Source organism: Bufo gargarizans, chromosome 4 (assembly GCF_014858855.1).
Source record: "Bufo gargarizans isolate SCDJY-AF-19 chromosome 4, ASM1485885v1, whole genome shotgun sequence".
Classification (NCBI taxonomy): Eukaryota; Metazoa; Chordata; class Amphibia; order Anura; family Bufonidae; genus Bufo; species Bufo gargarizans.
The window spans coordinates 338,619,038-338,691,126 of record NC_058083.1 but is presented as its reverse complement, the minus strand read 5'-3'; the positions used below and the strand labels follow the sequence as shown (position 1 = coordinate 338,691,126).

General features: G+C 44.2%; 1 protein-coding gene across 1 annotated transcript; it reads left to right on the top strand.

The window, feature by feature from the left end:
• The first annotated feature begins 27,246 nt into the window (after positions 1-27,246).
• Positions 27,247-39,854, top strand: NUP43 (nucleoporin 43). The gene is made up of 8 exons (XM_044292003.1): positions 27,247-27,524; positions 28,638-28,760; positions 34,834-34,911; positions 35,078-35,249; positions 36,900-37,035; positions 38,698-38,849; positions 38,939-39,055; positions 39,468-39,854. Exons 1-8 carry the CDS (start codon positions 27,405-27,407, stop codon positions 39,692-39,694), a joined length of 1,125 nt encoding a protein of 374 aa, XP_044147938.1. The 5' UTR covers positions 27,247-27,404; the 3' UTR covers positions 39,695-39,854.
• The last annotated feature ends 32,235 nt before the right edge of the window (positions 39,855-72,089 follow it).

Genomic DNA, 72,089 nt, shown 5'->3' with positions numbered 1-72,089 from the left:
GCAGGCTTCTGAACTGAGCGTTGATAACAACTTGGGTTGTCCTTGTCCTCTTTGGTCCAGATGACATGGCGTCCCAGATTTCCAAAAAGAACTTTGAATCGTGACTCGTCTGACCACAGAACAGTCTCCCATTTTGCCACACTCCATTTTAAATTATCCCTGGCCCAGTGAAAACGCCTGAGCTTGTGGATCTTGCTTAGAAATGGCTTCTTCTTTGCACTGTAGAGTTTCAGCTGGCAACGGCGGATGGCACGGTGGATTGTGTTCACTGACAATGGTTTCTGGAAGTATTCCTGAGCCCATTCTGTGATTTCCTTTACAGTAGCATTCCTGTTTGTGGTGCAGTGTCATTTAAGGGCCCGGAGATCACGAGCTTTCAGTATGGTTTTACGGCCTTGACCCTTACGCACAGAGATTGTTCCAGATTCTCTGAATCTTCGGATGATGTTATGCACAGTTGATGATGATAGATGCAAAGTCTTTGCAATTTTTCGCTGGGTAACACCTTTCTGATATTGCTCCACTATCTTTCTGCGCAACATTGTGGGAATTGGTGATCCTCTACCCATCTTGGCTTCTGAGAGACACTGCCACTCTGAGAAGCTCTTTTTATACCCAATCATGTTGCCAATTGACCTAATTAGTGTTAATTGGTCTTCCAGCTCTTCGTTATGCTCAAATTTACTTTTTCCAGCCTCTTATTGCTACTTGTCACAACTTTTTGGGGATTTGTTGACACCGTGAAATTTTGAATCAACGTATTTTTCCTTTAAAATGATACATTTATTCAGATTAAACGTTTGATCTGTCATCTACGTTCTATTACAAATAAAATATTGACATTTGCCATCTCCACATCATTGCATTCAGTTTTTATTCACGATTTGTATAGTGTCCCAACTTTTTTGGAATCCGGTTTGTATTCAAGTAAGCTACAGCCGCAATTGCTTTGACTGAAGCATCGCCGAAAACACAAAGTTTTGTGTCTCAACCTTGGTAGTTGGTACAGAAACATATGGACGAGCTATGTGAAGATCATATAAGGCTGTAAGAGAATTTTTCCAGGCCATCCACGTGGCTCTTTCCTTCTTGGGAAGGGGAGTGTCCCAGTTCGACGCTTCTCTGGTGAAGGTCATATAAACTGCTTATGGCTGACAGTACTCCTCTGCGAGTAAAGGGTTTTTCTTCTCTGCTAACCTGGAAAGTGAAAGTATCAGATTTTATGTCCCAGAGTAGGCCAAGGCTCCGTTGCATCGGAGATGAGTCACAGGCTCAGTCTAAATATTTTAAGTCATCTGAATGGTCCTGAGAAGGAAATGCTTTCATCTATTTCTGCCTATTAGAAGCGATCTTGTGTAGCCTCAGGTTAGACAGAGAGAGTATCTCCTGGGTTCTTTTAAGAAGACTGATTGCAGTCTCATCTGAGGGTATTGATTTCAGACAGTCATTGTCACCACCAGACATCTGACAGACGTTCTTCAGAACCTCCTGCTTGAGGTTCTTTTGTTTTGCTTTCGTTTTGTCATCTCATTAGCCTCTCTCAGCTGTCATGTAGTTGCACTGATTGCATCCCTTCAAATCCCTTCCCATACTGCATCACTTTGTGGTTTATACAACTTCCTGGAGTGAGTACATGCTGGATGCTACAACTGATCCTTCTACAGATAAGTCTTTTCATTGATTTGTGTTTTCCTGTTTGCTTGATCCTAGGTGACCCTGACTCCCTCCGTATTAAGTGTAGGGAGCCGGTGGTCGTGTCCCCTCACTATTATAGGGTGTTCAGGTGTCATACAGTCGAGGCATGAGGGCATGCAATTTTCTATCATAAAGATCTTTGCATGGGCTGAGAAGACAGGGAGAGTTTCAGGGCTTAAATAGAGGTCACCCTTTTGTTCCTTAGTTTCGGATCAAGCCAGTCGGATCCTTAGGCCTCATGCACACGACCGTTGTGTGCATCCGTGGCCGTTGTGCCATTTTCCGTTTTTTTTCGCGGACCCATGGACTTTCAATGGGTCCGTGGAAAAATCGGAAAATGCACCGTTTTGCAGCCGAGGCCGTGATCCGTGTATCCTGTCCGTCAAAAAAATCAGACCTGTTCTATTTTTTTGACGGACAACGGTTCACGGACCCATTCAAGTCAATGGGTCCGTGAAAGAACACGGATGCACACAAGATTGGCATCCGTGTCCGTGATCCGTGGCCGTAGGTTACTTTCATACAGACGGATCCAAAGATCCGTCTGCATAAAAGCTTTTTCAGATCTAAGTTTTCACTTCGTGAAAACTCATATCCGACAGTATATTCTAACACAGAGGCGTTCCCGTGGTGATGGGGACGCTTCTAGTTAGAATACACTACAAACTGTGTACAAGACTGCCCCCTGCTGCCTGGCAGCACCCGATCTCTTACAGGGGGCCGTGCGGCACCTGAAGGGGTTAATTGTACTATCATATCCCCCTGTAAGAGATCAGGGCTGCCAGGCAGCAGGGGGCAGACCCCCCCTCCCCAGCTTGAATATCATTGGTGGCCAGTGCGGCCCCCCCCCCCCTCCCTCTATTGTAATAATTTGTTGGTGGCACAGTGTGCGCCCCCCCCCGCCCCCCTTCCTCTCTCTATTGTAATAATTCGTTGGTGGCACAGTATGCGCCCCCCCTGCCCCCCTTCCTCCCTCTATTGTAATAATTCATTGGTGGCACAGTGTGCGCCCGCCCACCCGCCTTCCCCCTTCCTCCCTCTATTGTAATAATTCGTTGGTGGCACAGTGTGCGCCCCCCATCGGCCCCCCCTCCCTCTATAGCATTAACAACATTGGTGGCCAGTGTGCGGCCTCCCATCTCCCTCCCCCCGATCATTGGTGGCAGCGGAGTTCCGATCGGAGTCCCAGTTTAATCACTGGGGCTCCGATCGGTAACCATGGCAACCAGGACGCTACTGCAGTCCTGGTTGCCATGGTTACTTAGCAATAGTACAATAGTAGAAGATTCATACTTACCTGCTGGCTGCTGCGATGTTCGTGTCCGGCCGGGAGCTCCACCTACTGGTAAGTGACAGGTCTGTGCGCATTGCTAAATGAACTGTCACTTACCAGTAGGAGGAGCTCCCGGCCGGACACAGACATCGCCGCTCCCAGGTAAGTATGAATCTTTTACTATTGTACTATTGCTAAGTAACCATGGCAACCAGGGCTGCAGTAGCTTCCTGGTTGCCATGGTTACCGATCGGAGCCCCAGTGATTAAACTGGGACTCCGATCGGAACTCCGCTGCCACCAATGATCGGGGGGGGGGGGGGAGATGGGAGGCCGCACACTGGCCACCAATGTTGTTAATGCTATAGAGGGAGGGGGGCCGATGGGGGGCGCACACTGTGCCACCAACGAATTATTACAATAGAGGGAGGAAGGGGGGGCAGGGGGGGCGCACACTGTGCCACCAACTAATTATTACAATAGAGGGAGGGAGGGGGGGCGGGGCGCACACTATGCCACCAACAAATTATTACAATAGAGGGAGGAAGGGGGGGGCCGGGGGGGCGCACACTGTGCCACCAACAAACTATTACAATAGAGGGAGGAAGGGGGGGCGATGGGGGGTGCACACTGTGCCACCAACGAATTATTACAATAGAGGGAGGGAGGGGGGGCGGGGGGGCCGCACACTGTGCCACCAACCTATTATTACAATAGAGAGAGGGAGGGGGGGCCGCACTGGCCACCAATGATATTCAAACTGGGGAGGGGGGGGTCTGCCCCCTGCTGCCTGGCAGCCCTGATCTCTTACAGGGGGATATGATAGTACAATTAACCCCTTCAGGTGCGGCACCTGAGGGGTTAATTGTGCTGATCACGGCCCCCTGTAAGAGATCGGGTGCTGCCAGGCAGCAGGGTGCAATCATGTACACAGTTTGTAGTATATTCTAACTAGAAGCGTCCCCATCACCATGGGAACGCCTCTGTGTTAGAATATACTGTCGGAAATGAGTTTTCACGATCTAACTCATATCCGACAGTATATTCTAACATAGAGGCGTTCCCATGGTGATGGGGACACTTCAAGTTAAAATATACCATCGGATTGGAGAAAACTCCAATCCGATGGTATAAAAGGGACTCCAGACTTTACATTGAAAGTCAATGGGGACGGATCCGTTTGAAATGGCACCATATTGTGTCAACGTCAAACGGATCCGTCCCCATTGACTTGCATTGTAATTCAGGACGGATCCGTTTGGCTCCGCACGGCCAGGCAGACACCAAAACGACTTTTTTTTCATGTCCGTGGATCCTCCAAAAATCAAGGAAGACCCACGGACGAAAAAACGGTCACGGATCACGGACCTACGGACCCCGTTTTTGCGGACCGTGAAAAAATACTGTCGTGTGCATGAGGCCTAAGGGTGGGTGATTCACATGTTGAAATTATTTCTTGTTTTGTCATGAAGGATTTGCCAGCTCCTATAGTTTTGGGGTTGCCATGGTTGACTAGACATAACCCAGCGAGACAAATCATTGGTTGGAGTGAGTTTTGTTCGGATAATTGTCTTGGCACATCTATCTCTGGTATGTCCATTACAGCTTTACCTCAGTATCTCTCGGATTTTGCTGATGTCTTTTCGGAGGGTGGGGCTCAGGAATTGCCCCCTCATCGTGACTATGATTGTCCAGTTAATCTCATTCCGGGGGCTAAATTGCCAAAGTCTCGGCTTTACAACCTCTCTCAACCCGAAAGAGAGGTCATGCGAAAGTATGTCGCCGAGAGTTTGGCAAAGGGTCATATTAGACCATCTAAGTCTCCAGTGGCAGTAGGTTTGTTCTTTGTAAAGAAAAAGGATGGATCACTGATATCGTGTTTGGATTTTCGGGAATTGAACCGTATTACAGTCCGGGATCCATATCCCCTGCCTTTGATCTCTGATCTTTTTGATCAGATTGTTGGTGCCAAGGTGTTCTCCAAGTTGGATTTGAGAGGGGCCTACAATCTGATCAGAATCAAGGAGGGGGATGAATGGAAAACGGCCTTCAATACGCACGAGGGTCATTTTGAGAACCTGGATATGCCTTTTGGGTTGACGAACGCGCCAGCAGTATTTCAGCGATTCGTCAATGAAATTTTTCATCACTTGGTGGGGAGGTTCGTAGTGGTTTACCTGGATGACATTTTGATTTATTCTCCTGATCTGAAGACCCATCAGGATCATGTGAGACAGGTTTTGACGATCCTTCGGGAGAATAAATTATATATGCCAAATTGGAGAAATGTTTGTTTGCGGTGCAAGAGCTTCCGTTCTTGGGATACATGCTTTCTGATTCTGGTTTTCGTATGGACCCCGAAAAGGTCCGGGCGGTTCTGGAGTGGGACCGACCAGAGAATCAGAAAGCTTTGATGCGGTTCTTGGGGTTTACAAATTATTATAGAAAATGTATTTCGAATTATTCTATCATAGTAAAACCTCTTACTGATATGACCAAGAAGGGCGCCGATGTCTCTGTCTGGTCGGATGAGGCATTGCAGGCCTTTTCGGCTATTAAGGAGAGTTTTGCGTCTGCTCCCATTCTGGTGCAGCCGGATGTGTCTCAGCCATTCGTAGTGGAGGTTGATGCATCAGAGGTGGGGGTTGGAGCGGTGCTGTCACAAGGTTCATCTCCTGGCAAGTGAGTACCGTGTGCCTTTTTCTCCAAGAAGCTCTCGGTCGCCGAGAGGAATTATGATGTTGGAGATAGAGAGTTGTTGGCTATCAAGTTGGCCTTTGAGGAATGGCATCACAAGTTAGAGGGGGCGTCTCACCCTGTTACAGTGTACACTGACCATAAGAATTTGGCTTACCTGCAATCTGCCAAGCGTCTGAACCCTAGGCAAGCCAGATGGTCACAGTTTTTTACCAGGTTCAATTTTGTGGTTACCTTTCGCCCAGGGGTCAAGAACGTCAAGGCAGATGCCTTGTCTCGCAGCTTTCCTGGAGGAGGTGATTCAGAGGATCCTGCGCCGATTTTGGCGGAGGGGGTGGTGGTCTCCGCTCTGTACCCTGAATTGGAGATGGAGGTGTTGGGAGCCCAGGAGGGGGCTCCTGGTTCTTGTCCCCCAGGGAGGTTGTTTGTTCCTGAGGGCCTGCGATACAAGGTGTTCAAGGAACATCACAATACTGTCCTCGCTGGACATCCCGGTGGTAGGTCCACCTGTGATCTAGTATCCTGGAGGTTCTGGTGGCCAGGGTTACGTAAGAGCATTGAGAATTACGTGACAGCTTGTGAAACCTGCGCTCGGTCAAAGGTTGCTCATTCTCGACCGCCTGGTTCACTTCTTCCATTGTCTATTCCTTCTTGTCCTTGGATGCATTTGTCTATGGACTTTATTACGGATCTGCCGAGTTCCTCCGGGAGAACAGTGATTTTGGTGGTAGTTGACCGTTTCAGTAAAATGGCTCACTTTATACCACTAACTAGTCTGCCTAACGCTAAGACTCTTGCGCAGATTTTTGTGGATAATATTGTGAAATTGCATTGTATTCCTTCGGATGTGGTCTCTGATAGGGGCACGCTGTTTGTCTCCAGGTTTTGGAGGGCGTTCTGCTCTCAGCTTGGCATTCAACTTTCATTCTCTTCGGCTTTTCATCCGCAGTCGAATGGTCAGACGGAGCGTACTAATCAAAACCTGGAGACCTACTTGAGGTGCTTTGTGGCTGAGAATCAGGAGGACTGGTCCTCATTCTTGTCCTTAGCAGAATTTGCGTTGAATAACCGTAGGCAGTCCACGGGTAAGTCGCCATTTTTTGGCGCGTTCTGTTTCCATCCTCAGTTTGGTACCTTTTCTGGGACTGGTTCATCTGGGATGCCAGAGGAGGAGAGATTCTCTTCTGTCTTATCCTCCATCTGGTGGAGGATTCAAGGGAATTTGGAGAATATGGGTGAGAGGTATAAACGAATGGCTGACAAGAGACGTGTGACTGGTCCGGACCTGTGTGTGGGTGATCTGGTATGGTTGTCCACTAAGAATATCAAATTGAGAGTGCCATCTTGGAAACTGGGTCCAAGATTTATTGGTCTGTATAAAATTTCTGCAGTGATCAATCCTGTGGCGTTTCGGCTGGATCTTCCGCAGACTTGGAGGATCCATAATGTGTTACACAGGTCTTTACTAAAAAAATATGTGAGACCGGTGGAAACATCGCCATTGCCTCCTCCTCCTGTTCTAGTCGAGGGAAACTTGGAGTTTGAGATCTCCAGGATTCTCGACTCAAGAGTTCTTCGGGGTTCCCTTCAGTACCTGGTGCACTGGAGGGGATACGGCCCTGAGGAGAGGATGTGGGTTCCAGCGTTGGATGTCAACGCCAGCCGACTGGTGAGGGCTTTTCATACGTCCCATCCGGATAAGGTTGGTCCGGGGTGTCCGGAGGTCACCCGTAGAAGGGGGGGTACTGTCATGCCCCACTCTGACGATGTGCGGAGGTCGGCCAGGATAGCAGCACGAGTTTAGTGTTTGTTTTGGAGCCGTGCTGGATCCGCCTCTCATCAGGTGCACTGGTTGGGGTCATTAGTTTAAATAGCACACCAGCCCAGTGCTCTGAGCGGATTATAAGGATCATTGTGGTCTTGGAAGCTAGGAAGGAAGGTTGTCTGTTCCAGCTCAAAAAGATAAGTGTATTTCAAGTTTGGTTGTTTGTGTCATCTCTCCCTTCCAGGTTCTGTGCGAGCAGGCTGCTCCTATTTCCCCTCTTCATCATCTCAGGGAAGTTAGGGTTTTCTCAGCCCAGGCACGGGGACACATCACACCTACCTTTAAGGTCTGCATGTGGGCTGAGCAGTGCAGGGAAAGAGGTCAGGGATTAGCTAGGAAGTGACCCTTCCCCTGTCTCTCACCCAGAGCCTGGTTGGTGGGTTATCTGTGAGTCTGAGTGCACGCCCGCCGTGACATTTGCATATACTGCAGAATGTTATGAAGAGTGATCAGATGAATTGCATAGTCCTTATTTGCCATGAAAATTAACTTAATCCCCCCAAAAACTTTCCACTGCATTTCATTGCTGTCATTAAAGGACCTGCTGAGATCATTTCAGTAATCGTCTAGTTAACTCAGGTGAGAATGTTGACGAGCACAAGGCTGGAGATCATTATGTCAGGCTGATTGGGTTAAAATGGCAGACTTGACATGTTAAAAGGAGGGTGATGCTTGAAATCATTGTTCTTCCATTGTTAACCATGGTGACCTGCAAAGAAACGCGTGCAGCCATCGTTGCGTTGCATACAAATGGCTTCACAGGCAAGGATATTGTGGCTACTAAGATTGCACCTCAATCAACAATTTATAGGGTCATCAAGAACTTCAAGGAAAGAGGTTCAATTCTTGTTAAGAAGGCTTTAGGGCGTCCAAGAAAGTCCAGCAAGCGCCAGGATAGTCTCCTAAAGAGGATTCAGCTGCGGGATCGGAGTGCCACCAGTGCAGAGCTTTCTCAGGAATGGCAGCAAGCAGGTGTGAGCGCATCTGCACGCACAGTGAGGCGAAGACTTTTGGAAGATGGCTGGTGTCAAGAAGCGCAGCAAAGAAGCCACTTCTATCCAAAAAAAACATCAGAGATTAGAGTTGAGCGAACACCTGGATGTTCGGGTTCAAGAAGTTCGGCCGAACTTTCCGAAAATGTTCGGGTTCAGGATCTGAACTCGACCCGAACTTCGCCCCAAACCCATACCCCATTGAAGTCAATGGGGACCCGAACTTTTCGGCACTAGAAAGGCTATAAAATAGCCCAGGAAAGGGCTAGAGGGCTGCAAAAGGCAGCAACATGTAGGTAAGTCCCCTGCAAACAAATGTGGATAGGGAAATGAATAAAAAAATAATAATAATTAATCAATATCAATTGGAGAGAGGTCCCATAGCAGAGAATCAGGCTTCATGTCACCCAAAACTGATATCGCTTTGATGTGTTTTTAATAATTTTTGCATAAACAGGCTGTATGTTATTGAATACTAATGCTTATAAACTTAATACGCTAGAAGCATAAAGAAAAAAGCTCCATGTGTTCTAGGAGCGGATATCAGCTCCAGTAAACTGTGGGTCCCGATTCCGGTCAGGATCCATGATGGGTTTTGAGGAAGTAGTCTAGGACTATAAAAGGAAGCATTTTTAGGGGGATTGGTAGCTACTGAGAAAGGGGCAACCTTAAGCCCCGAAAAGTGTCTAGCTCTAACAGGACCCCGAACTTTGAAAGAGTGAGGACCAACAGATAGTGCCGGAACCTCATACCACACTGCTCAACACCACGATAAGGTTAAAGTATAAGGAATCCGTGACAGCCTACAGCAGAGACCGGGCTGCACATGCCAAACTTTTACCTACGTGGGATTCCAACAACCTGACCGCTCAAAAAAGTCTGGAGGTAATTTATAAAGACGCGACCCAGCAGAGCGACGGTGTGCAGCGAAGTGGTTAGGAGAACCTTTCCGGTAAGACTATCTTTTTCATCGAATATTTGCTGACAGGAGACTTAAAGGGATTCTGTCACCTCCCCTAACCCAAAAAACGATTTTAAAGCAGCCATGAAGCACAGCTTACCTTGATTAGGCTGTGCTCTTTGATCTTGTAATCGGTCCAGCAGTTTCTGCAAAAAACAACTTTTATTGATATGTAAATGAGTCCTGAATGTGCCCAGAGGGGCGTTTTGTTCCTCTTAGAGAGCCCAGTACCGCCCCTCTTACAGTGCCCAGCCCGCCTTCCTTGCACTGTCTATCCGCCCCCAGTCTGCCACAGCCTCTCCTCCCTCTCCTCCCCCTCCCTCACGCCGAACGAACTTTCGCACAGGCGCAGTACCCACTGAGGGCTGCGCCTGTGCGATCTGCAGGAGACTGAGGGCAGGAGCTTCATCCTCGTCACTGGGCATGCGCCGAGCCCAGTGACGTCCGATGCTCGATCTTCCCTGCTGACTGAGGGAAGAGCGAGCATCGGACGTCACTGGGCTCGGCGCATGCCCAGTGACGAGGATGAAGCTCCTGCCCTCAGTCTCCTGCTGATCGCAGAGGCGCAGCCCTCAGTGGGTACTGCGCCTGTGCGAAAGTTCGTTCGGCGTGAGGGAGGGGGAGGAGAGGGAGGAGAGGCTGTGGCAGGCTGGGGGCGGATAGACAGTGCAAGGAAGGCGGGCTGGGCACTGTAAGAGGGGCGGTACTGGGCTCTCTAAGAGGAACAAAACGCCCCTCTGGGCACATTCAGGGCTCATTTGCATATCAATAAAAGTCGTTTTTTGCAGAAACTGCTGGACGGATTACAAGATCAAAGAGCACAGCCTAATCAAGGCAAGCTGTGCTTCATGGCTGCTTTAAAATCATTTTTTGGGTTAGGGGAGGTGACAGAATCCCTTTAACAAGATTTGAATGCTATTCGCCCAGTGGGACGCTACTGGTTGAATCTAGAGCGGGACGCCGTTATACCTGTTTGTTGTGGGACTATCACGCCACGGTGCCTTTTATAACTGTTACTTTAGAGCTTCAGAACTTTATCAGTGAGTTTGAGAATAACTCGCAACAGTGACATTTGCAGTTTTCCCAGTGAATATTCAGCGTCTACGCTATTTATGCGTTTTTTATTGTGTGAATAATTTGTGATTTAGCTATTGACTGTACCATTTTATTGCCGTTTTATTTCAAGAAATATGCCAAAAAGTTATTTGTACTTATCTAGATTCAGAGTGCTAGTTATAGTGAGGAAGTGCTGTTTAGTACATGGAGTTCCAAAAGGAGGGCCATATTCTCTCTTTTTTTATTGTCCTTTTTTATTGTCTTACACATTAATAAATATCTGTATGATCCCTATATCCTGAGAGTGCCCAGTTCATTCATTACAAGTTTTATGCCATTTTAGTGGACTGGGTGAGTCCACTTTACTGAGTGCACCTCTGGTTGGTCCTTGTGTGTTCCTGTGCGCCTCATTTACTATTTTTACAGCACTGGAACAGGCCACTGTCAGATATTTTTAGGCCCCAGCACCCAGACAGAGGAGAGAGGTCCCATTGCAGAGAATCAGGCTTCATGTCACCCACCACTGGAACATACCACTGTCAGATATTTTTAGGCCCCGGCACCCAGACAGAGGAGAGAGGTCCCATAGCAGAGAATCAGGCTTCATGTCACCCACCACTGGAACATGCCACTGTCAGATATTTTTAGGCCCCTGCACCCAGACAGAGGAGAGAGGTCCCATAGCAGAGAATCAGGCTTCATGTCACCCACCACTGGAACAGGCCACTGTCAGATATTTTTAGGCTCCGGCACCCAGACAGAGGAGAGAGGTCCCATAGCAGAGAATCAGGCTTCATGTCATAGCAGAGAATCAGGCTTCATGTCACCCACCACTGGAACATGGCACTGTCAGATATTTTTAGGCCCCGGCACCCAGACAGAGGAGAGAGGTCCCATAGCGGAGAATCAGGCTTCATGTCATAGCAGAGAATCAGGCTTCATGTCACCCACCACTGGAACATACCACTGTCAGATATTTTTAGGCCCTGGCACCCAGGAAACATAAGTGGTTGTGCGTCAGTGCATTCTATGTCTTCCACCGCTGGGGAAGGGCTAGGTGGATGCCGTTGGGAAACCCTGCCAGCAGAGTTTTCAAACAGCATAAGAGACTGCTGCATAACTTGAGGCTCAGACAGTTTCCCTGATATGCATGGGGGTGATGTGACAGACCGATGGGCTTGGTTTTCAGGCACCATCTGTGCTCTTTCTGCAGAAGACTGCGTGGGAGATAATGTGAATGTGCTGGATCCACTGTCGGCCACCCAATTGACTAATGCCTGTACCTGCTCAGGCCTTACCATCCTTAGAACGGCATTGGGCCCCACCAAATATCGCTGTAAATCCTGGAGGCTACTGGGACCTGAGGTAGTTGGTTCACTAGGACGTGTGGCTGTGGCAGAACGGCCACGTCCTCTCCCAGCACCAGAGGGTCCACTAACACCACCACGACCATGTCCGCATCCGCGTCCCTTACTAGATGTTTTCCTCATTGTTACCGTTCACCACAATAAGAAAAAAATTATTTGGCCCAATGTATTGAATTCAAATTCAGGCCTTTTTTTTTACAGGCACCTAACACTATCTGGCTATCTATTTAAGTACCGTATTACACTAATACAGGCACAGCAGTAACCGCAGATTTAGCTGAATATAAATTGTAGGCCTAGTATTTAGGCCCTGGATGACAGGTTTCCTTTTACGGACAGAATTAAACTTGGAGATGCACAGTAGCGTGTGAAGTTATTGAGGATGACCCTATCAGCGCTTGAATTTGCACCTTCAATGTAATATACCCTTTTACGGACAGAAATACACTATGTGAGATGCACAATAGTGCGTGCAAATTTAAAGGCTTATGCTTTCAGCAATTGTAATTTAACAGTTTGTGTAATATATCCTTTTACGGAACAAAAATACAATTGGAGATGCACGCTGAGTGTATTATACCCTTTTACGGACAGATTTAAAGAGGGCCTTTCACCAGAATTAAACTTCTAAAGTAACTATACAGGCATGTAGAGCGGCGCCCAGGGACCCCCCTGCACTTACTGTTAAACCTGGGCGCCGCTCCGTTCTCCCGTAATTACCTCCAGTATCTTCACAGTTAGGCTCAACCCAGGGGAACCTGCCGGCGCCTCCTTCTCCCATGCTGCAGCACTTAGCCAATCACAGCGCTCAGCTCATAGCCTGAGAGGCTTTTTTCTCTCTCAGGCTATGAGCTGAGCGCTGTGATTGGCCAGCGCTACAGCATGGGAGAATGAGCCGACGGCAGGTTCCCCTGGGTGGAGCCTAACTGTAAAGATACCGGAGGCAATTATGGGAGAACGGAGCGGCGCCCAGGTATAACAGTAAGTGCAGGGGGGTCCCTGGGCGCCGCTCTACATGCCTGTATAGTTACTTTAGAAGTTTAATTCTGGTGAAAGGTCCTCTTTAAACTTGGCCTGCAACAGCAGAAACCACTGATTTAGGGTATTGCTATTTTGGGAATTGAATTTCAACCCAGAACAAAAACGATGCTTTGACGGACACTAAAAAACTTGTCCAGCCACAGCTGGAACACCAGATTTAGGGTATTGCTATTTTGGCTGTTGAATTTCACCCCAGAAAAAAATATATCCTTTGCCAGACAGCAGACAGTATTACAATTGGCTAGCCACAGCTGAAACACCAGATTTAGAGTATTGCTATTTTGGCAATTGTATTTCACCCCTCAATAAAATAGCAAGCACAGCCAAGCCCCTGATGTAGGATATAGCAAAAAAAAAAAAAAAACACTATTGATGGTTAAATGGACTTGGTGGCAGCTTGTGCTGGCGCACCACAAGACACAAAATGGCCGCCGATAACCCCAGAAAAAAGTGACAGAAACGACGCTCTGGGCAGCCTAAAAACAGGGAGCAATTAACTAGCAGAAGTTGAATGATTCACAGCTGTAGATCGATCACTTCATTAAGTGTTTTTGCTGAGTAAATCCCTGCCTAATCTCGCCCTAACAGCAGCTGCATCCTCTCCCTACACTGATCAGAGCAGAGTGACGTGCGGCGCTACGTGACTCCAGCTTAAATAGAGGCTGGGTCACATGCTGCACTGGCCAATCACAGCCATGCCAATAGTAGGCATGGCTGTGATGGCCTCTTGGGGGGCAAGTAGTATGACGCTTGTTGATTGGCTGCTTTGCAGCCTTTCAAAAAGCGCCAAGAAAGCGCCGAACACCGAACCCGAACTTTTACGTAAATGTTCGGGTTCGGGTCCGTGTCACGAACACCCCAAAATTCGGTACGAACTTGAACTATACAGTTCGGGTTCACTCATCCCTATCAGGGACAGATTGATCTTCTGCAGAAAATATGGTGAATGGACTGCTGAGGACTGGGGCAAAGTCATATTCTCCGATGAAGCCTCTTTCCGATTGTTTGGGGCATCAGGAAAAAGGCTTGTCTGGAGAAAAAAAGGTGAGCGCTACCATCAGTCTTGTGTCATGCCAACAGTAAAGCATCCTGAGACCATTCATGTGTGGGGTTGCTTCTCATCCAAGGGAGTGGGCTCACTCACAATTTTGCCCAAAAACACAGCCATGAATAAAGAATGGTACCAAAACACCCTCCAACAGCAACTTCTTCCAAAAATCCAACACCAGTTTGGTGGAGAACAATGCATTTTCCAGCACGATGGAGCACCGTGCCATAAGGCAAAAGTGATAACTAAGTGGCTCAGGGACCAAAACGTTGACATTTTGGGTCCATGGCCTGGAAACTCCCCAGATCTTAATCCCATTGAGAACTTGTGGTCAATCCTCAAGAGGCGGGTGGACAAACAAAATGCCACTAATTCTGACAAACTCCAAGAAGTGATTATGAAAGAATCGGTTGCTATCAGTCATAAAATTGGCCCAGAAGTTGATTGAGAGCATGCCCAGTCGAATTGCAGAGGTCCTGAAAAAGAAGGGCAAACACTGCAAATACTGACTCTTTGCTTAAATATAATGTAATTGTCGATAAAAGCCTTTGAAACGTATGAAGTGTTTGCAATTATATTTCACTACATCACAGAAACAACTGAGACAAAGATCTAAAAGCAGTTTAGCAGCAAACTTTGTGAAAACTAATATTTGTGTCAGTCTCAAAACTTTTGGCCACGACTGTAGACATTACACTGTGAGCAGGCTAAACTCCTTGTCTGAAGAGGACCTCAGCAGCAGGAAAACTTCTCTGTATATAACACATAGAAAAGGTCCGTCTGGTGTATGGGAAATAGACATCACACTGTGAGCAGGCTAAACTCCATGTCTGAAGAGGACCTCAGCAGCAGGAAAACCTCTCTGTATATAATACATAGAAAAGGTCTGTGTGGTGTATGGGAAATAGACATTACACTGTGAGCAGGCTAAACTTCATGTCTGAAGAGGACCTCAGCAGCAGGAAAACCTCTCTGTATATAATACATAGAAAAGGTCCATCTGGTGTATGGGAAATAGACATTACACTGTGAGCAGGCTAAACTCCATGCCTGAAGAGGACTTTAGCAGCAGGAAAACTTCTCTGTATATAACACATAGAAAAGGTCCGTCTGGTGTATCGGAAATAGACAGTACACTGTAAGCAGGCTAAACTCCATGTCTGAAGAGGACCTCAGCAGCAGGAAAACCTCTCTGTATATAATACATAGAAAAGGTCCGTCTGGTGTATGGGAAATAGACATTACACTGTGAGCAGGCTAAACTCCATGTCTGAAGAGGACCTTAGCAGCAGGAAAACCTCTCTGTATATAATACATAGAAAAGGTCAGTCTGGTGTACGGAAAATAGACATTACACTGTGAGGAGGCGAAACTCCATGTCTGAAGAGGACCTCAGCAGCAGGAAAACGTCTCTGTATATAACACATAGAAAAGGTCCGTCTGGGGTATGGGAAATAGACATTACACTGTGAGCAGGCTAAACTTCATGTCTGAAGAGGCCCTCAGCAGCAGGAAAACCTCTCTGTATATACAGACGTGGACAAAATTGTTGGTACCCTTTGGTCAATGAAAGAAAAAGTCACAATGGTCACAGAAATAACTTTAATCTGACAAAAGTAATAATAAATTAAAATTCTATAAATGTTAACCAATGAAAGTCAGACATTGTTTTTCAACCATGCTTCAACAGAATTATGTAAAAAAATAAACTCATGAAACAGGCATGGACAAAAATGATGGTACCCCTAGAAAACACAGAACATAATGTGACCAAAGGGACATGTTAATTCAAGGTGTGTCCACTAATTAGCATCACAGGTGTCTACAACCTTGTAATCAGCCATTGGGCCTATATATATGGCTCCAGGTAATCACTGTGTTGTTTGGTGATATGGTGTGTACCACACTCGACATGGACCAGAGGAAGCAAAGGAAAGAGCTGTCTCAAGAGATCAGAAAGAAAATTATAGACAAGCATGTTAAAGGTAAAGGCTATAAGACCATCTCCAAGCAACTAGATGTTCCTGTGAGTACAGTTGCACATATTATTCATAAGTTTAAGATCCATGGGACTGTAGCCAACCTCCCTGGACGTGGCCGCAGGAGGAAAATTGATGACAAATCTAAGAGACGGATAATCCGAATGGTAACAAAAGAGCCTAGAAAGACTTCTAAAGAGATTCAAGGTGAACTTCATGCTCAAGGAACATCAGTGTCAGATCGCACCATCCGTCGTTGTTTGAGCCAAAGTGGACTACATGGGAGACGACCAAGGAGGACACCATTGTTGAAAACGAATCATAAAAAAGCAAGACTGGAATATGCCAAACTACATGTTGACAAGCCACAAAGCTTCTGGGAGAATGTCCTGTGGACAGATGAGACAAAAATCGAAGTTTTTGCCAAGGCACATCAGCTGTATGTTCACAGACGAAAAAATGAAGCATATCAAGAAAAGAACACTGTCCCTACTGTGAAACATGGAGGAGGCTCTGTTATGTTCTGGGGCTGCTTTGCTGCGTCTGGCACAGGGTGTCTTGAATCTGTGCAGGGTACAATGAAATCTCAAGACTATCAAGGAATTCTAGAGAGAAATGTACTAGCCAGTGTCAGAAAGCTTGGTCTCAGTCGCAGGTCATGGGTCTTGCAACAGGACAATGACCCAAAACACACCGCTAAAAACACCCAAGAATGGCTAAGAGGAAAAAATTGGACTATTCTAAAGTGGCCTTCTATGAGCCCTGACCTCAATCCTATTGAGCATCTTTGGAAGGAGCTGAAACATGCAGTCTGGAAAAGGCACCCTTCAAACCGGACACAACTGGAGCAGTTTGCTCATGAGGAGTGGGCCAAAATACCTGCTGAGAGGTGCAGATGTCTCATTGACAGTTACAGGAAGCGTTTGATTGCAGTGATTGCCTCAAAAGGTTGCGCAACAAAATATTAAGTTAGGGGTACCATCATTTTTGTCCATGCCTGTTTCATGAGTTTATTTTTTTACATAATTCTGTTGAAGCATGGTTGAAAAACAATGTCTGACTTTCATTGGTTAACATTTATAGAATTTTAATTTATTATTACTTTTGTCAGATTAAAGTTATTTCTGTGACCATTGTGACTTTTTCTTTCATTGACCAAAGGGTACCAACAATTTTGTCCACGTCTGTAATACATAGAAAAGGTCCGTCTGGTGTATGGGAAATAGACATTACACTGTGAGCAGGCTAAACTCCATGTGTGAAGAGGACCTCAGCAGCATGAAAAATTTCTCTGTATATAACACATAGAAAAGGTCCGTCTGGTGTATGGGAAATAGACATTACACTGTGAGCAGGCTAAACTCCATGTCTGAAGAGGACTTTAGCAGCAGGAAAACTTCTCTGTATATAACACATAGAAAAGGTCCGTCTGGTGTATCGGAAATAGACAGTACACTGTAAGCAGGCTAAACTCCATGTCTGAAGAGGACCTCAGCAGCAGGAAAACGTCTCTGTATATAACACATAGAAAAGGTCCATCTGGGGTATGGGAAATAGACAGTTCACTGTGAGCAGGCTAAACTCCATGTCTGAAGAGGACCTCAGCAGCAGGAAAACGTCTCTGTATATAACACATAGAAAAGGTCCATCTGGGGTATGGGAAATAGACAGTTCACTGTGAGCAGGCTAAACTCCATGTCTGAAGAGGACCTCAGCAGCAGGAAAACTTCTCTGTATATAACACATAGAAAAGGTCCGTCTGGTGTATGGGAAATAGACATTACACTCTGAGCAGGCTAAACTCCATGTCTGAAGAGGACATTAGCAGCAGGAAAACCTCTCTGTATATAACACATAGAAAAGGTCAGTCTGGTGTACGGAAAATAGACATTACACTGTGAGCAGGCTAAACTTCATGTCTGAAGAGGCCCTCAGCAGCAGGAAAACCTCTCTGTATATAATACATAGAAAAGGTCCGTCTGGTGTATGGGAAATAGACATTACACTGTGAGCAGGCTAAACTCCATGTCTGAAGAGGACCTCAGCAGCAGGAAAACGTCTCTGTATATAACACATAGAAAAGGTCCGTCTGGGGTATGGGAAATAGACATTACACTCTGAGCAGGCTAAACTCCATGTCTGAAGAGGACTTTAGCAGCAGGAAAACTTCTCTGTATATAACACATAGAAAAGGTCCGTCTGGTGTATCGGAAATAGACAGTACACTGTAAGCAGGCTAAACTCCATGTCTGAAGAGGACCTCAGCAGCAGGAAAACCTCTCTGTATATAATACATAGAAAAGGTCCGTCTGGTGTATGGGAAATAGACATTACACTGTGAGCAGGCTAAACTCCATGTCTGAAGAGGACCTCAGCAGCAGGAAAACGTCTCTGTATATAACACATAGAAAAGGTCCGTCTGGGGTATGGGAAATAGACATTACACTCTGAGCAGGCTAAACTCCATGTCTGAAGAGGACTTTAGCAGCAGGAAAACTTCTCTGTATATAACACATAGAAAAGGTCCGTCTGGTGTATCGGAAATAGACAGTACACTGTAAGCAGGCTAAACTCCATGTCTGAAGAGGACCTCAGCAGCAGGAAAACCTCTCTGTATATAATACATAGAAAAGGTCCGTCTGGTATATGGGAAATAGACATTACACTGTGAGCAGGTTAAACTCCATGTCTGAAGAGGACCTCAGCAGCAGGAAAACTTCTCTGTATATAACACATAGAAAAGGTCCGTCTGGTGTATGGGAAATAGACATTACACTCTGAGCAGGCTAAACTCCATGTCTGAAGAGGACATTAGCAGCAGGAAAACCTCTCTGTATATAACACATAGAAAAGGTCCGTCTGGTGTATGGGAAATAGTTCACTGTGAGCAGGCTAAACTCCATGTCTGAAGGAAAACTTCTCTGTATATAACACATAGAAAAGGTCCGTCTGGTGTATGTGAAATAGACAGTACACTGTGAGCAGGCTAAACTCCATGTCTGAAGAGGACCTCAGCAGCAGGAAAACCTCTCTGTATATAACACATAGAAACGGTCTGTCTGGTGTATGGAAAATAGACAGTACACTGTGAGCAGGCTAAACTCCATGTCTGAAGAGGACCTCAGCAGCAGGAAAACCTCTCTGTATATAACACATAGAAAAGGTCCGTCTGGTGTATGGGAAATAGACAGTACACTGTGAGCAGGCTAAACTCCATGTCTGAAGAGGACCTCAGCAGCAGGAAAACCTCTCTGTATATAATACATAGAAACGGTCTGTCTGGTGTATGGAAAATAGTTCACTGTGAGCAGGCTAAACTTCATGTCTGAAGAGGACCTCAGCAGCAGGAAAACGTCTCTGTATATAACACATAGAAAAGGTCCGTCTGGTGTATGGGAAATAGACAGTTCACTGTGAGCAGGCTAAACTCCTTGTCTGAAGAGGACCTCAGCAGCAGGAAAACCTCTCTGTATATAACACATAGAAAAGGTCCGTCTGGTGTATGGGAAATAGACAGTTCACTGTGAGCAGGCTAAACTCCATGTCTGAAGAGGACCTCAGCAGCAGGAAAACCTCTCTGTATATAACTGCTGCGGAGCTTAGAGATATACCCTCAATATCTTCACTTAAATCCCCTTGTAGCTGAAGAAACAGGTCAATATTCAAGAGACAATTTCCCCAGTGACTGGACGACACACAGTTTGGGAGTCAACTGACTTTACTAGGCATGTGCACCTGGTTTCAAACCTCCAACAGCCTCATTTACATACAATACATAGATTACTATGGTACAAGGAAAAGTGGGGTCAGACAATAGCAAGGGCTGATGGGAGGTTGAGGGGGGAGGGGAAGAGGTACAGACAAGAAAGACATTCGATAAGTGGCGATGTTTGCCACAATAACAGATAGAAAAGGTCCGTCTGGTGTATGGATAATAGACATTACACTGTGAGCAGGCTAAACTCCATACCTGAAGAGGACCTCAGCAGCAGGAAAACATGCTGGGCTTTCCTTTGACAATGATGATGGTGAAATCACAGGTTACTGCCAAAGTCTTTCTATCTGAATGTATACTTTTGTGGGAACAATTCACAAATAACTATTGATAAATAGAAAATTTGAGCCGATACTTTATTTTTCTCGTACACTGCAAGGCAGAGATTTCTCAGCGATTAGAGGCTCATCTGCAGTATCATCTGAGCGCAAACCCTGCTCTCAGAGTACTCGGGGTGAAGTGCGTCCATCATATGGATTCATGTTTTATAGTGATATTAAGCAGTTATAAGGATTCAAAATAAAATACAGATAAAAAACTGATTTTCTACCACTCATCTGTTCCACTTTATTGGGCAAAATTATGTGTAATTGATCCCACACCACAAAGGGTTAAGAAGGTCCTTACGGAGTATGGAGTTTAGCCAATTCACTTTGAATAAGATAATTCCCATCATAGTTCCGGACCTGACCACCAGAAGGCTGAGAGGTCCGAACCAGGCATGGGAAATAGACAGCTCCTATAGAGTTGGCTATTTCCCATACTTAGGCCTCATGCACACGACCGTTGTTTTGGTCCGCATCTGAGCCGCAGTTTTTGCCGCTTGGCTGCGGACCTATTTACTTCAATAGGGCAGCTCCGTGTGCTGTCTGCATCCGTTGCTCCGTTCTGTGGTCCGCAAAAAAATATATAACCTGTCCTATTCTTGTCCATTTTGCGAACAAGAATAGGCAGTTATATCAACGCACACGGACGCCATCTGTGTTTTGCGGATCTGCAATTTGCGGACCACAAAACAAACACAACGGTCGTGTGCATGAGGCCTTAGTATGGACCAGGTAGGTACCTTGTATGGAGTTTAGCCAAATCAATGCGAGCCGGCTAAACACTAGATCTGTTCCGCACCTGTCCACTAGGGGGATTAGAGGTCCGTACCATGTATGGAGTTTATACAGTTCATATAGAGCTAGCTTTTTCCCATACTTGGTAAGGACCAGGTCCATACCGTGTATGGAGTTTAGCCAAATCAATGTGAGCCGGTGTTCTATGAATAAATCTTAAGTTATAACCAAACCTTAAGTCAGCTGGGCTCGCCGGGGGTGTGGTATTCAGCGCATGCGCAAACAAACGGAGGTATGAAGAAACCTTAACTCTCATTCAGCCCTATTTACTTCACGTGCACGCGCGGCACGTATCGCACAGGGGTATGAGAAAACCTTAAGTGGCACGGGGTTATGAGCTCACATCGCACGTGGGTATGAAGAAAACTTAAGAGGCACGGGAGGCGCATGTGATCCCCGCGCCTCCCATAACCCCGTGCCTCTTAAGTTTTCTTCATTAAGGTTTCCTCATACCCCCGTGCAATACTAGCGCGTGCACATGAAGTAAATAGGGCTGAGAGTCAAGGTTTCTTCAGACCTCCGTTTGTTTGCACATACACTGAATACCAGTTTCGGCGTAGTGCGCTTGCGCCAAAGAACACACCCCGGCGAGCCCACTTAAATCAGCTGACTTAATGTTTGGTTATAACTTAAGGTTTATTCATAGAACACCGGCTAAACACTAGCTCTGCTCCGGACCTGTCCACTAGGGGGCTTAGAGGTCCGTACCATGTATTCGTTAATTTCTAACGATAATTTGTTTTCCCTTAGTCCTAACAGTGGCACAGATGGGGTATTCTGCCCCTGTGGACTGGTTAGGACAGGTGGAAGTTTAATGAACAAATAAAAAACACTGGCATGTACACGCCCTCCCTGCCCCCAATAAAGAGGGGTGTAGCCCTCATGCAGTTGTGTAATAACAAGTAGACAAAAAATACTAATAATAATAATAATAATAAACAAGGGGGGGAAATTTGTGTGCCACTGTTAGGACTAAGGGAAAACAAATTATCGTTAGAAATTAACGATTCCCTTACGTCCTAACCAGTGGCACAGATGGGGATTTAGCAAGTAGAAACCCCCATGGGAGGGTCCTCATGCCTGGCGGAAGATAACACTGTCCGGCCAAATGAGGAATAACCATGTATTCTAGTATCCACTCTATAGTGTGAGATAAAAGTGGAGTGAGAACTCCAAGAAGCTGACTTACAGATCACATCCAATGGGATCGAGCTTCTCTCTGCAAAAGAAGTGGCCACTGCTCGAGTAGAGTGGGCCCTTACAAATTCAGGGGGCTCCGAGCCCTGAGACATATAGGACTCCCGAATTGCCTCTTTAATCCAGCGACTGATGGAGGGCTTAGAGGCTTTCCTCCCCTTATGGGTACCGGAAAAAAGGATAAGGAGGTTTTCATCCTTCCTAAATACCTTGGAGCGTTCCAGGTAAATCCTAAGACATCTCGCAATGTCGAGGGTATGGAGCCCTCTTTCCTCAGAGGAGGGGGATGGAGCCAATGTTGGTAGGGAGATCACCTGGTTAATATTGTCAAAGGAGGGAACCTTTGGGATGAAGGTAGGTAAAAATTTGAGGAGTACCCGATCCTGCAGGAACTTTGTATAAGGCTCAAAGGCAGAAAAAGCCTGGAGTTCCCCAACTCGCTTTGCAGAGGTAACAGCCAACAAGAAGGTGATCTTCCAGGTTAGAAACCTGAATCCCGCCTCCTCTAGGGGCTCAAAGGGGGGAGATGATAACCCCCTGAGCACGACCGATAAATCCCAAACCGGGATGGGTCTGATTACTGTAGGCTTTAATCTTGAGGCTCCCTTCAGGAATCTCTTGATAAGGGGGTCTTGAGAAACAGCTCTGTTGAGACAAGCAGAGATTGCTGAGATCTGCACTTTAAGGGTAGCGGGTGATAGCCCCCTGTCCAGACCGTCCTGTAGAAACTGTAGGATCATCGGGATGGAAGCTTCAGCGGATGTTTGCTGATGCCTAGCACACCAGGACGAAAAAATCTTCCAGATTCTGGAGTAGGCCTTGTTGGTCGCTTCTGATCTGGAGTGCTCCAGGGTTCTCAAGACAGACCCCGATAGCCCTTCTATCCTTGGAAGGGACTGATCAACCTCCAGGCTGTCAGGTTGAACATTTGAAGATTTGAGGAGACCTGGGTGCCCCCCGACACCAGTGCTCTCTCTGGGGGAAGCCTCAGAAATTGACCCCGACTCATCTGTAGGAGTTGGGTAAACCAAGCTCTTTTCGGCCAGTATGGGATAATGGCGATAACTGACGCTTGGTCCTGCCTGATTTTCATCAAGACCCTTGGTATCAAGGAAATTGGAGGGAAGATGTAGGCCAGCCTGAACCTCCATGGGATTGACAGTGCATCTATTGCCACCGGGTTGTCCTCCCTGTAAAGGGAGCAATACCTCTTTACTTTGGTGTTGAACCTCGTTGCCATGAGATCGATCTCTGGCATGCCCCACCTGAGTGTTATCTCCTTGAAGACCTCTGGATGAAGTGACCATTCTCCGGTTGGAAGACCTCGGCTCAGGCGATCCGCAATCACATTGTGAACTCCGCGAATGTGAACGGCTGATAAGTGGGTGAGGTTCAGTTCTGCCCAATCCAAAATCACCCCTATCTCTCTCAGGAGACTTTGTGACCTCGTGCCTCCCTGCTTGTTGATATACAACACAGCGGTCATGCTGTCTGACTGTACCTTCACTGCCTTCCCTCGGATGATGGGAGCAAAATGAAGAAGAGCTAGTCTGATTGCTCTGATCTCCAGGAGATTCGATGACAATAACCTCTCCTGAGGTGTCCAAGTTCCCTGGACTGTTTTGTCCTGAAGATGCGCACCCCAGCCTACTAGGGATGCGTCTGAAGTAAGTATGATCCAAGAGGGCTGGATCAGGGACTTGCCGTCCATGAGGTGGGACCACCACCTCAGAGAGGATCGGACTTTGTAAGGCAGGGAGAGCACGGAATTGAGTCCTACCGGACTGTGATTCCACTTGGCTAATACTTCCGACTGGAGCGGACGTAGATGCCATAATGCCCAAGGTACCGCCTCTGCGGTTGAAGACATTAGTCCCAACATCCTCATCCACGTTCGGATTGTTACCTGTTTTGGTACAGAGAGGGAACGGGCTGTCTGTTGTACGGTTTGCCTTCTTTCGGGAGTGAGATGAATCGTCATCCTGACTGAATCCACCATGAACCCCAGGAACCTTACTGAGGTGGCTGGTTGGAGTTGGGATTTGTCCCAATTGATTATCCATCCTAACAGATGTAGGAATGTAACAGCCTGTTGGATGTGTTGGGACAGGATCGCTTGGGAAGGAGCTCTGAGGAGCCAGTCGTCCAGGTATGGAACTATGCTCAAGCCTTGAAGTCTTAGTGCGGCCACCACAGAGACCACCACTTTGGTGAAAGTGTGTGGGGCTGAAGAAATCCCAAACGGGAGGGCCACAAACTGAAAATGCTTTAGGACCCCCCCGATGTTTACCGCGATCCTTAAGAATCTTCTGGACCCAGGATGGATGGGAATATGGAGATAAGCATCCTTGAGGTCCAAGGTTGCCAGGAAATCTCCCGGCATAAGAAGATTGGTCACTGACTGGATAGTTTCCATACGGAACTTCTTTTGTCTTATGAAACGGTTGAAGAACCTCAGATCTATAATCATTCTCCACCCTCCGGTACTCTTGGGTACCAGGAAAACTGGGGAGTAGATACCTGTTCCCCTCTCTTGGAGAGGAACCTCCTCTAAGGCCCCCTTCTGGAAGTATTCTAGTACGTAACTTTCTAGAATCTTCTGCTTGTTGCTGGGAAGAAGCCTTGTCTGGACAAATTTGTCCAGAGGCCGACTGCTCAAGTCTACCAGGTAGCCTTGAGAAATTACACGCAGGACCCAACTGTCCTGGATATGATCCTGCCAACAAGGTAGAAAATGTTGTAGGCGACCGCCTACGGGAATGTGGGGAGAAGGGGGCCCGAGATTTCCAGTCAGACCGGCTAAATACCAAGAGCCTCGAAGAGGCCCGCAATCAGAGCGCCGAGGACTTCTTGGGGGGTCTAGAACCCCGAGAGGATTTTCCTCCTCTACGGGAACCCCAATTCCTCTGGGGTCTGGGTTGCGGTTCCGCTCTGGAACCATACCCCCTGCCCCGACCACGAAAGGACTGCTGGGGAAGGGACTTGCCCTTCTTGTCCGACAGCCCCTCCATTATTTGGTCCAGCTCTGCACCAAAAAGCTTGCCGGGTTCGTACGCCATGGCACACAGATTGTGCTTTGAGGTCGTATCGGCCTTCCAGGGTTTCAACCACAGCGGACGCCTGCCCGCGGTTGAAAGGGCCATCGACTTAGATGCCAGCTTCAGTTGTTGTGGAGCTGCGTCGCACAAGTAATCAATGGCAAGGCTGGCCGTCTTGCATGAGGCCAGAATGTCGTCCCTAGAGACCCCATGGTCCAGGTCAGACTCAATTTGGGAGAACCTTGTTTTCAGAAAATTCGCCACTTCGGACGACGCAATCGCGACTGAGGCGGAGGCCGAGGAATAGGCGCGCCTAAGGGCGCAGTCCGCCTTCCGGTCTATCGGATCCAACAAACTTGACCCGTCGTCTGAAGGGATCAGGGTCCTCCTGGATAATTTCGCAATTGCCATGTCCACCTTCGGGACAGGCCCCCAGGAAGATACCTGATCCTCCCTGACCGGGAACACGGCCTTGAACCTTTTGGTCAACACTGGACCCTTTTCTGGCTTTCTCCACTCTGTTTTCATCAGAGATAGGAGAGAATCATCCGCTTTAAAGGCCCTAGGCCCCCTAGAGGCAGAGGATGAGGCTTCCCCCGGGTCAACGTCCTGGTCCCCCGACCGGACGGACTTTAGTAGCCGCTGGGCCTTCTCCAGCGGGAAAAAATAGGAAAATCCATCCTCCTCGTCCGAGGAGGAGGCGGAACCTTCCCTCGCCTCCTGACCCCCCGAGACCTCCATCGGACGATGGGGGGAGGAGGGACGATGACGCTTGGCGACCAGGGCATTCTTCAATTCCTGGATGGAGGCGTTGACCTGGGTCATGTTGGACTCCATGTATCCCTTCACCCAATCAACCACGTCGTGGACAGATGGCTCCAACTGGGGGATTGACTTGGCCCTACAGGGTGGGCAGCGGGAGAAGTCGTAAGAGTCCTCCAGGACAATCTGGCAGTCATGGCACTGCAGATGACGCCTCTTGCCCGCGGATTTCCTGCCGGGGTCTCGCTCTCCGTCACCGGTCGACGACATGGCTGAAAATTAAAGAAACATGAATTTAGCAAAATTCAAGGAAACAAAGCTTAATCGCAAGTTTCAGGATCTTTACCCAGAAGATCCTAACAAGCTTTTTTATAGAAATAACGATTTTCAGCACAGAGGTAGCAAGACTCTCTAGCACCAAACACCAAACCACACTCAAGGTTGACAGCAAGCTGCGCTCCAGGAGACTGAACTTGGAGCTTCACCAAGTTTAAATAGGTCGTTTTTGGCGCCAAAAAGAAAGTCCCGCCCACAAAGGGGGGCGGGGTAATCTTCAGGTTTATAACTTGGTCTACAATGACCAAAATATAACTATGAGCCCCAGAGAGGGAACCTAAACATTCAAAAGGGCCCCCCACGGCCCTAAATAATCAAAAAGAACAATCCCGGAGCGCAGCAGCGCTCCGGAGACAGAACCCGGAAGTGACGTCACCCGACGTCACTGCCGCAAGATGGCGGCGCCTAGCAGAACATGCGGACGCCGCTACCGCCGCTCCAGCAGCTCCCGCTCCTGCCCCGGCCACACCACTTGGCAAAGAGGTAAGCCCAAGCGTGATAGGGCTCAGCAGCAGGAGCGGAAACTTAGCAAAGGCCCGAGACACGTCCTCCGGCCGCCTAGAAGGAGCGGCTTAGTTCCCAGAGGGAACAAAAATATCAAGAAAAGGGGAAAATAATACACTCTCCCCCCCGAGCGGGGGGGGAGTGCACCACCCGTCCCGTCCTGTCCGCAGGACAGAAAAAAACACAACTGCATGAGGGCTACACCCCTCTTTATTGGGGGCAGGGAGGGCGTGTACATGCCAGTGTTTTTTATTTGTTCATTAAACTTCCACCTGTCCTAACCAGTCCACAGGGGCAGAATACCCCATCTGTGCCACTGGTTAGGACGTAAGGGAAGGAGTTTATACAGTTCATATAGAGCTGGCTATTTGCCATACTTGGTAAGGACCAGGTCCGTATCGTGTATGGAGCTTAATACGTCAAACGTAAAATGCTCACAGTTAGAATAGAAACCTGTAACGCAGACTAAAGGTCAGTAAAAATGGCGTCCTATTCTGTCTTCTATACAGACGCCATTTTCTCGAAGACCTACAGATGTCACGTGACGTCTGTGCCTCATGGTCACCGGCGCCTGCTCTAAAGTGAGGCAGGAATAGGCGGGAATGAGCTGCTCCTCAGCACTGCAATTGCTGTGGGTGTAAGCGGAAGCCACCAATGCCTGACAGGTAGCTCCGCGAATCCCTGAAGTGCGCGAGTTAGAAATCACAAGTTCGGGAGGCGCCTGACAGAACCGCAAACATGGAGAGTACGGTGGCCAAATACGTGTCGCAGAAGATCAGCAAAACTCGCTGGCGCCCGGTGCCGGCCTCCTCCTTGCAGCAGCCGGATGTGTTTGCAGCGGGCTCCTGGGATAATGAGGTAACGGGCTTGCTGACGGTCTTCAGAGTGCGCACACCACATAGGGGCGCGTTATTAAAGACGTTCCTACAAAAACAAATGGACTTCATGCTGCATTGTGTTTCCATCCTTAGTGCAATGATGTGTGGCACATGACGCCAGCAAGCCATGGCCGTGTCACTTTGGTATGAGATGACATTGTGGGCAGCATGTGCCTCTGTAGAAGGGCTGGACCCCAAAGCTACATGCACACCTTGCCTGTTTGTGTTCTGAAGTATGCAATAAAACCACATAAATCTGCACTAGTTAGTGAGGTTTTGCAGGTGTTTATGTGGTTTGGATTTTCTATGTGAACAACCCCATTGGTGCGGCATCACATGAACAATTGACATGCTGCGGCTTTTATAATGCCACCCAGGACAAATGGGCAATGTGTACATCAGCCTTTTCACATGTGGCTCACTTTGCTGCCACTGTATTAGGGCACACAAACGAGTTCAGCGCGTGGCAGGAGCAGTGCCCCTGAGAGACTTGGAATCTATTGAATTACACTGACATAATGCTGTCAGTAGGGGGACAGCCTTATAAAGAAGTATAATAACGCCGTGTGATCCTGTCGGGGCGGAGGGCAGAGCAGGAACTCGCTGCAGTCTTTCAGCACAAGAATCCGTGTGGTGGGGAAAAAAATGCACGTAATCCACAACGTGCGGATATATAATTTTTTTTTTCAAAGAGGCAGCACTCCAGGATAAGATGAAACGACCCGCTTTATTTCCCCTGTGCAACGTTTCAACTGCTCATTGCAGTCTTTCTCAAGCATATGAGTGCTGCTGCTCTTTCTTTGCAAAAAAAAAAAAATATATATATATATATATATATATATATATATATATATATATATATATATATATATATATATATATATATATATATAATAAAATTTGGGCAGGGGGAATTCTTTTGTTCAGATTTTTAGAGGCATATTTTTTTTTTTTTCTACAAAAGATATGGAAAACCTGTAGTGCATTTCAAGATTCCCTTTTGATTTACAGCTAAAATCTGGCTGCATATATATAATATATATATTTATACGTGTGTTTTTTTTTTTTTTTTTCTTTTTCTACCTCTTTGTAGGAAAACAAAGTATCTGTGTGGTCTACTGGAGACTTTGGCGCCATATCTATGGAGGAAGATTACCTGGCTGACCCCAAACTGTTGTGTGACATCAGACATAAAGGAGATGTGATGGACTTGCAGGTATTTGTATGACATTACCTTGTCTCACCGCTATAATAATGTAGACATGAAGGAGGTGTTTAATGGGAAATCTGAGTTGCTAATATTAATTATGCACTTTCTGAAAATTGTAATGAAAGGGAATGTGCTGTTTCATCCCAGTGCGCTGAATGCCTCTGCCTGCTTTATCCTATCTACACAGAATTCTACACAGCTCACATTTACGGTGCACTTAAATCAGGCTTTCGTCACACTGCGGTATTACTGTATATGAACCCCTTCCAGAACCTTGCTGTACATGAACGTATGGCGCTACGATTATCGGTCACCGTAATTAATCTCACAGTGACCAGCCTATGATGGCGGCTGCTGCTGCCCGGGTGGGGGTGGGGGGTTCACTTCTCCTTACCAGAAAGAAGCACTTGGAAGATGTCTACTCCAGGTCTCCTCCCATTTTTTTTTTACAGCTGTCTTTCCCTTGGAGGTGGCAGGGAAATTTCTGTTTCACCATGGATGTGGGGATATACGCATTTTCTTATGGCTAAAAGCTGCTTCCTTCTGAATATGTATTTTAATATATTCCCCTAGGTCAGGGATGCACAAAAATTGGCTGAAACTTCTCAGCGTATCAAAAAATGTTCAGTTTGCAAAAAAGGGACTGCCTTCTGGTCATAAAAAAAAACTAAAAAACTTTTTCTAAAAATTTAACACACAGGGTATCAGAAGAATCTCCTTCCCTTCTGGATAATATCAAAGAGGAAGTGAGCAGCGCTGTGGACTGTAAAATGGCATCTACTTCTCAAAAACCTTCCACCTCCATGTCGGCAATGTCTGCCTCTTCTGAAATAGATCTGCAGGAGGAAGATTTAGATGAGGGGAGTTGCTTTCTGGGTCCGACTGATTCCTCAGGGGAGGGGGGGCTCAGGGGAGGGTTGTTCCCCTGCATTCTAATATTAATCAGACTCATTAACAAAGAATGGACTGACCCAGAGAAAGCCTGGGGTATCCAGGATTTTTAAAAGAAAGTAGGAGGATACCACCCTTTGGTATAAATGTCCTAAAGTTGATGCTCTGGTAGCAAAAATCTGCTCTCCCTTTTGAGGATGGACCCCATGGAAGAAAATAAAAGTGAAGCTCTTTTAAAAAGATCTTGGGAAGCTTCTATGGCCTTTTTAAGACCAAGTGTAGCAGCTACTTATGCTGCCAGGTCCATGGCCATTTGGACTAACCAGATGGAGGAGCATTTAGTGGCGGGAACCTTAAGGGAAGATATTATTGCTTCCTTGCCCATGTTTAAACATTTTCTGGCGGATGCCTCTGTAGATATTGTAAAATTGGCGGCCAGATCTGCAGTTCTCTCTAATGCCACTAGCAGAGCAGTGTGGCTGAGGTCATGGTCAGGGGATTCGGCCTCTAAAAATAAATTTTGCAGTATCCCCTGTGAGGGATACAGAGTATTCCGGTCCGTACTCGCTGATATCCTTGAAAAAGCCTAGCAATCAGTGATGCCGGAAGTGCAGTGGGAGGAAGGCTAAAACGATTTCCCTCCAGATCCCCCTGGGTATTAGATGTAATATCGTCAGGTCTAAAAATAGAATTTTTCTCCCCCTCCTCAAGATGTGTTTTTGCATTACCAAGGAGCTAAAAAAAAAATCAGTCAGTGCTCATAAATCAACTGATGATTCTGCTTCAGAAAAAAACCATTGTTCCTGTTCCACCTGGAGAAGAAAAGACGGGCTTTTATTCCCCAATTTTCTTAATGAGAAAACCAACTGGCTATCATATCCCTATAGGCAGCGGTCATCACAAATATCTAAGGTTTGCGGTTTAGTTGTGGGTGGGGGAAGGTGTCCCATATTCAATTCCAGGTCCTTCCCTTTGGCCCAAGGTCAGTCCCCAGAGTCTTCTCAAAGATAATGTCAGAGGTAGTAGCAAGTCTACACCAGAAAGGAATACTTTATCCTTTAGCTGGACGATTTCCTCATTGCCGCAGAGTCAAAAGAAAATTTGGAGAATCACTTGAACATAGTACAGTAGGATCTGAAAGACCTAGGCTGTATTGTAAATCTAACAAAAATCTGATCTTTGTCCCAAAAAAAGAGGAAGGTTTTTCTTGGCATGTTGTTGGACTCGCATCTTTTGTAGACTTTCCTCCTAGTAGAAAAGCTATCAAAAATCAACCAGGAATTTTCTTTTTCGGAGCAGGAGGAAAGTGGCTATTCAGGTAGTGATGAAGGTGCTCAGTCTTATGTCATCTTCCATTCCTGCAATAAGATGGGCACAAGCGCACTCTCAGATCCTACAAGCGTTTGTTAAAGAACTGGGACAAAAGCATATTCTCGTTAGAAAAGAAAGTGAGTCCCTCAGCAGGTAAGACTCTTTAATATGGTGGCTAGACAAAATAAACCAATGTGACTGAGTGTCATTGTGACAAATAGTCCCTATAACGAGAACGGATGATAACAGATCTGGTTGGGGGCTCATTCAGACCTGTTTGTAGTACAGGGGATGTGGTGTCAAAATCTAAGCCTATCCTCCTCAAATCTAAGGGAGTTATCAGCAGTGTGGGAAGCCCTAAAAGCTCTTCATTTGGAAGTAGAAGGAAGAGATATAAAAATCCTCTCTGACAACATCACTACGGTCACCTACCTGAACAAACCGGGAGGTACAAAAGTACATCCTTGGCAAAGGTATTGAGAAAAGTCTTTCGATGGGCAGAAAGGAATATACAGCCACTTACGGCAGTCCATATAAAGTCAAAAGACAACAGGATCGTAGATTTTCTAAGCAGAGATACTTTGAAAGAAGGAGAATGGAGTTTAAATCAACAGGTTTTTCTTCAGATAACAAAGTGGTAGATGCCACACCTAGACATGTTTGCGACCCGGCGGAACACACAAAGGAGAAATTTTGTTCCCAATCCTACAGAGACTGCCCTTTGTTTGTGGATGCACTCTCCCATCCTTGGCCAAACTAGATCCTGTACGCATTTGCCCTAATACCCCAAATTCTGTCAAAAGAAAAGTCCAAACTAATCCTAGTTGCTCCATATTGGCCAAGAAGATCTTTGTTTCCACTACTATTGAACATATCAGCAGGGGATTACTAGATCCTGCTGCCTCTTCCAGACCTTCTTCATCAAGGTCCAATCTTGCACCCCAAGTCGGCACAACTACGTCTGGCAGCTTGGAATCTGAGCAGGAATTGTTAAGGGGGGAAAAAAGGTCTTTCGGAGGCGGTTGTCTAAAAATTTCACTGTCTGCAAGAAGTTTACTTGCCATCATTTGGTTCTCTAGCAGGTTGTCCAGAAGAGGGGCGTTTTCATAATCTGGACATTCGCAGATGTGTTAGCTTATCTTAAGGCCTAGTTCACGCGACCGTATGGCTTTTGTTGTTTTTTGCGGTCCGTTTTTCACGGATCCGTTTTTGAGTTCCGTTTTTCCGTATGCCATGTACAGTAATTACATAGAAAAAATTGGGCTGGCCATAACACTTTCAATAGATGGCTCAGAAAAAACGGAACAGAAACGGAAGACATACGGACAGGCTCTATCTTTCTACGGAATGCATACGGAACCATTGAAATGAATGGTACCGTATACGGAACACAAAAAAAACGGCCCGTACACTCGCAAAAAAAAAGTTTGTGTGAACTAGGCCTAAGGCAACAGAAGATTTCAGGAAGATGGACAGACTCTTTATTCAGTTTGCTGTGCCAAATAGAGGACAGGCAGCAAGCAAGACAACCATCGGAAGATGGATCAGATTGGCAATCCTTTTTTGCTCCAACTTCAAAGGGACTAAAAGCTCATTAAACTCGACCAGTCACATCTTTCTGGGCAGAGTCGGCAGACCTCTCTCTGGAACAAATATGCCAGGCAGCCACCTGGTCTTCGCCTTCTACATTTTTTGACATTATCAATTGTGTATTTAAAAAAAAAAAATAGGGACTTATTGTTTTCTCGCAGAGTGTTATTTGCAGTGGTCCCACCCTAGTTATTTAATTTGTGTGTAATAGCAAGCAATCAAAAAGTCATATACACCCTATATCAGTACCAATCAAACAGTCATCTCATCCTGAAAAAAATGAGCCCCTACACAAGACAGTTGCCCAAAAAATAAATCCTGGCTTTCATAATGTGGAGACACAAATCCCTTTTTTTTTTTTTTTTTATCAAAAATGCTTTGTAATGTAATACTGAGTTTTATTGTCGTGGCCGTAACAACCTGCTCTATAAAAAAATACCACATGATCTAACCTGTTAGATAAATTATGTAAATAACAAAAAATAAAATGTGCCAAAACAGCTCTTTATGTTTTGTTACCTTGCCTTACAAAAAGTAAGGCAAGGTAACATATGTAGTACCAACAAAACTGCCACCTTTATCCGGTAGTTCCCAAAATGGGGTCACTTTTTTGGAGTTTCTACTTCAGGGGGGGCTTTAAATGTGACATGGCAGCTTAAAATTATCCCAGTGACGTCTGCTTTCCAAAAAAACATATGGCGTTCGTTTCCTTCTGCGCCCTGCCGTGTTCCCATACAGCAGTTTGCTACCACATATGGGGTGTTTCTGTAAACTACAGAATCAAGGACATAAATATTGAGTTTTGTTTGGCTGTTAACCCTTGCTTTGTATAAATGATTCCAATGGAAAATCTGCCAAAAAAAGTGAAATTTTATCTCTATTTTCCATTAATTATTGTGGAACACCTAAAGGGTTAACAAAGTTTGTAAAATCGGTGTTTAAAACCTTGAGGGGAGTAGTTTTTAAAATGGGGCAACTTTTGGGTGGTTTCTATTATGTAAGCCTCACAAAGTGACTTCAGACCTTAACTGGTCGTTTTTAGTGGGTTTTAGAAATGTTCTGAAATTTCTAAGCCTTCTAACATCGCCAAAATGGTCCAAGCATGAAGTAGACATGGGAAATGTAAAGGAATAACTATTTTTTGAGGTATTACTATCTATTATGAAAGTAGAGAGTGAAACTTTTTCCCAATATTATTTTTTTTTTTTTTTATAAAAATGAAATATTTAGGTTTTAAATTTACAACTGTCATGAAGTACAATCAAACAGTCTCAGAATGGCCTGGATAAGTAAAAGCGTTTAAAAGGTATTACCACTTAAAGTGACACATGTCAGATTTGCTAAAAATATGGCCTGGTCCTTAAGGTGAAAAATTGTAGGGTCCTGAAAGGGTTAAAGCTCTCCAAATTGTTTCCTGTCCCTAGGGGAGGTGGAGTACCTCCCTGTGAATCCGTGCCACTGTGGAGGCTAGAGGAAAAACCAATTACCAGTAAGTAATTGTAATCTTCTTTTGCTGTGTTATACTGCATTGACACTGCTAGTTTGTGTATGAGACCAAGCTTGGGCCTCATAGGCCTCTGTAGCTGGCAGACCCTGAGACCTTTGTAAGGCCTCAGGCTGCCATGGCAGCCCGTGATGGCATCACAGGGAGCCAGTGGAGTGACAGAGGGACCCCCATCCCTCTAAGGGGTTAATTTACCAGCATCTGAGTTTTTAGTGATGTCAGTGGGGACTGGGCTTTTAGTAATGGCCCCTGCTGCGGATTGAGCAAGCACAGCTCCCTCTGCCCGCCTGATTAGCAATGTGGACATGTACAGCAAAGTCACAAAGGGGTTGAAAGATCTTTTGGCTCCCCAAAGCATTATGCCAAAGTGTATAGGTTTTTCTTGTTGTTTTTAAGAAATATTTAAAAAATTACAATTTTATTGTGTAAAAGTCTCACTGGTTGAGTTTGTCAATCACATCCACGATCGCATAGATACAACTGCTGTGCCCGTGTGATCTTCTGAATGTAACTACACCATAGAGCCTGTAGGCAAGGTAAACTGACATACAGGTTAAAATATTCCAGGTAGGCAAGACCATGTTTAAATTTACTCTGTGGGGGAGATTTATCAAACTGGCGTAAATTCCTCCTTTCATTTTACACAGCTCCTTATGAAAATCGGATTGGTTGCTATGGGCATCTAAGCCAGTTCTACTTTACACCAGTTTGATAAATCTCCCTGTGTCTCCAAAATTGTATTTTATTGTTGTTTTTTTGATCTGTAAAGTTCATTTATTTCAGTTTTTGGATCAAGAGAGAATTGTAACAGCCTCGTCAACGGGAAGAGTAACAGTCTTCCGCCACCATCAAGGCAATCAGGTATCGTCATTCTATCATTTTAGCCTATTCTTCTGGGGGCAGGCATTGGTTAGTGAGAAGTACCAATAATAACATGGCTTGCCTTTTTTTAAATTGTATTTTGTAATCATTGAATATGGTTTAGCTGTAGATCTTAATATAATTTATCTGGTTTCTTTTGCCAAAGACTCTGTCAGAAAAGCAGAAATGGGAATATGCTCATCACCATGTTGGTTCTGTTGGCACTGGAGCTCCCTGCACTGGTATCGTGTGCAGCAATCCTGAAATAGTCTCTGTTGGTGAAGATGGTCGTATAAATCTTTTCAGAGCCGACAGCAAAGAGATTGTGCGGACAATTGGTATGTCTATACAGTGCTGTGGTAAAGCTAACCTACAATTGAAGGGGTTCTCCAGGCTTTTAATACTGATAACCTATCCTCAGCATAGGTCATCAATATCAGATCAGGGGGAACCACCATCGATCAGCTGTATGAAGGAAAGACGTGTGTGCGTGTGTGCCGTCTCTCTTCCTGGTCTCCATAGACCTAGCAGCAAGAAGGGAGATGGTGCGTGTCGAACCCCTGCTGATCTGATATTGATGACCTATGCTAGTAAAAAACTAAAAAAAAACAAAAAAAACAGAGAACGCCTTTAAGTAGGACACACAACTTCTCAGAATAGATTATGGGTCACTTTAAGGGAGAGCTCGCATCAGTTTATTTTTCCCCTCTTGTTAAAAAAAAAAAAAAAAGATGCAAAATATGCAACAGGATCCAACCTCACGGAAATTATCAGGCAGGATCATGGCCACTCCTATCCAGCAGCAGTTACCTCCATCTCAGCATTGTGTGCATGGACTCTCTACAGATTCTCTTCAGACTCGCGAAGACCGCAACTGAGCTGAGCAGTGTGCTCCGATGGGGACAGCTCACTGTCGTATGAATCCAGGATTGCCCTCATTCCATTGCGCTCCTGTATGGAGGACAGTAAAGAAAGAGAGAAACGATCAGATATACAGTCAAAAGTGGAAATAACGCCTTAAAACCCCACGTCAGCCATAGATGCAAACAATGGGTTAAAAAAACAAAATCCTCCACACTGCATTACTATATTGGCGAGCCTTGTTCATCCTGATTTTCCTAGTTAAAAGGGGATCTACAGAATGATGGCCGCTTTCTTACACAAACAGCACCACACCTGTCCGCGGTGTGTGGGTGTGTGTCTGGAAACAAAACCGCAGCTTGCAGAGGTTGTCTGGTCACGGAACGGAAGAGATCCTGATGCATCCTGAACGGATCTCTTTCCATTCAGAAAGCATGAGGACTAAACAGACTTTTTTTTTTTTTTTCGGTATCTAGATAGTCTGTCGGATTTTAGTACCGGAAAACAACAACGCAAGTGTGAAAGCAGCCTAGGAAAGCTTAGATACTTGTGTATATACCTGGGCTCTCTCATTTTACCGGTCAATATGGAACTAATCTCGGAATTCTTTAAATCTGCATCGACAGACATTACGCACTGATTTACCAGGGGCCATTCAGCATGTCGCTTCAATTTTGCCTAGACACAAAGTGCTGCACGAGAACAGTTGCTGCTTGGACAGAGCCTGGAGAAAGCAGGCGCAGGAGCTATTATTCCTGCGGCCCTTGTCCTACATTACGAGATACTTGCTGGCCGCCGGCCAGGCGCAGCCTGTTTTACAACTCCCGCATATCACGCTGGCAATAGATTATCTCTAGATTTTTGGGGAGGGGGGAGTGAACTCTCTGTGGTACAGTTTTGAATGTACGGCTTGTGTGGTCTCCTCTGCAGCAGTGAATTGGGGTCCAGGTTACACACATTGATCCAGTTTTAAACATTAGGAGCTGGAACAACTGGCCAGGTCTCCACATCTCGTTTTGAGTCTCTACCTGGCAGCTGGGGCTTTGGTTACATTTGATTTGCTGTCACACAAATATGATACTGTATGTACGTATTTGATTTAAATTGATCATCCTACCTCCCTCCAGATGATGCAGATAGTAGTACCATCCATGCAGTAATCTTCCTCCGTACTACAGAAATCTTAACGGTTAATTCCATTGGGCAGTTGAAGATGTGGGACTTCAGACAGCAAGGGAATGATCCAACACATATATTCTCCATGTAAGTATATATTTATAAAATTCAATAGTGATTTTCTCCATGTTCAGAGTGAAGTTCTTTTACTTTCCCCCTTGGCACAGCTCAGTCCCATTTGAAGTTATACCAAGCACAGTCACTATACAATGTACAGCGCTGTGCTTGGTGAGCTGAGAGAAGGCTGCGGCACTACTACCGTTAGCGCCGGTGCCTTCTCACACAGCTGAGTGGGTGTCCTATGTTATGAAACCCAATGGAGTAATTTTTATATATAATCTATACAGTACAGACCAAAAATTTGGATACACCTCATTCAAAGAGTTTTCTTTATTTTCATGACTATGAAAGTTGTAGATTCACACTGAAGGCATCAAAACTATGAATTAACACGTGGAATTATATACATAACAAAGTGGGAAACAGCTGAAAATATGTCATATTGTAGGTTCTAATCGATTATTCAAATAATCGTTAGCTGCAGCCCTAGATGCTGGACCTTCTTCATATTGTATTTTCAGTGTGGGAACCCTATTCCTAGCACCAGCAGAGTGCCCCTGTATAGCTTATTTACATACAGATACAACACTGCGTATTCATTACATAAAGGATATTAGTGAGGTCTCCATGCTGTTTCTGTAGGGGAAACGCCAGGATAACTTGCAGCATGTGTCTGCAAGGGCATCCTTCGCAGATTAGCGGGGCAAGGGTGGGAGATCTTGAATTTCCCGTCAGTCAGATTTTATTTAAAATTTATGCTAAAAACTTCAGCTTTACCATGGCTTGTGCTCACAAAGTGGATTTCTCAGACAAATGTGTTGCAAAATCCAAGGCTGGCCATCTGGTTTCTGCCGTGAATTAGCCACAGATTTGTTCAGGGATTTGGCACCATTGAATGAGGTTAAACTGCTTGTGGGCACCAGTTGTGTTTTCTGCAGAAAGAAGTGGCATGTCCCTTTCTTTCTTGAATGGAAAAATCTGCACCTTTTTGTGCGCCCTTGTTCCTTTCACATTGAGATACAGAGCAGTTTACCTATGTATTTCACCATGTAATATGTGGCTTAACTCGCGTAGAAAATATGCCATGTGTACATACTCTTAAAGAGGGTGTCAAAAATTGGTCCCTATAGGAATTGGTTCCAGGACAACCATTGTATGTTGGAACCATTGAGTAATTTGTTCCAAAGCCCCAAAATGTCATCCAAGATGAGAAAATGAAGATTTAATAAAAATAAGCAGATAACTAAGACAGATAAAACCAGATAAATCCTTACATATCACAGTCAGGAATAGCTGCTAACTAGCAACTAATATAGCTTTACCAGAGAAATGGTTGGATCGGAGTCTGAGACATTTGTATGTTGAATCTGGTTTCAACTTACGATGGGTCAGAAAAGACCACATTGTATGTTGAAAATATTGTATCCTGAGAGATCACTGTAATATTAAAGGGGTCTTACTGAACACCACGGCGCTGGTATCCTATGGGTTAAACCTCTGCCTTTTTTAACCTGTCCCACAAACTTTTCCACTATTTTATTTTTTTAATGGTACTTTGTTCTGTGCGAACTGCTGCAGGCAGTTGTTGAGGTGAAAGGTGATGGATTGTCATGACCTGAATAATCCTTCTGTTACTTATGATGCTAACTGTACGCTAATTGTATTTTCTTGTCTTCCATTTACTTCTAGAGCCAATGAGCGCATGCCATTACACTGTTTAGACAGACATCCGAGTCAGCAGCATGTTGTAGCTACAGGTGGTCAGGATGGCATGCTGTGCATCTGGGATGTTAGACAGAGCCAGACACCAATATCTCTCCTCACTGCCCATGATGCTGAGAGTAAGTTGGCATTGTCACATCTGCACTACCTGTCCCCTGATGTAAAGATTAAAACATTCTAAATTACTTTTTCATGTGAATTTTTCTAGTGTGGGAGGTCCATTTTCACCCTTCAAAACCTGATCATCTATTCACGTGTTCGGAGGATGGGTCTTTGTGGCATTGGGATGCATCACCTGAAGTTATGGAAAAGCCTTCATTTCTGGGTGAGAATATTTCCAGTAAACGTTGTCTTATTTATTAGCTTTAAGTGCCCCCGTGTCCCTTCTTGGTGCGTTCATGGCTTTAAACCGCTGGCACTCGGAATTGCATTGCTGCCTCCCACTGAAAACGTGAAGGCTGCAAGCAGATGCCAAAATTCTGCTGTGTGAATGGCCCCCAACAGAAGTATTGCACTAGCTGAATTTATAGGTTTTATTTAAGAAAATGTAAAGTCTGTGTGATGCCTGGTGATTGCTAGAATGTTTAGCAGTGCATGATGACAGGAAATTCGACGAGCTGAAGGGTCATCGCGTACGATACAGCACCTCGATCATTAGAGATCTGCCTGACCCACATCGAGCGCAACTTCTGACATGTCTCCCAGTTCTGTGCACTGAGTCTATTCTTATTTCACAGGAGGAAGAGGAAACTCAAACTTGTCCCGTAGCGCTATGGGGCAGTCGTTCAGCCAGTCATTGATGACTGCGTGGCTAAATAATGATCCCACCAAAGGACACCTGGAAATTACAAACTTTTTACCCAGTAACATTCGATCTGTGAACAGCCTGGATATCTTAGGAGAATACCTTGTCTGTGGTACGGATGCAGAGTGTATCTACGTTCTGAAACGGCCTCTTGCTTAACCCGCAAAGAACTGCAACAGATGGAATGAAAGAAAAGTTTGGATGCTCCACAGACTGAAGTTGCCTGCTCATGTAATTTGTATTACCACAGAAAAAACTACTGGTTGAGTTGACCAATAACATGTTCTTTAAAAAAAAAAAAAAAAAAAAAAGTATCTGACTTTTGTCATCCGTCTTTTTGTGGCAATTTAATAAGCACATTGTGGGATGTTTATGAAGAATGGTACACCCGTACGCCAGTCTTGATCTCCCTGCAGTGGTGTGAAATGCTGAAGTCTACTCCAGGTACAGGCTGGCATAGATATCAGCTATAACATACGCCACTGTCTGGTCAAAGTTGTAGTAAATCCGTCGGGGACCATGAAGCCCCGTCACCTTAGGAAAAGTGTGTACCAGAATGGTTTAAAGGGTTTAGTAAATGTCCCTCACTGTTTAATTTGTACTATGACACCTGAAAAATATCTTGTAGTAACCAGAATACCACTTTATATCATACCTACTAGTTATAGGATTACTAACTGGTTGGTGTATGACAGCTGATGCGACCGGTTTTCCCATCCTAATGCAGCAGCAAGCCGAGCATGCACCTTGCTGCTCCATCCATGGGAATGCTGGAAATAGCCAAGTATATCTGTAATCAGCTATTTCCAGCCGTCCCATAGAGAATGAATAGAGCATCTGCTCCTTTAGGATGGGGCACTATGCCCCCTTCTCTCAGGATCTGTGTATGAGAGGAGGGTCCCAGCAGTCTCCCCCCACGATCAGTTAGTTATCCTGTATCCAGTGGATGGGGGATAATGTAAAGTAACCAGTATATCCCTTTAAGGTTTCTTTTGTGTACACCACAAACAAAATGCATGGTTTCTAGTGCATTTTATTTTTACCTAATTGCTTTCCACAAACATCTGACTGCAGTGTCTTTTTGGGGAAAAAACTAACTAAAAATGCTGCAAATAGGAGGTGCATGGATCCAGCCTAAGGGTTTTCTTCTGGACCACCACCATACAGTTACGGCAGAAGTCAGAGTTTTTTTAAAAATGGAGCCACTTGCAAGCAAAATGTGTTCCATATTGCTAGGTTTGTTATCTGCCAATCTCAGACATTTAACGCCTCAGATGCTGTGGTCAGCATTGATGCCATGAGGAGTACTGAACAGTTTCCAGCAAGGAGACCCGAGGAAGCAATTTGTTCTCTATAATAGCCTGGGTCTCTTTGAAGGATCCCAGGCTATTACAGTTGGAGTCCTTGAAAGAGGGGGGGGGAGGGGGGGGGGGCAGTTCATTGCAGTGTAAGCGAATAACGATCTGAAGATTGCATATTCAAGTTCCCTAAGGCCCCTTTCACACAAGCAAGCTTTTCCCCTCCCCACGACCTCACCTTAGAGAGATGGCTCCGCCCCCAGGACAGGAAACCTGCAGCATAAAAAGGTGGAGCCACTCTCCCACCTCAGTGAGTTTCCAATCCTGGTGCGGGAAGCCTGCAGTTTGGGTTTGTCCTGACTTGGAAGCCCCGGTAGTTACTGGAGGGTCAGTGACAGCAGTTTTTCTTACCTTCCTTTAAGATTCCTCTCCCATAGGTTTGGGGTTGAATAAATAGGCGAGAGCGGCTGCGTTCGGGAGTCCGCAGAAGGTGTCGGTCCCTTAGGTGAGGAGGACCGCACCACCGTTGAGTGTGGCCAGAAGGCCCCAGCAGAGTGCAGACCAGCCAGGATGCCACCAGACGCGGGCGCACAGTGATGACTTCATCCAGGAAGTCGATGCGTTCCACGGCCGTGCGCTTTCGGTCAGGTGACCAGAAGTTCGGCATTTCCACATCTTCAAAAGCGAGCAAGGTATGGCAGCGACCCGGACTTGGGAGTCTTCTGTGGGGTCAGAGCGAAGTCCGGTGATAGACAGCAGAAGTTCTGTCGCAGTGTGTCCGAGGCGTGGTGGGTCTGCAGGATACAGTGGATCTCTCAGCTGAGAGGGGCACTCTGGTGGCACATGGTAACTGTTTGCAATGTCGATTGTATGCAGGGTTGCCTACTATAATGGAAGAGGAAAGGAGGTCTGAAGGTGCAGACGTTGAGATCCTGCCACCGGTATTGTGAGTTCTAATGTTTGGTCCTTAAAGAGTTAAGGCTGTTTCCTTTAGATATGGGTATGTTTTCCTTTTCGTAGACTGTGCCTAAAAAAGTGGTGGCCAATAAAAATAAGGAATGCCCTATCTGCAAGTGTTCACTGACCTCTTCGTATGCTAAGAAGATCTGTCTGCAGTGCATTGAAAAAACTGTGGTGGAAGAGACTCCGGGTATTCTGAGGGATTTGAAGTCTCTTATGTCAAAGGTTAAAGTGTCCCTGAAAGCCGGTAGAAAGAGTAGAAGAGCGGTGAGGCAGGAGTCTGATGTGTAGTCAGAAGACAGTGAGTCTCATTCTCTGGATGAGGACTCTGATTCCTCCTCTTCAGAGGAAATTCCTATTCCTGGTGGAAAATACGGACAAATTACTAAGTTATTTGAACTACCCTGGAGTTAGTGGACACCAGGGAGGATAGAGCAGTGGAGGATTCCGTATTTGAGGGTCTGAGGGAAAGGAAGCGTAGATGTTTCCCGGTTCATAAGTCTATTTTAGCGGTAATGGAAAAAGCCAGATAAGAAGCCATTTATTTCAAAGACCTTTAAACGGAAATACCCCTTTTGAGGAAGAAGCATCTACCTCCTGGGATAGAGACCCAAGACTAGATGTAGCTATAAAAAAAAAAAAATTTATGAGATCCTCCTTGCCTTTTGAGGATATGGTTTTTTTTTTTTTTTTTTTTTTTTTTTTTTTTTTTAAAGAGACCCTTAAGACAAAAGAATAGATTCTTCCCTTTAAAAAAAAAACTTCAGGCCTAGTATAGCTGGCAGGTCAATGTCTGTGGCTAGATAGACAGGAGGTGCAGATCAGGGACAGATGTCCTTGGGAGCAGTTGTTAGCATCCATGCCTACTTTCGAAAAGGCCGCAGACTTTATTGCGAATGCCTCAGTGGATGCGTTGAGACTGGCGGCCAGAGCCATATCCCTATCTAATTCTGCACGCAGGGCCTTGTGGCTTAAAAATTGGAAAGGAGGGGATATGCCTTCAAAACTGAGGCTATGTGGCATTCCCTGTGATGGCCAATTTCTTTTCGGGTCAGAACTAGACTCTTTGCTTGAGAAGGCTGCAGACAGACAGAAAAATATTTCCTCAGGAGTCCTTTACCCAGTTTAAGCAATATAAACGGTCCTTTCGGAACCCTTCCAGATTCCAGAATAAAAAGCAGACGGGAGACAGAGCAGGGAGCAAGGCTTAGATCTGGGAATCATTTTTTTTTTGTTTTGATTGTTCAGATCAGCCTCTGCTTGTGCAGAGAAACAGGGGGAACAATGATGCCATGATCCTAGTAGGGGGAAGATTAAAGTTCTTCCTATCTGCTTGGGAAAAGATTGCAGGAAAATGGCTGGTGGGACTTTTGCAGGAAGGGCTAAAGTTGGAATTCATGAAATAGCCCACAGAAAGATTTGTGATCTCGAGATCTTCTCTCGCACTAATGCAAGAAATAAAAAAAAATAACAAACAAAAAGGTGTTGATTCCTGTCCCAGAGTTAGAGGTAGGGAGAGGTTTCTATTCAAAAAAACAGATGGGTCATACCGGACGATTATAAATTTAAAGCACCTGAACAAATTTCTGAAGGCCAGGAAATTCAAGATAGAGACTATCAGGTCAGCGATCTATCTTTTATCTCCAGGATGCCATATGGCAGTTCTGGATCTAAAGGATGCCTACCATCATATCCAGACCACCAGAGATTCCTTTAGGGTGGCTCTAAGATCCGATTTCGGTGTTCTTCAGTTCCAGGCACTACCCTTCGGCCTTTCTATGGCACCTCGGATCTTTACCAAGGTAGTGGTGGAGATGGCTTCTTTCATCAGAAAAGAGAATATCACGTTCATGCCTTACCTGGACGATTTTCTGGTGGTGGCCCAGTCTCAGGAGACGTGTCAGTGCGCTGAATCGGGTGATGGATGTACTGCAATCCCTAGGATGGTTATTGAACTTCCAGAAGTCCAGGATTCAGCCATCAACAAGTCAGGTTTTCTTCGGTCTGGTACTGGATTCCAGACAGGAGAGAACTTTCCTCACAGTAGAGAAAGTTGCCGGGGTTCAAGAGGCAGTTCAGCCGGGAGAGGCCTTGTCCATAAGGAAAGCTATGTCCCTGTTGGGAGTTCTGATGTCCTGTAGACCAGTGGGCTCAGAGGCACTCGGCAACTACAAGGAGAGATCCTGGCCACCACGAGACGGGCAGGGACTTGCCTGGAGTCGATTTATAAAGCTATTAGATCCAACGCTTTCATCCCTGAACTGGTGAAAGGAAGCAGAGAATTTGACTCGGGGAGTTCCCTGGTCCTTTCCGGAACCAATAGTAGTAACTACAGACCCCAGCCTCTGGGGATGGGGGGGGCTCATGTGGAGGATCAGATTTTTCAGGGAGAATGGTCCCAGGGTCAGAGACATAAGACAGACAGTCTTACTAGCTTTGAGAGCAGCTCTACCAATGATCCAGAACAGGCATGTGAGAGTAATGTCCGACAATCGGTCAGTCGTCTCGTACCTCAATCAAGGGGGAACCAGGTCAGATTCAGGGAGATGGAGTGGATTTTCGAAGAAATAGAAGGGAGAGTTCTACATCTTTCAGCCATACACATAATGGGAGTTGAGAATCCTCAGGCAGATTTCTTGAGTCGTCACAAGTTACGTCAGGGGGAATGGTCTCTGAATCCAGAGGTATTTTCCCAGATAGTGGATTTATGGGGTCTTCCATCAGTAGACATGTTCGCCACAAGGGAAAACAGGAAGGTCGAAAAGTTATTTTCCCTCAGTCCAAGGGAGTACCCATCTGGAGTGGATGTCTTCCTCCAGAGATGGGACTTCCCTCTAGGATATGCCTTTCCCCCTCTACAGTTAATTCCACTAGTGATAAGGAAGCAAGAGTGATTCTAATAGCTCCCTTCTGGCCGAAGAGGGCATGGTTTTGTCTTTTGAGAGCCATGTCTGTTTCGGACCCATGGATTCTGCCAGGGATCCCAAACCTGTTGTCGCAGGGTCCAGTATTCCACCCGGAGGTAGAATCTCTACACCTTTTGGCGTGGAATTTTGAAAGGTCATTTTTAGCCAGTCAGGGATTTTCGAAAGAAGTTGTTTCCACTCTGATGAAAAGTAGGAAAGAGGTGACTAACGTTATCTATGCGCGAGTCTGGAGAAAGTTCCTAGCCTTTTATAGGCGTAGATAGTTTCTTGTCCGTTAGAATTCTCAGTTGTACAGGTGTTAGAATTCCTCCAGAGAGGGTTGTCCCTTGGGTTAGCAAAGAGTACACTGAAGGTGCAGGTGTCAGCATTGTCAGTCTTAGGGAGAAGGCGTTTAGCCATGGACCCATGGGTGGTTAGGTTTCTTAAGGCAGTTGACAGGGTGATGCCGGAGAAGGGCACCAGATTTCCTCCCTGGGATCTTAACTTGGTATTGAATGCCTCCACCAAGCATCCTTTTAAGCCACTAAATTCTTGCTTACCCTTAAGCTGGTTTTGTTAGTAGCTGTAACGTCAGCCAGGAGGGTTGATGAGATTCACGCCCTCTCCATTTAACCCCCCTTTTATGACTGTCCGAGAGGATAGGGTAGTGCTAAGACCAGATCCCAGTTTTATGCCGAAAGTCCCTTCTAGGTCAAATGGGGCTCATGAGGTAGTTCTTCCAGCTTTCTTTTCAGAACTGAAGAATGACAGAGAGAAGGAGCTGCATTCCCTTGATGTCAAGAGGTGTATTTTGCAGTGTCTGGAAGTAACTAAAGATTGGAGAAAATCCTCTGCCTTATTTGCACTATTCGGTGGGGTTAGGAAAGGTAATACGGCCTCTAAGGCATCTATTGTCCGCTGGATTAGAGAAGCCATATCCTTGGCATGTTCAGTATCTGGTGTTTCTCCTCCTGTTTCTGTGAGGGCACAATCCAAGGGAGGTGTCTACTTCCTGGGCTCGAAAGGGCCAGCGTATCCATAGAACAGATTTGTCAGGCAGCTACCTGGTCCTCTCCGTCCACTTTCTATAAGCACTATAGGCTTCAGCGTCATTCTATTTCTGACCTACTCTTTGGCACAAAGGTCTTGGGCACTGTCACCCACCCTGAGGATGATCTTTGAAATCTCTCTAAGGTGCTGTCGTGGGGGAGGGGAAAAATGATTACACTTACCGGTAATCGGATTTTCTTGACCAAACGACAGCAACTCATTATTCCCTCCCTTTTGGTGTGGGGCTGTGTGTTCACGGGTGTCGCAAAAAAAAAACAAAAAAAAAAAAGTATATATGTATAAGATTTAAACTAACGTTTAACTGGAAACTCACTGAGGCGGGAGAGTGGCTTCACCTTTTTATGCTGCAGGTTTCCTGTCCTGGGGGCGGAGCTGTCGTGGAGTCAGAAAAATCCAATTACCGGTAAGTGTAATCATCATTTTCCATGCAGGTGCGATGCGTAACATGAATGCATAGCACCCGCACTGAATCCTGACCATTCATTACAATGTGTACTTTATAAAATAATTTGTATTTATTTTTTTCACGCATCAGTTCTGCATTGCATGAAAAACGCAGCATGTCATATATTCTGCGTTTTTCATGCATCCCTGGCCCCATAGAAATGAATTGAGATTCAGTGAAAAAAACGCATTGCATGCGGAAGCAAGTGTGGATGCAATGCGTTTTTCACTGATAAGACTAAGAGATGTTGTTTGTAAACCTTCAGGGTTTTTTTTTTTTTTGTTTTTTTTTTTACTCACACTTGTGAAAAATGCATCAAGACTCATTGTACCCGCGCAGAAAAGAGTAAACACAATCTCAGACAAAACTGACTGAACTTGCTAATCCGTCACGCTCGTGTGAAAGAGGTCTAAGGGGATTTTAAAAAGGTGAAAAAAGGAAAGTTTATAAAATATATATAGTTGCAAGAAAAAGTATATGAACTGTTTGGAATGATATGAATTTCTGCAGAAATTTGTCATAAAATGTGATCTGATCTTCATCTAAGTCACAACAATAGACAATCACAGTCTGCATAAACTAATAAAACACAGAATTAAATGTTACCATGTTTTTATTGAACACACCATGTGTGCAGGTGGAAAAGTATGTGAACCCTTGGATTCAATAACTGGTTAAACCTCCTTTGGCAGCAATAACTTCAACCAAATGTTTCCTGTAGTTGCAGATCAGATGTGCTCAACGGTCAGGAGTAATTCTTGACCATTCCTCTTTACAGAACTGTTTCAGTTCAGCAATATTCTTGGGATGTCTGGTGTGAATCTCTTTCTTGATGTCATGCCACAGCATCTCAATCGGGTTGAGGTCTGGACTCTGACTTGGCCACTCCAGAAGGCGTATTTTCTTCTGTTTAAGCCATTCTGTTGTTGATTTACTTCTATGCTTTGGGTCGTTGTCCTGTTGCAACACCCATCTTCTATTGAGCTTCAGCTGGTGGAGAGATGGCCTTAAAGGGAACCTGTCATGTGGATATTTTGATTATAATATAACTAATTATATACAATCATTAACTACTAAAAAGTACCTTAGATGTATTCACTTACTGGTGTGACAGATGGTTACCTCATAATATACACACAAAGATGCTGCATGCTAATGAGCTGATTCGAGTCCAGCGTGATGTCATGGAGTCCAGCGTATATTTAATTCAGAGCTATAGCCACTCCCCTGCCCACCTGCTGCTGATTCATATGGAAAAAACTGTCATTCAGCAGCAGTTGGGCGGGGAGAGTCAAGAGCTCATGAATATTCATGACTCATCATTATCAGCTGGAGCTTTTCAATACAAGATGTTGGCAGATTGACTGGGTCAATTAAAGAAAGCGGACCCAGCATTTTGCTAAGAGAATCAGTCACTTATTTATGTTGCCCTTAGTTAGGACACCATAAAACTGGTGACAGGTTCCCTTTAAGTTCTCCTGCAAAATATCTTGATAAACTTGGGAATTCATTTTTCCTTCAATGATGGCAATCCATCCAGGCCCTGACGCAGCAAAGCAGCCCCAAACCATGATGCCCCCACCAACATACTTCAGAGTTGGGATGAGATTTTGATGTTTGTGTGCTGTGCCTCTCTTTCTCCACACATAATGTTGTGTGTTTCTTCCAAACAACTTAACTTTGGATTCACCTGTCCACAGAATATTTTGCCAGTACTGCTGTGGAACATCCAGGTGCTCTTGTGCAAACTGTAAACGTGCAGCAATGTTTTTTTTTTGGACTGCAGTGGCTTCCTCTGTGGTATCAGCCCATGAAATCCATTCTTGTTTAGTATTTTACGTATCGTAGATTCTCTAACAGGGAACAGAGACTTTTGTAAGTCTTTAGCTGACACTCTAGGATTCTTCTTCACCTCATTGAGAGGTCTGCGCTGTACTCTTGCAGTCATCTTGACAGGACGGCCACTCCTGGGGAGAGTAGCGGCAGTGCTGAACTTTCTCCATTTATAGACAATTTGTCTTGCCGTGGAGTGATGAACAGCAAGGTTTTTGGAGATACTTTTATAACCCTTTCCAGCTTTATGCAAGTCAACAATTCTTAATTTGTAGGTCTTCTGAGAGCTCTTTTGTGAAAGGCATCATTCACATCAGGCAATGCTTCTTGTGAAACGCAAACCCAGAACTGGTGTGTGTGTTTTTTTTTTTTTTTTTTTTTTGTTTTGTTTTTTTATAGGGCAGGGCAGCTGTAACCAACACCTCCAATCTCATCTCATTGATTGGACTCCAGTTGGCTGACACCTCACTCCAATTAGCTCTTGGAGATGTTATTAGTCTAGGGGTTCACATACTTTTTCCACCTGCACTGTGAATGTTTACATGGTAACATTTAATTCTTTGTGTGTTGTTAGTTTAAGCAGACTGTGATTGTCTATTGTTGTGACTTAGATGAAGATCAGATCACATTTTATGGCCAATTTAGGCAGAAATCCATATAATTTGAAAGGGTTCACATACTTTTTCTTGCAACTGTGTGTGTGATAGATTCCCATTAGGCTTTGCACCCGAGATTTTTTTAGTTTTTACCATTTTTGTTTTTTTTTTACTAGTGCTGCCATCTTTTGCATTTTTTTTTTTTTAAATTTAATATTAGAGAGAGAGAGATCTCTGGGACAAACAATTAAATCAACATGTACTCAATTATGCAATTAGGCCAAATCCACATTATAATCAAGATAAAAACATACTTCATCATAAACATAAATTCATAGTGACAATGCATATAAAAGCAATAACTATCAAGTGAATGTGTGTATTATTACTGTGAGGGAAAACTTCAAAGTCAATTGATAAATTCATGCTACAAAGTGTCATGTGCAGCGGATAAAATCAAGAGAAGGGGTAGGGATCAAGGATAAAATGCGAACATACCAATCAGAAGTCATGCGACCTCATGTAAGGATAACGCCAAAGCCGGTGTGTCTGATCATATCGCGCATGCCCATATTCGCGCGTTTGACGAGTTGAGTCACCTAATCTGGACGCGTCTGCTCTGCATGCGCAGTAGAACAGTCCAAGTTCCAGTGGCCATATTAAAGGAGGGCAAATGGTCACATGTTTCCCAATGTATACGTCAGTCATCAGCATGCCCCATAACCAAACTGTACAGCCATAATCGGCCACAATATGTGTGTGTAACAGGGGCCAAGTGGGTATATTGACATTAAGGCAAAAGTGTACACCGTCAAGTATGCACTATTTGCCACTGGGAATCCTAAGGTAGAGTCACACACGTCAGTGTGAGGACTCCGCCAGTATATCCCTGAAGTCCAACCCTATAGAACCCTCATAATATCTTGGTCAGTGTTTCCCAACCAGTGTGCCTCCAGCTGTTGCAAAACTACAACTCCCAGCATGCCTGGACAGCTTTTGGCTGTGCGGGCATGCTGGGAGTTGTAGTTTTGCAACAGCTGGAGGCACACTGGTTGGGAAACACTGCAATAGATCATCATTACTTGCTACTACTTCCTTAGTCATGATGCAACTTGGGCATGTCTAAAATAACTTATAAATCGCTAAAAGAAGTCGCATTTACTGCCTGTCGGACTGTTCACAGATACATCCCGATCTTCATCCCTCTTAGTGGCATGAAACAATAGTGAATAAACAATATGTAAAAACATAATCGTCCTAATATTACTACCTAGTCAACAGTGGGCAAATCACACGAATGCAAAGGGCAGGCCACTATAATTTGTTGTCTTTTCACATGGGGGAATAAAGTTTTACATTCTTCATTAGAAGTCTGGAGTGCTGCCCGTTTTTTGGACCCTCTCCCTCGTACAGACACACCTTCTCATTCAAAGAGTTTTCTTTATTTTTATGACTATGAAAATTGTAGAGTCACACTGAAGGCATCAAAACTATGAATTAACATGTGGAATTATATACATAACAAAAAAGTGTGAAACAACTGAAAATATGTCATATTCTAGATTCTTCAAGGTAGCCACCTTTTGCTTTGATTACTGCTTTGCACACTCTTGGCATTCTCTTGATGAGCTTCAAGAGGTAGTCACCTGAAATGGTCTTCCAACAGTCTTGAAGGAGTTCCCAGAGATGCTTAGTACTTGTTGGCTCTTTTGCCTTCACTCTGCGGTCCAGCTCACCCCAAACCATCTCGATTGGGTTCAGGTCCGGTGACTGTGGAGGCCAGGTCATCTGGCGCAGCACCCCATCACTCTCCTTCATGGTCAAATAGCCCTTACACAGGCTGGAGGTGTGCTTGGGGTCATTGTTCTGTTGAAAAATAAATGATGGTCCAACTAAACGCAAACCGGGTGGAATAGCATGCCGCTGCAAGATGCTGTGGTAGCCATGCTGGTTCAGTATGCCTTCAATTTTGAATAAATCCCCAACAGTGTCACCAGCAAAGCACCCGCACACCATCGCACCTCCTCCTCCATGCTTCACGGTGGGAACCAGGCATGTAGAGTCCATCCGTTCACCTTTTCTGCTTCGCACATAGACATGGTGGTTGGAACCAAAGATCTCAAATTTGGACTCATCAGACCAAAGCACAGATTTCCACTGGTCTAATGTCCATTCCTTGTGTTCTTTAGCCCAAACAAGTCTCTTCTGCTTGTTGCCTGTCCTTAGCAGTGGTTTCCTAGCAGATATTCTACCATGAAGGCCTGATTCACACAGTCTCCTCTTAACAGTTGTTCTAGAGATGTGTCTGCTGCTAGAACTCTGTGTGGCATTGACCTGGTCTCTAATCTGAGCTGCTGTTAACCTGCGATTTCTGAGGCTGGTGACTTGGATGAACTTATCCTCCGCATCAGAGGTGACTCTTGGTCTTCCTTTCCTGGGGCGGTCCGCATGTGAGCCAGTTTCTTTGTAGCGCTTGATGGTTTTGGTGATTGCACTTGGGGACACTTTCAAAGTTTTCCCAATTTTTCGGACTGACTGACCTTCATTTTCTTAAAGTAATGATGGCCACTCGTTTTTCTTTGCTTAGCTGCTTTTTTCTTGCCATAATACAAATTCTAACAGTCTATTCAGTAGGACTATCAGCTGTGTATCCACCTGACTTCTCCACAATGCAACTGATGGTCCCAACCCCATTTATAAGGCAAGAAATCCCACTTATTAAACCTGACAGGGCACACCTGTGAAGTGAAAACCATTTCAGGTGACTACCTCTTGAAGCTCATCAAGAGTGTGCAAAGCAGTAATCAAAGCAAAAGGTGGCTACTTTGAAGAACCTAAAATATGACATTTCTTCTTCGTCCTACAGCAGCACAGAAGGGATATTTCCCGTCCCAGTCACTCTATCATAGGACCGCCCACCTAGAAAAAATCTAACAATCAAACAATTAACACAATTGACAACACCCTAGGTACTCTATATAACATGCCAAGGCACTGCATCCATTGTGTTTTTTCTAGTCCTTACTCTGGCAGGTGATTCTCACCTTGCTGCCCACCTGGAAAGGACTTGAGCCTTGCGTTGTTCAGGCTACGTCGGTCTGGCTAGTGGTTTCCTAGCCCAGACCTGCTATAGCGTATTGTGGCTGTTGCCTACCAGTGCGTTTGCCTGGTAATAGCTGTAGCAGGTCGCCGGTCTGTGTCCAGTGCGTTTGCCTGGCTGACCTGGTTCCCGATGTACAGACGTTTGCAGCCGGGTAAGTATTAGGCGATGCCTGGCTCTGGTCTGATGGTGTTACCCCGGGTAAGTTCAGGAAGGGTTAATTACCTTTCTCTAGGTCCTGTGACGTCATCACGTTGGGGGCGTGTTTTGGGCGGCAATTTCAAACTCTGGTTCCTATTTAGAGACTCAGAAGCTTTGTGCACATTCCTGCTGTGCGGGGTAGTCGAGTTCTGAGTCTCTGAAGGTATTACCAAAGGGTACTGCTGCCCTGTCTGTCTCCCTTATGCTACATATTTGTACATCTAATAAATCTATTCTTTTCTTAGATGTCGAGCCGGAAGAGCCATAAAAAGACAAAGCACCGTGTTTGTGCAGGTTGTAGATTGCCGCTTCCAGATGATTTACATGATGACCTCTGTGATATCTGTGCAGAGAAGTTACGCACGCCTGATCCGCAGCCCGCAAGATCTAAGCTATGCATCACTTGTCTACAGCCTTTATCACCAGAAGCGACATCCAATATCTGTTTGGATTGTACCCCACAGGACCCGTTAGCAGAAGAAGCAAAATAAAAAGTTTTCCTGGTTCAGAGAAAATATGCAGAATTTGGCGTCTACTTCTGGCAGTAAAAAGGAAAGAAGCCATCATCATCATCCTCATCATTCAGATGACATGTCTCAATCATCAGCTATTGTATCTCAATCTGACCTATCCTCGGATTCAGATTCAGGTAGTGAAGAATTTTTTCTATTGAAAAAGGATTCAGCAGAAAAACTCATCAGACGCGTAAAGCGTTGTCTGGAAACTAATGATGATGAAGAAGATTTAGTACAGGATAAGAGGAACCTGTATTACTTCCCTAAGAAGAAATCCAGTGTCCTCCCTGCTCATCCGGTTCTAAAGACCATCATGGAAAGGGAATGGAAAAGACCTGATAAACGCCTGGACTTAGGACCTCGCTTCAAGTCTCTATACAAGTTAGACCCGGCCGCATCAGAGGAATGGGAATTACCGTCAAAAGTTGATCCAGCCATTGCACGTCTGTCCAAAAGATATTTTTTTCCATCAGACGATTCTTCTCTATTAAAGGATCCTATGGATCGGAAAGCTGACACTTTTCTAAAGAGATCTCATTGCAACCTGGCTTCTCTACAGAAGGCAGCTATGTCCTCGGTGCCTGTGGCAAGAGCGTTAAGAGTCTGGCTCAGCGAACTAACCAGAGACATCCAAGCGGGGGTACCAAGGCATGAACTGCTGGATCAAGTATCGACCCTTAAGACGGCTGCGGAATTCCTTTGTGATTTTCTGCTTGATGTCATAAAGATCTCAGCCAAGAACATGGCTTTAGCGAATTCCACAAGAAGATCGGTTTGGTTAAAACCTTGGAAGGGTGATGCTTCCTCTAAATCCAACTTTTACGCTCTCCCATTTGAACCGGGAAAGTTAATAGGATCCCAGTTGGATAAGATCCTGGAAGAAAATAAAAAAGAGAAGGCTTTAGCCTTTCCGCAAACTTTCAGGCCCAAATCTACCAGATTTCGTACGCAGAGAGGAAGATTTTCTTTTCAGGGTCGTAATAGACAGGAGCAAGGGAAGAAGTTTCGCCCCCGCTACCAGGACAAGGGAAAGAAGAAACCCTCTGAAGCCCCTGCCTCCAATTCAAAATTCTGACGTCAAGCCTGCCCTCACTGTAGGCGCAAGGTTAAGAAGCTTTTATATGAAATGGGAGAGTGTCACTTCAGACAGCTGGGTTCGGAATATCATCAAGAACGGTTATTCACTCAAATTCGTTCATCTTCCAAGGGAAAGGTTCCTGTTGAACAACATGGAGGATCCAAGAATCATGCCCCTTCTTCGGGAGTTCCTACAGATGAATGTTCTGGAGAGAGTTCCAGAAGAGGAGGTGTATTCAGGGGTCTATTCAAGAGTGTTCCCCGTTCCAAAACCAGACGGCAGGTGGCGCCTCATCATAGATTTAAGGTTTCTAAACAACCATTTAAGGAAGATAAAATTCAAGATGGACAACATAAGATCTGTCCTGAGCATCCTGCTACCTGGGGAGGTGATGGCATCTATAGATCTAAAAGATGCATACCTTCATATACCTATCCACAAAGAATCGAGATTTCTCAGGGTGGCGGTCAAGACTCTAGGTCGGATTTGGCACTATCAGTTCAGGGCCCTTCCCTTCGGGCTATCTCCGGCACCTCGTATCTTTACGAAGGTGGTGGTCGTCCTTATTGCAGCTCTGAGGGTTCAAGGTCTAAGGATAGTGCCATATCTGGACGACTGGTTGCTTATTGCAGCTTCCGAGGAGGTTCTGAGATCGGATCTTCACACTGCTCTGAATCTACTTCAGCAAGTCGGGTTCATTGTCAACCAAAAGAAGTCGCAGCTGGTCCCCACTACGAGAATCCAGTTCCTGGGTCTTTTATTAGACTCAGAAGTAATGAAGGTATTTCTTCCTCCTCTCAAAGTGGCTCAGATCATTCGCAGAATTCAGTTTTTGATCTCTACAACGAAGATATCCATCCGTTCAGCGATGAGTACCCTCGGGTTATTGACAGCTGCTATAGAGGCGGTGCCATGGGCGAAGGCTCATATGAGAGACCTGCAAAGAGAGATTCTTCACTGTTGGGACAAGAATCCCAAATCACTGACCACTATGATGAAGCTATCATGTGCAACACGCAGAGGGCTGCTTTGGTGGACAAGAGGAGAAAATCTGGAAAAAGGAAAAGATTTCCTTGTCATTCAAAGAGTAGTGATAACCACAGATGCTTCCCGCAAAGGTTGGGGTGCGCACATGGGAGATCGGTGGATTCAAGGGGAATGGCCTTCAACCACAATGAGGCGATCCTCAAACTTCAGGGAATTGAAAGCCATTCAACTAGCCCTGCAGCATTTCGAACCTCATCTCTACCACAGATCAGTTCTCCTGCAGACGGACAACGCAACGGCGGCATATTATGTAAACAAACAAGGGGGAACGCGTTGTCTCTCTCTACAGTCCATTTACAACAAAATGTCTTGGGCAGAGCCAGTCCTACACAGCCTAGTGGCAGTTCACATCAAGGGCTCCGAGAATATCAGAGCAGATCGACTCAGTCGACAGAAGGTGTGCCCAGGAGAATGGGAATTGAACCCGAAATATTTCGCCCAGATAGTGGAGAAATGGGGTCGTCCAGAATGGGATCTGTTTGCAACGAGGAAGAACAAGAAAGCCCTGAAGTTTTGTTCTCTCAGGAGAGCAGACAGACCCGACTGTCTGGATGCCTTCTCTCTGAATTGGAGCCACAAGTTTGTCTACCTGTTTCCTCCCATACCAATGTTACCTCAGAACATACCGAAACTCCTCTCAGAAGCACCGGAAGCAATTCTAATAGCTCCATATTGGCCCCGCAGGGCTTGGTTTTCTGCCGTATCTCAACTTTCGAAAAATGATCACTGGACTTTGCCTCTTTACCCGGATCTTCTTCTACAGGAAGACCTTTACCATCCTCAACTGAACAAGTTGCATTTAACCGTGTGGCACCTGAAAGGGAAAGATTAAAAGAGAAGGGCCTTTCAGATGGGGTCATTTCTACTTTACTGTCCTCCAGAAAGCAGTCTACTATTGCAGTTTACAACAGATTATGGAGAAAGTTTTCTTCCTGGTTGCAGGAAAAAGAGTTACTAGTCTCTACCAACTCCATTTTGCAATTCCTGCAAGAAGGGCACGAAAAAGGCCTAAAGCCTAATACATTAAGAGTCCACATGACAGCCATTAATGCTTGGACAGATGGACAATATGCAGGTGACGCTTTAATAGCTAGATATTTCAGAGCATTGAAGAAGTTGAGGCCTTCTGTGAGACCGCCTATGCCCATCTGGGAATTATCACTGGTTCTAAATAGACTTACTCCCTTTGAACCTATTGCCGAAGTGGATCTTAGCTGGTTATCCTACAAGATCCTTTTTCTCATTGCTTGCGCAAAGAGGCTAGGGGAATTGCAGGCTTTGTCCTCCAGAGAGCCATATTAGAAAATTTTGCCGAATGGTGTCAGACTAAGAACCATGCCTTCATATAGACCAAAAGTTGCGTCTTCAACTAACATCAATAGAGAATCTGTTCTTCCGGTATTCTACCCTGACCCTAAGTCAGATGAGGAAAGAAGACTCCATACTCTGGACATTCGTAGATCATTAATTTGCTATCTTGAAAGGCTGAGAGATTTCCGAAAGGAAGAAAATTTGTTCATTTTATTCTCTGGTCCGAGGAAGGGTATGAAAGCCTCAAAAGACACTCTGGGTCGTTGGATTAAAACAACCATCTCGGAGTCCTATATCTTAGATGGTAAAGAACCGCCTTGGCCATTAAGGGCCCACTCCACGAGGGCAACCTCTACATCTTGGGCTGAAAGACAGCAAGTTGATCTCCTAGACATCTGCAGCTTCCTGGACTTCATCCTCTACGTTTGTTCATCACTACAGGCTCAGCAATGGACCCGAGAACTCAGCCTTCAGCACAGCAGTTTTGTCAGCAGTAAAACAAAGCTTCCCCCCCCCCCCCTTTTAATTTCTATGTTATATCCCTTCTGTGCTGCTGTAGGACAAAGAAGAAAGTTGGAATTTTACTTACGTAATTATACTTTCTTCGAGTCCGAAGGCAGCACACTAACCCTCCCAATAAATTTTACTTGCATGAGTTGGTCTACGTTATTACACAATGGATGCAGTGCCTTGGCGTGTTATATAGAGTACCTAGGGTGTTGTCAATTGTGTTGTTTGATTGTTAGATTTTTTTCTAGGTGGGCGGTCCTATGATAGAGTGATGGGAAATATCCCTTCTGTGCTGCCTTCGGACTCGAAGAAAGTATAATTACTTAAGTAAAATTCCAACTATTTTCAGTTGTTTCACACTTTTTTGTTATGTATATAATTCCACATGTGTTAATTCATAGTTTTGATGCCTTCAGTGTGAATCTACAATTTTCATAGTCATGAAAATAAAGAAAACTCTTTTTCTCCAACCCATTTGGAATTTATTTTTCAGCTTCCCACTACATTGTATGCAATATTAAATGATGCTATTAGAAAGTCCTGCAAAAAACAAGCCGTCATACAGCTATGTGAAAGGAAAAATAAGTGCCACGGCTCTGGGAAGGCTGGGGGTAAAAAAAAAAATGTCCCGGTCCTGGAATGGAGTTTTCCAGTAGTTTGATCCTGATGGCTTATTTCTAGGATACATCATCAGTATTGGATCAGTAGGAGCCTGATACTCCACATACTCGGTGCTCAGAAGTAGCTCCGGAACCACACAGTGCTGTGCACTACACAATGGAAGAAGCTGTGTAAGTCCAGTGCCAGAGCTACTCCTGAACAGCTGATCAGGGACAGGCCATCGGTATCAAAATACTAGAAAACCCCTTTAAACCTCTGACATATTATAAATGTTTGATTAGCTGAACACTGCTTTTAATCCGGGTAATGGGGATGCATCGTTTCTCTGTGTGCACACGGTCGATTTCCATTGCATCCTATAGGTTCTATGGAACCAGCTTAACACACTGACCAGGATCTTTAGGGGTTCCAGAAGTCTAATGTACTGATCAGACACTTACGGCACATCAAATTGATATGCTTTAAAGGAGTTTCCAGTATTTTTTATTTTTTTTAAAGCTTACTAGAGAGCAGGGGTCTGGATTTGCAGCGGCCATGTGCTGTACATCGTGCCTATAACTAGCTATGAAGGATGACCGCCACATGACCATGGCAAGCCCAGCAAAGATCAGAGCAGCACTTAGATGGCGAGTTTTAAAAACTATTGGAAACACCTTTTTACCTTAATAATACATATGGCACACCAGGTGGCAGGCCAACATAAAAAAAATAGCAATTCCCAGTAATAAATGGATTTTAAAAATCCATGATTGTTCAGAATAAAAAATAAATAAATGGGGATTTTGGATGCTCAAATACGAGCTTTAGAATCATAACAAAAAAAGTAAAAAAAAAAAAAAAAAAGTTTAAATCACCCCCTTTCCGTATAATAAAAAAACAAAAAACATAAATAACGAAAAATATAAACATGGGTATCACAGCAACCGAAAATGCCCATATTAACCCTTTCAGGCCATTTTTCACCTTAAGGCCTCCTGCACACGGACTTTTTTTTTTTGTTCAGTTTTTGCGGATTCCGTTTGCGGTCCGTATGCGGAACCATTCATTTCAACGGTTCCGCAAAAAAAAAACGGAATGTACTGCTTTCCGTATATATCCGTTCTGTTCAAACATAGAACATGTCGTATTTGTGCCCACAAATCACGTTCCTTGGCTCCATTCAAGTCAATGGGTCCGCAAAAAAAACAATGCATATGGAAAACATTCATATGTCATCCATTTTTTGCGGATCCGTGCATTACAAATGCTAGACCCAGCCCACTCTGGCCATGTGTTTTGTGTTTACAAGCTTAGAGCTGAGCAGATGTCCAGGTGCTGAAACCAGCCCCAAACTGTCTGGCTTGGCTGCAAACCAAAATGGATGTGGAGAAGCTGATCTCTTTGATAGAAGAGCGTCCCCAACTATGGGACACCCGCACAGATCCGTACCATGACAGAATTATTAAGGACCGTGGCTGGCAGGAGGTCACTTAGGAGATGCTGGCCAGAGAGTGGGAGAAGGCCAATTCCTCCAAACGCCACAGATTAGGTAAGGCAACTCATGTGTATGTATAGTCCTTTATAAAATGTGTATTAGTTATGTATAAACTTTGATGCACTGGCGTATATATATGAGAAGTAGGGAAATGAGGACATTTATTAATGAAGGTGCACTATGAGGCTGTATTATAAAACAATTGTAAATCTAATCTTCCACAGCACCATATAGAGTTTAATGACAGCAGCCTTGACCATCGGTGTCTCTCCTGCTGTACGGAAACTATTATTCCCACCATGCCCTACTGTAGGCTGATCTCTTTATTACGTCTGGAAATGCTAGGAGTTGTAATTTGTAAATAGCTGTAGAGTTGCATATTGGGTGTCCCTGTATGTAAACTATAACTTTAGCCATTTTTTTTTGCATTGCCAAGTTTCCATGGTTACAACAAACCTGCTATCCAGCAGTGGTGGTCATGCTTTCCTAGTATTGTAAAACATGCTTCCCTCTCTGTTGGATGTGACCACTAGAGATTGGATAATTAAGTGTTCTTGCATGGCAAGACCACTAACTGTTAGCTCACGTATATATTCCTATTATTATAGCCAAATTTACCACCCTAACTCCTCCCAAAGTTTTTAGACTACATAGACAGTAATATACCGAAATGTGCAGAGTGTTCTCGATTGGTGTGCTATTACTTTGTGGAACGTTTCGCCGAATGGTTCACGAAATATCAGCGTTTTTGTGGCAAAATTGGTCCCATAGGAATGAATGGCGGAATATTCAAAACTAGAGTGGGAGCTGATTTCTAAACTGCCACCACTCCCTTATTTTTAAGCCCACCTACACAAATCGTATATCAAAACGTTTAGCTATCCCTGCTGCCACTAGTACTGATAGTTTTCACAATATGACCAACTCACGCCGCCCATTGACATTCATTGAAACTCCACTCTAGCCATCTCCAATTTGAAGGGCAATTTCTAAACTGCGACTGTGCCTTCATTTTTATTATTTCAGAGACAATGTATCAATGTAGGTCTGGGTCTTGTGATTGTCACAATATAAAGCTCTTTGCTGTAGGATTTATAATTTTTAAACTACAACCGCAAGTTGGAGAAGTGTTTTTTTAACCGCTCTTCTCTGCCCTTGCTGTAGAGTGAGTTGCCATAGGAACCCAGGTGTGTGAGCAGCCAGCAGAGTGACAAAAGCTAGAGTGTGAGCTGAAAAATCAGGACATGATTTCTGAACTGCCACCACTCCCACATTTTCAAGCCCACCTACACAAATCGGCTGCTAATGTTTTATAAATGTACGTTTTAATGTAACTGTGAAGCACTTTGGGCAACAATATTGCAATTAAATGTGCTATATAAATAAATACAAGTTGAAATGCATTTCTCACTCTATCAAGCTTGCCAAGTGCACTCAATCAATTGGTTAGTGTAATGTTTACTATCTTTACTCACTCCAAACACTCCACCCAGTTACTCTGCCCACTCCATAAAGTTACTCTGCCCAGTCCAACCTTTCCACAGTTACTCCAACCACACAACAGTTACTCAAGCCACTCCACCCAGTTACTCCATCCACTCCAGTTGTAGACTACTGGTGGAGGCAAGAACACTTTACACAATTTCCCCAGAAATTGTAGCTTTTCTAGTTCACCTTGTTTTCCTGTAGTGTTCAAGCGCAGTCTCTGAAGATGGATTTCATGGGTTTTGTAACCATGGAAACAAGAAGTGTATAAAGTTATGTTAAAATGTCGTCACCCAGAGTAGGAATAAATGTATTTGAAATACATATGATAGTGGCTTTGATTCCTGTCTTTTAAATTATTATAAATGCTATCTGCTGAGTTGATCCAACCCTTTTATAATCAAATTAAATGATAATTGTGTTTGCAGGGCCACGGAATGTATATGGGCAAAATACATGATATAGAACATGTGTATTGAAGTTACACAATATTAGGGTCCATTCACACGTCCGTGGTGTATTGATCCCCAATACACCCAGCCGACACCCCTCATAGAACTGCCTATTCTTGTCCGAATAGGACATGTTCTATTTTTATGTGGAGCGCGACCCGGAAGTTCGGGGCCGCGCTCTGGGAATGCGGATGCGGAGAGCACATAGTGTGCTCTCCACATCTCTTCCGGCCCCATAGAGAATGAATGGGTCCGCACCCAATCCTGATATTGCGGAACGGATGCGGACCCATTTGCGGATGTGTGAATGGACCCTTAGCTAAATACAAGTAACTCGATATGGTAGAAACTACAATGTGTTAGCATGTATAAATATTGTTGTAACCATTTGTTCGCATGTGCATTTATAAGTGAGTAGTGATATATTCAGATTGAATGGTTCTTATGTTATATTCCTACAGTCCAACGTGTGAAGACCTGCTGGCAGTCCTGCCGGGATCAATACCGGCAGGAACGTGTGCAGGGAAGAGGAAAAAAGTGGCGATGGAGGACATCGTAAGAAGCCTATTTTCCGTATATACGGGGCAACTAAACTTCTTGAGACCTGTGCTGGATCTTAGGCTATAAGTATCCAATGTATTTTTGGGTTTAAATTTTATACTCTACATGCAAAATAAATAATTGCTTATGTTATTTATTTTGTATGATTTATAACAGCATATAAATAATGGTTTAGGCTAGGCTGTAAAATTTGCTCTTCATTGCACATGCCTGGTACATTTAGGTATCTGCCGGTAATATACTCGCCTTGTCCACACCCTGCTAGAAAAAGACTTCCATCTAGTATTGTTTCTCCTGATGACCTGCACAAATGGTTGACATTAGAAACAGGTGAGGAGAGCGATAAGGAACATCCATCTGTGCAGGTCCCTTTAACAGGTCGTCAGCATTGCTATGCAGAAGTCAGTGTCTACTAGAGTTGTTGCGATACCAAATTTTTTATTCGATTTCAATACCATAAAAAAGTATTGTAGAAAGAGTGTAGCAGCTCTCACCTGCCCTTCCTTTGGTTGTGAGCACGGACAGCCCGTGTCAGGTGCGGGCTGCAATAGAAAAAAGAAGTTGAGAAAATCCAGCTCCACTTAAAAAGGAATAGGCGTTTATTCAGCTTGCGGTTAAAAACTCATCCGAGGATACAAAATAGCAGTCTTGTCTAAGCTTTTCGGGCTACTAGAAACAATTCCAGCCCTTCTTCATGACACCATGACATAAAAAAGTATTGCGATACTCAATACCATTCGATACCACGCAAAAAAAAAAATAAACCAAAAAAGCTGCGTGCATTCCGCATTCTAAAAAATGGCGAATCACACGTTTTTTTTTTTTATTTATTTTTTCTGTTCCGGCGTTCACCGCATAGATTTTTTTAAATATTTTAATAGTTTGGAATTTTCTGATGTGATATGTTTATTTATTTATTGTTTATATATTTTATATGTGAAATTGGGGAAGGGGGTGATTTATACTTAATATTTTGGTGGGGGGGGGGGGTTTACTTTTTTTTTTTTTTTTGCACTTTTTATTTAATAATAATTTCCCCCCCTTAGGGGCTAGAACCTGGGATCTTCTAATCCCTTGTCATATTCACCCTAATAGAGCTCTATCAGGGTAAATAGGACCTCACACTCTCCCTGCTGCACTGTGCTTTGTGCACACAGCAGCAGGGAGCTGACTATGGCAGCCAGGGCTTCAGGAGCGTCCTGGCTGCCATGGTAACTGATCGAAGCCCCAGGATTACACTGTTGGGGCTCCGATCAGAAGCTGCCACTGCACACTAATGAAGAGGAGGGGAGGGGACCCTTTGGCCACTGCCACCAATGATTTTAATACCGGGGGGCTTGGGTAGGGGGGGCGCACTGTGCCACCAATGATTTTAATGGGGTGGGGGGTTGAGGGGGGGGGTGCACTGCGCCACCAATGATGATAAATCCTTAATACAGGAGGCAGGTACTGGCAGCAGATCAGCTGCAGTTAACCCCTCAGGTGCCCCACAGCGGATGCTCAGTTGCCTCGCTCCCCTTATCGAAGACCTCCCTTCATATAAGCAAACTATTTTTTGCGATATCATGACTTCAGTTGCGACCCTGTTAAAGACGCCACTAGAGCCACATAAACTGGTGCGTTATGTGGATAACATAAAAAATAAAGCGTTTGTTATCTACACAACCCTAGCATGGTCCCACCACCTGCTAGGCCCAGTTCGTATTCTCAGCCTCTTTATTCTCAAGAGCCTGAATGTATGCCCCACCCACAGTGCATCCTCCCCACCCAATGGCATGTGCTTAGCCCTTGTCCACATGGTCCTGGTTCTTTTCTCAGGGACCTTATGGACATATAATTGTGTTTTTTGTTTTATATCATTATATACGCTGATTGTCAAGCCATTTAATTTATTTTGCTATTTTATTATTAATAAAAAGAAATAAGCAAACTTCAATGTCTCGCCTTTTATTCAATATTGTACATAAATCCAAAAATTACATGACATTTTTTATTGACATGCAAACCTCACCAATAGAATATACATAGTATTTTTTTTATTTATCTATAACTTACAACTAGGGCTGTACATCTACTTCATGACAGCTATGTTCAACCTGCCACCCTACAGCTGTTTCAAAACTACAACTCCCTGCATGTCCTAATAGCTGTAGTATGTCCAGCCATGCTGGAAAATTAAGTTTTGCAACAGCTGGAGGGCCGCTGGGTGAACATTCCTGCTGTAAGACAAACATACATATGCCAAATGGATTTATAGCCAAATGTACGAAGTGCTGGGATAACCTCCAAGGGCGGGACCTTGGACCCTTGGACAGCGTCTTGAAGTGCTCTGCATGGATAAAGAAAGAAAGTATAAAACATTAGGCCATGTCAGCACACAATCCATAGGTCAGATACATATAATTATAAAGAGGTATTAGAGGGTTATTGTAGACAAAAAATATATATTAATATATAATCATGAACATGTTAACATAGAACATGATTTACATCCTTTTATTTTTTTAAGTGGCTAAATTTTAACTCCAGCCAACGTCAAGGGTCCTCTTTGTGAGTCCCTACACTATCTACATATAACACCCCCCCCCCCCACCAAAAAAAAAAAAAACTCACTAGAAAACAAAAAATACTAAGATGACCAGAGTCCAGACACTTCATAGACTGCCATGAACTAAGTACATCTGCCACAGCAATGCTCCCTCAGGACTTGAAAAAAAATCTTCGTAGAGGGCCTGAACTGCAAGCCTGGCAGTTCCAGGTTGTCAATGAAGGGTCTGGTCCAATCCTGAAATCCCAGTTGCCAAAAATCTGTAATACACAAACATAAACAGTAATGCAACACATATACTATAACACCCACAATTTACAAATAATCTATATATACACATAATATCTAAACTATCACACAAACATATAAATAATGTCAAATACACATACCTCAACGTCACGATGAGCCGTTCCTCAGGAGAAATGCAATGCCTCATATTCATGTTCTGGTATGTGAGGCTAGGGCGCAGAGACGCTAACAAGTCAAAGCTGCTCACAGACATACGACAATACCCATGAAATTTCTCAGGATGCTGTTGCAGATCCATGTACGGCGCGTGGAAATGAACCTTCCTGCACCGCTGAGAGACAATAGGGTGAACCCAATGCATCCTCCTCCTCCTCGGTTCCACGTTCAGCAGCGTTGGCTGCTGTTTGTGCTCCCGATAAATCAGCCAGCACAAGAGAACCAGTTCCCCCTCAGCCATGGTACAACAAAAAATTGTATCCAGAAGCCAATGTCTGCCAAACACAGGATTCCAAGTACGCTCTCAATGCTGCAACAAGCTGCATAAAATTGAGTCACAACTATCACATGGCCAAGTTAAATAGGGGGAGTGAAAAAGTGGATGTGTCCAAAAATGATGTAAAATCTTTTTTCTTCCTTTTGCGATCCGCAAAAAACGTATCGTATACGGAAACCATACGGATATGTTTTTGCAGACATACGAAACAGAAACACAACGGACTTTTTTTTTCATCCATGAAAAACAGACAGCAAAATACTGAAAAAGCTATACGGTCGTGTGCAGGAGCCCTAAGGACCAGGCCATTTTTGCAAATCTGACATATGTCACTTTATGTGGTGATAACTTTAAAACACTTTTATTTATCCAATTGAAGAATTAAAGGAAAATGTAGATGAAATTTCATAATTTCACTTTTTTGGCAGATTTTCAATTTTAATCCATTTTTTTCAGTAACAAAGCAAGAGTTAACAGCCAAACAAAACTCAATATTTATTAGCCTGATTCTGTAGTTTACAGAAACACCCCATATGTGGTTGTAAACTGCTGTACGGGCAGACGGCAGGGCGCAGAAGGAAAAGAACGACTTATGGTTTTTGGAAGGCAGATTTCACTGGGATAATTTTAAGTTGCCATGTCACATTTGAAGACCCCCTGATGCACCCATAGAGTAGAAACTCCCCAAAAAAATACCCCATTTTGGAAACTACGGGATAAGGTGGCACTTTTGTTAGTACTATTTTAGGGTACATATGATTTTTTTGTTGCTCTATATTACACTTTCTGTGAGGCAAAGTAAAAAAAAATAGCTGTTTTGGCACCGTTTTTATTTACAATGTTCATTTGACATGTTAGATCATGTGGTATTTTTATAGAGCAGGTTGTTGCGGACGCGACAATACCAAATATGACTTTTGTTTGGTTGTTTGTTTCAGTTTTACATAAAGCATTATTGAAAAAAATGATATTTTTTTTTGTGTCTCCATATTCTGAAAGCCATAGTTTATTTTTATTTTTTGGGTGACTGTCTTATGTAGGGGATAATTTTTTTACGGTATGAGATTTTAGGGTGCATATTACTTTTTGATCGTTTGGTATTACACTTTTTGTGATGTAAGGTGACAAAAAAAAATTTGGACACCGTTTTTATTTTATGAACCTTTTAGTTCATGTGATATTTTTTACAGTAGGTTCTTATGGACGCGGCAATACCTAATATTTATAAAAAAATATATTTATTTAAGTTTTACGCAATAATATCATTTTTGAAACAAAAAAGAAATCATGTTTTAGTGTCTCCATAGTCTGAGACCCATAGTTTTTTTATTTTTTGGGCAATTTTCTTAGGTAGGGGCTCATTTTTTGCGGGATAAGGTGACGGTTAGTTTGGTACTATTTTGGGGGCATACACCTTTTTGATCGCTTGGTGTTGCACTTTTAGTGTTGCACTTTTTAGCAGCGTTGACCGCGGCAGTGCAAGGGTTAATGCGCCGACATTTTCACAGATGCCGGTACATACAGCAGGGGTCCGGCTATCACTGACTGCCGGACCCCTGCCACTGATCAGTATGGCGTTGGTGCTTAACCACTTCAACCCCCCTAGCTGAAGCACCCTTAATGACCAGGACACTTTTTACACTTCTGCACTACACTACTTTCACCGTTTATTGCTCGGTCATGCAACTTACCACCCAAATGAATTTTACCTCCTTTTCTTCTCACTAATAAAGCTTTCATTTGGTGGTATTTCATTGCTGCTGACATTTTTACTTTTTTTGTTACTAATCGAAATGTAACAAAATATTTGCAAAAAAATGAAATTTTTCACTTTCAGTTGTAACATTTTTCAAAAAAAACCACATCCATATATACATTTTTCCCTAAATGTATTGTTTTACATGTCTTTGATAAAAAAAAATGTTTGGGTAAAATAAAATGGTTTGGGTAAAAGTTATAGCGTTTACAAACTATGGTACAAAAATGTGAATTTCTGCTTTTTGAAGCAGCTCTTACTTTCTGAGCACCTGTCATGTTTCCTGAGGTTCTACAATGCCCAGACAGTAGAAAAACCCCACAAATGACCCCATTTCGGAAAGTAGACCCTAAGGTATTCGCTGATGGGCATAGTGAGTTCATAGAACTTTTTATTTTTTGTCACAAGTTAGCGGAAAATGATGAATTAAAAAAAAAAAATATTATTTCCTTACAAAGTCTCATTTTCCACTAACTTGTGACAAAAAATAAAAACTTCCATGAACTCACTATGCCCATCATGAAATACCTTGGGGTGTCTTCTTTCCAAAATGGGGTCACTTGTGGGGTAGTTATACTGCCCTGGCATTCATGGCACCCGTACAGGGCAGGTCCCAATGCTGTGCAAGGCATTGGGCAGCCTGTACGTGGCATCAGGCTGCCTTGTCACCCATTGGTCCCCGCCACAGCACAAACATAAACAGTCATGCAACACATATACTATAACAACCACAATTTACAAATAATCTATATATACACCTAATATCTAAACTATCACACAAACATATAAATAATGTCAAATACACATACCTCAAAGTCTTGATGAGCCGTTCCTCAGGAGAAATGCAATGCCTCATATTTGTGTTCTGGTATGTGAGGCTAGGGCGCAGAGACGCTAACAACAAGTCAAAGCTGCTCACAGTAATACGATAATACCCATGAAATTTCTCAGGATGCTGTTGCAGATCCATGTACAGCGTGTGGAAATGAACCACCCCTGAGAGACAATAGGGTGAACCCAATGCCTCCTTCTCCTCCTCGGTTCCACGTTCAGCGGAGTTGGCTGCTGTTCGTGTTCCCGAGAAATCAGCCAGCACAAGAGAACCAGTTCCCCCTCAGCCATGATACAACAAAAAATTGTATACAGAAACCAATGTCTGCCAAACAAGTTGCATAAAATGAAGTCACAACTATCACATGACCAAGTTAAATAGGGGGAGTGAAAAAGGGGATGTGTCCAAAAATGATGATGTAAAATCGTTTTTCTTCCGTTTGCGATCCGTAAAAAACAGATCGTATACGGAAACCATACGGATATGTTTTTGCAGACATACGCGAAACGGAAACACAACAGATGTCTGAATGGAGCCTTACAGGGGGGTGATCAATGACAGGGGGGTGATCACCCATATAGACTCCCTGATCACCCCCCTGTAAGGCTCCATTCAGACATTTTTTGGCCCAAGTTAGCGGAATTTATTTATTTATTTTTTTCCTTACAAAGTCTCATATTCCACTAACTTGTGTCAAAAAATAAAATCTCACATGAACTCACCATACCCCTCACGGAATCCAAATGCGTAAAATTCTACAACAAAAAATTGTATACAGAAACCAATGTCTGCCAAACAAGCTGCATAAAATATCTGCAAACAAGTTGCATAAAATGAAGTCACAACTATCACATGACCAAGTTAAATGGGGGAGTGAAAAAGGGGATGTGTCCAAAAATGATGATGTAAAATCTTTTTTCTTCCGTTTGCGATCCGCAAAAAACGGATCGTATACGGAAACCATACGGATATGTTTTTGCAGACATACGCGAAACGGAAACACAACGGACTTTTTTTTTCTTACAAAGTCTCATTTTCCACTAACTTGTGTCAATAAATAAAATCTCACATGAACTCACCACACCCCTCACGGAATCCAAATGCGTAAAAATTTTTTAGACATTTATATTCCAGACTTCTTCTCACGCTTTAGGGCCCCTAAAATGCCAGGGCAGTATAAATACCCCACATGTGACCCCATTTCGGAAAGAAGACACCCCAAGGTATTCTGTGAGGGGCATATTGAGTCCATGAAAGATTGAAATTTTTATTCCCAAGTTAGCGGAAAGGGAAACTTTGTGAGAAAATACAAAAAAAGAAAAAATCTCCGCTAACTTGTGCCAAAAAAAAAAAAAATTCTAGGAACTCGCCATGCCCCTCACGGAATACCTTGGGGTGTCTTCTTTTCAAAATGGGGTCACTTGTGGGGTAGTTATACTGCCCTGGCTTTTTAGGGGCCCTAATGCGTGAGAAGTAGTTTGAAATCAAAATGTGTAAAAAATGCCCTGTGAAATCCTAAAGGTGCTCTTTGGAATGTGGGCCCCTTTGCCCACCTAGGCTGCAAAAAAGTGTCACACATGTGGTATCGCCGTACTCAGGAGAAGTTGGGCAATGTGTTTTGGCGTGTCATTTTACATATAACCATGCTGGGTGAGAGAAATATCTCGGCAAAAGACAACTTTTCCCATTTTTTTTATACAAAGTTGTCATTTGACCAAGATATTTATCTCACCCAGCATGGGTATATGTAAAAAGACACCCCAAAACACATTGCCCTACTTCTCCTGAGTACGGCGATACCACATGTGTGACACTTTTTTGCAGCCTACATGCGCAAAGGGGCCCAAATTCCTTTTAGGAGGACATTTTTAGACATTTGGATTCCGGACTTCTTCTCACACTTTAGGGCACCTCTAAAATGCCAGGGCAGTATAAATACCCCACATGTGACCCCATTTTGGAAAGAAGACACCCCAAGGTATTCAATAAGGGGCATGGCGAGTTCATAGAAAAAAAAATTGGGGGGCACAAGTTAGCGGAAATTGTTTTGTTTTTTTTCTCACAAAGTCTCCCTTTCCGCTAACTTGGGACACAAAGTTAAATCTTTCATGGACTCAATATGCCCCTCAGCGAAGACCTTGGGGTGTCTTCTTTCCGAAATGGGGTCACATGTGGGGTATTTATACTGCCCTGGCATTTTAGGGGCCCAAAAGCGTTGAATATAAATGTCTAAAAAATGTTACGCATTTTGATTCCGTGAGGGGTATGGTGAGTTCATGTGAGATTTTATTTTTTGACACAAGTTAGTGGATTATGAGACTTTGTTTTTTTTTTTGTTTTTTTTTCTTACAATTTCCACTAACTTGTGCCAAAAAAATGTCTAAATGGAGCCTTACAGGGGGGTGATCAATGACAGGGGGTGATCAGGCCATGGATCCGTAAAACACATACGGACATCTGAATGGAGCCTAACAGGGGGGTGATCAGGGGTTAATAAGTGACCGGGGGGGGGGGGGTAGTGTAGTGTGGTGATTGGTGCTACTTTACTGAGCTGTCTGTGTCCTCTGGTGGTCGATCCAAGCAAAAGGGACCACCAGAGGACCAGGTAGCAGGTATATTAGACGCTGTTATCAAAACAGCGTCTAATATACCTGTTAGGGGTTAAAAAAATCGCATCTACAGCCTTCCAGCGAACGAGATGACGCATAGATGCGTCACTCTGCCTGGGACAGCCGCCTCCGGACCGCGATCCTGGGTTAGGCGGTCCGGAGGCAGTTAAAATGCATAAGGATCCATCAACAAAAAATTTTGAAAGCTGTAATACTTATCATTTAGAGTAGCATAGTGGGGGGATGCGTGGTGGTCAGGAAAAAAGCCCAACGCGTATCGCCAGGCTCTGCTGGCTTCCTCAGGACTGCCTCATTAAATTTTAGTTGCCAGATTTTTGACCAGTCCTCTAGTTTTCCTAAATCCTTTTCCATTTGGTGTATCCCTCCAGGAACATCAACCCTGTTACAAATCTTTGTGTCATCAGCAAAAAGACACACCTTACCATCGAGGCCTTCTGCAATTTCGCTGATAAAGATATTAAACAATATGGGTCCCAGAACAAATCCCTGAGGTACCCCACTGGTAACAAGGCCATGGTCTGAATATACTCTATTGACTACAACACTCTGTTGTCTGTCCCTCAGCCACTGCCTAATCCATTCAACAATATGGGAGTCCATGTACAGCCTTATTATATAATTAAAAAAACTAATCTTTATTTCATGATGGAATAACCTTTGGATGGTAATCTATTTTCCTCCAAAAGCATTTTATATAAAAAAAAAATAATCTGATTTAAATTTTAAAAAAATCCGATTTAAATAAATAAAAATCTGATTTTTTTTAAATAAAAATAAATAAATCATTGATTCGTATTATTTTGGGGTACATATGATTTTTAATTGCTCTATATTAAGTTTTTTGTGAGGCAAGGTAACTAAAACATGGCTGTTTTGGCACCATTTTTATTTTTTTATATTCATTTGACAGGGTAGACCATGTGCTATTTTTATAGAGCAGGTTGTAACGTATGTGACAATACCAAATATAGGTACTTTCGTTGTTTCAGTTTTACATAATAAAGCACTTTTGAAAAAATATTATGTTTTTGTGTCTCCATTTTCTGAACGCCTTATTTTATTTATTTTTTTTTATTTGCCGATCGTCTTGTGCAGGGGCTCGTTTTTTGCAGGAAGAGTTGACGTTTTTATTGGTACCATTTTTGGGTACATATGATTTTTTTGATCATTCATTACTACACTTTATGGGGAAGGTGACCAAGAAATTGGTAATTTTGGCACAATTTTTATTTATTTATTTTTACAGTCTTCACCTGAGGGGTTAGGTCATGTGAAAATTGTATAGAGCAGATCGTTATGGATGCAGCAATACCTAATATGTCTACTTTTTTTTATTGATTTCACTTTAGCACAATAATAGCAGTTTTGAAGCAAAAAATATCATTTTTTAGTGTCTCCATTGTCTGAGAGTTATAGTTTTTTTTAATTTTTTGACTGATTGTCTTAGGTAGGGTCTCATTTTTTGCGGGATGAGGTGTTGGTTTTATTGGTACCATTTTGTGGGACATACGCCTTTTTGATCGCTTGGTGTTGCACTTTTTGTGATGTAAGGTGACAAAAATGGCTTTTTTGACACTGTTCTTATTAGATTTTCTACGGTGTTCACCTGAGGGGTTAGGCCATGTGATATTTTTATCAAGCTGGTTGTTACGGATGCGGCGATACCTAATATGTATACTTTTTTATGTATTTCACTTTAACACAATAATAGCATATTTAAAAAAATAATGACGTTTTAGTGTCTCCATATTCTGAGAGCTATAGTTTTTGTGGGACATACGCCTTTTTGATCGCTTGGCTGTTTTTTTACACAGTTTTTATTTTATTTTTATGGTGTTTATCAGATTGGGTGGATCATGTGATATATTTATAGAGCCGGTCGTTACGGACGCAGAGATACCTAATATGTGTGTTTTTTCCTTTTTTTTCTATTTTCTATTATAAAATCAGGCGAAAGGTTGATCAGACGTTTTCTTTCTTTTTTTTACTTGAAACTTTATTTTTATTAAAAACACTTTTTTTTTTTTACTTTATTTCTGTCCCAATCTGGGACTTCAACTTTTGAGGGTCTGCTCCCCAATGCAATGCATTACAATACATCTGTATTGTAATGCATTGCCTGTTAGTGTATTACACAGAGTAATACACTAACAGGTTGCCTAGGAGACGCAGCCTGAGGCTGGATCTCCTGGGCACCTGTAGAGGGCAAGTCCCGATGCTGTGCAAGGCATTGGGCAGCCTGTGCCTGGCATCAGGCTGCCTTGTCACCCATTGGTCCCCGCCACAGCAGCACGGGGACCAGATGGGCTCACTCACCCAACACAAACCCCTTCTATGTCGCGGTCAGCGCTGACCGCAGCATAGAAGGGGTCAATCCGCCGGCATCGGCTTTTAAAGCAGGGGTCCGGCTATTAAAACTGCCAGGCCCCTGCAGTGATCGGGCGCGCATCACTCTGGTGCCCGTCCGATCACCATGACATAATAGTACGTCAAAATGCGGCAAGTCATGTCGCAAAGGGGTTAACTGCATGGCTTAAGTCTTGGTCTAGTGTGACTGAGACATGGCTGGACTGTTCGCATGA

What these genes read in the sequence shown, in the direction of transcription:
- NUP43 (XM_044292003.1), top strand. Translation starts at nt 27,405, where the DNA reads ATGGAGAGTACGGTGGCCAAATACGTGTCGCAGAAGATCAGCAAAACT. An exon ending in CCAACACATATATTCTCCAT is followed by an intron (nt 37,036 to 38,697) that starts GTAAGTATATAT and finishes ATTTACTTCTAG; the next exon opens with AGCCAATGAGCGCATGCCAT. An exon ending in GGAAAAGCCTTCATTTCTGG is followed by an intron (nt 39,056 to 39,467) that starts GTGAGAATATTT and finishes CTTATTTCACAG; the next exon opens with GAGGAAGAGGAAACTCAAAC.